Source organism: Akebia trifoliata, chromosome 7 (assembly GCF_017979445.1).
Source record: "Akebia trifoliata isolate Shusen 1 chromosome 7, ASM1797944v1, whole genome shotgun sequence".
NCBI lineage: Eukaryota > Viridiplantae > Streptophyta > Magnoliopsida > Ranunculales > Lardizabalaceae > Akebia > Akebia trifoliata.
The window spans coordinates 24,226,207-24,298,295 of record NC_141381.1 but is presented as its reverse complement, the minus strand read 5'-3'; the positions used below and the strand labels follow the sequence as shown (position 1 = coordinate 24,298,295).

Genomic DNA, 72,089 nt, shown 5'->3' with positions numbered 1-72,089 from the left:
AGTCTTTAAACAAATCAATCAAAGCTCTTTAAGTTGGGATTTAATTGAAAAGTTAAATTATTTTTAAGTTGATAAATACCAAAGCCTCCCTTAATTGGAGAGAATTTGGATTATTGTTTCTCAGAAAATATAAGCTCTCCTTTTAAATAAGAATAAGCTTTCAATCCTTCTTTTAGAGACAAAACAAAGTTTTTCAAGAGATTTAGACTCCAATTAAAGAGAAGATCAAGCCTAAAGTCCTTCTCCGAAAGTCAAGAAATATTTTTCAATCGATAAAGTGCGATGTCCCGAGAGAAGAAAATTTATAAAAATTTCTACAAAAGATCAAATATATATAAAATCACCGTCAAAACAACCTTCTCAATCGATCACGCACGAAGTCCGGAGAGAATAAAACTACACACGTGTCACCAATTTTTAGTACTTGACTGTTAATCAGAAGAAAATACTAAGATTGTATCTCCATTTTTATCAATAAAATCATTTGTGATCTTATTTCACAAAATTTGAGGTAGATCTATAAAACTTGTTGTTAACACTTAGTATAATTACTAAGGTAGATTGAGAGCCCTACTCGAGGAGAACAACCTTAATAGGTTTATATTGTTCATGGTCTTAGTAATTCATATTAGGTGTATCATAAAACCAACGAATGGTCTAAATTGAGCATACCTTCTAAAAATGGAAAATCATAATGAGTTGATTATGACAATCATGATAATCATCAATGTACGTATTAATTGACATATTTGGTTGATGTAATATCTATAAATACCCTATTAAGGATCATGTAATATTCATCCAAGAATTTTCAATAAAATTCAGTTTTCTACAAACCTATTATTTTATAAATAAAATTCAACTAACTTGATCACTGGAGGGTTTTGGATTGGGAACCCCTATCAATTTTGAGACTTTTTACAAGAATCAGGAGGAAGATCTTCTTCAAGATACAAGTTAGGGGTGAGGTAAATATTTTTTACTTACCCACTTATAAACAATGATTGCAACGAAATATTCATTATTGTTGGCACTAATACTTGAAAGAAAATTAAAACATAAATTGAATTTTAAAATCCATCATAAACTTTTTAAATATGAGAATATTTCAATTGTTAAAATGCATTTTTAATGTCATATAAGGGATTGTGAGAGAAAGCAAAATCGGATCTTACACAAGAGCTTGGGAGGTCGAAGAAAGATATATGACATTAAGAAAGGATGAAGACAAAGGAAGTGCCATATGACATTAAGTCAAATGTAATTTTCTGAAGAAAAAAAAAATGGAGCTGGTACAACAAAAGAAAGTTATCAAAGGATAGATTAACCAACAGCAGTGATTTCAACTTCACATGCTCAATGGAGCCTTAGAGAAGTTCCATACAAAAAATAAAAAAAAAATAGATATCTACTCAAGGGACTTGCGAGCGAGTAAATTAGAACCAACTACCCCCACCCCCCCTTCCAAAACAAAAAAACAAAAATCTCATTCAGTACTCAAATAAAAATCAAACCAATTAAACACATGATTTTGAAAAATGTTCAATAATATTTGTTCATCAACGACCCCAAACCCCATTTGTTTTCCCCAAAAGAACAACTTTCTATACTTAGGTTATTGTTAGACACTTATATCAATATTTAATTTTGTATTCGATATTCAATTTCCCAAAGACATTGTTCAAACTTTTTTTCATTTTTGAAGTTCAAAATTCAAATTTTATTTTGAAATGTGATTTTTCCAAATGAATAAATATTAAATTAACTTGAAAAGAAAATACTCAAATACACTCAATTGATGTGGAATGTGCATTAAACAATAGATATGTCATTGTGTCTCTCGGGTTCAAATCTATCGTTTTGTGCACATTCCATGTTAGTTGAGTGTAATTTGAGTATCTTGATTTTTTAATCAAGTTGGTACAACTCTTTCAAAGTGGAATAATTATTTTCTAACCCAAAAGATGTACAGTTGCATATCCCAAGGAAATGATCTATGATTTCATGTCATGCCACGTCAGCCAAGTATTGCCCAAGTAAAGAGTTTCTAAGTTAGAAAATCAGCACTCTTCCCAATAGTTCTAATAGTACCTGATGTAGACCCATTGTCACTCTATCATTGCTGATATGAAAAAAACATTCATGGGCCTTCTTGCCACACAACCATTAACATCATTGTCATTGTCAACCTCTTCATCTTTATCTAAAATAATTATGTGTTTATTAAATTAATGTTAGAGAGATTTATGACAGATCGCAGATCTATCTTTTGCAATTTTATTAAAAAACTCTCTTCTTTTATCAAGCCTGTTACTTGAACGAATCTTATTCTATGAATCATACTACCATGACTAGATTAGTAGGATTTCAAATCTTACTAAGGGCCATTGGGCCCACATGAATAATAAAATTAGTAATCCAACAACACACTCTTCTAGGTTTTATGGAAAAATTTAGATTCAAAAGAAAAAATTCAAATAAAAAATCCTTTTTGAGCTTGGTCGTAGGTGTTGAAAATGGACAGTTACTGAATTCTCAAATTTAAAATTAAACTTTAATGAAAGAAATTTAATTTTTTTTTTTCAAAGTTCTTAGAATTTTGTCCTTCAGAATCCTATGACATCAGATCACGTTTTTTAATGACACAAATTGATGTAGTTAGAATCCATTCCAAGGTATGTTAAGTAACAAATTAACAACATAAATTTGAATTTTTTGACTATGATCCCGCTCCAGAGTTTGCAAGGGAACAAGCTTGATAAAATCAGGTTTGGTGGGTAACAAACTTCATAAAATAAGATTTCCTTAGAAATGTTGGAACTCCAAGGGAATTTTTATAATAAAGGTAAATCTCTCAAAATCTTATTCCTCAAATAAATTATGTTTAAATTCATGTCCTTTGTCAATTTGATTATAGGTTTAGTTAACATGTGTGCTAAGGGCACATGTTAAGGTCATGGTTTCAAAACTCGTATGAGAGTGAGATGTATCGCTTGAGTTGTCTCGGTATCACCCAACAACGAGATGAACAAACAAGTCAATGTATCGAACAAGACATCTCTAATGTATCGAAAAGCTCGTCCAAGACGATTCAATCTCATTCATGGACGAGACAAGAAATTAAAACGAGTTTTAAAACCATGATTGAGGTGTATTAAATACACCTTGAAAATATGCATTGGAGGGCATTTCTGATAAAAAAATAAATCATTTGGGAGCACTTTTGATAATAAAAAAAATTCAATTTTCAAAAGGTATTTTATTCAAGCCCTTAAGCAGGGGCAGAGCCAGGATTTTCTTGTAGTGGAGGCAAATTATGATTAGTTGTATGATTGAAGATCCTGAAGATGAATGATTTTAGAGAAGAAATTTAGAGATTTTTTGTTAGAAATTGAAGAAAATGATATTTAAATCATTTCCCATTAGTATATAAGATAGCCCGGTCAAGAGACAATGTCATCAACAAAAAATTGAAGGGGAGGTCTCAAGGTTGTGTGGGGGCAATTTCTTTATTAGCTTCGTCGCTGCCTTTAATCACATGTTAACAAAACCTTTTGAATATATGCAATCTCTCTCTCTCCTTATTTTTTTACCCTTGGATGGAATCATTTATAATATTTAATTTATATATTATTCTATTTGTTCTACAATCCAGTTGTAATTTTTTTTTAAAAAAAAGTGGATGAACTTATTACTTTTAGGTAACGAGCTCTCTAAATATGAGTTACCAAATTACCCTTCTAACCTAATAGTCTCTTACTTGGTAAGTGGATCCACATATTCTTGTCACCAATATTCATGTTTTATAATAATGAGATTAGTCTTAATTATCATTAAACAAATCAAAGACTTTTTGTATATAGTTCTTAAACTATATTTAATATCTTAATCTTCACTCAAATAATTTGCATGTGACCTTACTTTCGATAAGATTGTTCCCCAATACCAGCAACCCTTCAATTTTATTGAAACTCTAAAAATTGATTAATCAATTTATTTAGTTTGTCTAATAAAAAATATTATCCAGAAATCAATTTCAATCTACAGTTTCTGATAAGTAGAATTTGCCTCAGAAAATATGATTCATATTGTCAAATCTCATTATTTAGGATAAGATGATGATGATCGTTCTCCTTTCTTAGATACCAACAAATTACATTTGTCTATTTCATTTGTCAATTTCATTCATGTCTGCCATTTTAGTCTTATAACTAATAATTATCCTCAAATATTTTCTTTAAATTAATAATGATATGAGGATATCAACTTAATTAATCATTTTTTTTAAAGCAAAAATTATCATTGAGGGTATTTTCGCCTTTTCACTTGAATCGATGGCATTTTCGTCTCTCGGATAAAACTATGGGGAAACTTGGTAGGTTGCGTGGTCAAACCTCCTTCATCTCACGTTAAGCTGAATTTTCTTAACGTGTGAATGCAGAATCTGAGGGTATTTCGATAAAAAAAAAAAAAATAGTTTTTTAAAGGATATTTTCGGTATAAAATTCAATTTTTGAAGTGTTTTTATTGTTATTGCATTTTAACGTGGGCACACTTTAACCACTTAAAACAGATTGACAAGACTTTTGTAATTTCATACTGATTTGGACATTGACGGCTGAGATGGAAAGTGGGATAACTTGTAGAAATGCGTTTCCATTTGAGCCGCATACAGAATTTTCCCTTAACCTACCACTCTGCGGGGTTTTTGCCAACTCTACTGATTTTGTCTATTTTCTGTTTTTTCTTGAGATAGCTTATAAAATCTGATGATTCTGCAGTTGTGGGCCACACAACACCGCCCTTTTACATGAGGTGAGAGCGTGTCCAAGCTGTTAACCAATTGGTGGAGTACGTATTTGCTGTTAACAAATTTCTGTGTGTTCAGCTGATTAACCAATAACATTATGCCATGTGTTGCAAAGAGTAAGTATGATTGATTGATGAGAGAAAAATACTAAATCATTTTAAGTAATTTTAACACACGTGGTTATAATACACCCAACAAATGGGTTAGTCTATAGTAGAGTACAAAATTTATTAAAATGAATCTTTTTAAATATCATTTAAACCAATACTAAAACCTAAATCAATTTTGAGAGGAGTTTTGATCATTTATTTTAAGAAGATTTGGACTCTAACCTCTAGAGAAGATCAACTTCCCAAGTCTTTTTCTAAAATCAAAGTAATATTTAAAGAAGAACAACCTCACAAACCCTTTTCTAAAAATGAAAATAAAATTTAGAGACAAAACAACTTTAAGAGAAAGATCAGGATTAAAAATTCTTTTACATAAATCAATAAATTTGTCTCAGTAGATCAAGTGTAAAGTATGGGGAGAAGAAAATCTATGACAAATCTCTAAAGAAGATCATATCTTAAAATCTTTCTATACAAGTTAAAAAATATTTATTCTCAGTCGATAAAACACGAAGTTTGGAGAGAATAAATATACATATCACCATATTTATGTACTTAACAAGAGAGAAAACTTTGTTGAACGAGTGTACTAAGACTTATATCATTGTCTTTATAAAAAAAATCAATAAAAATCATTTCTATGACTTGTAGATCGCAAAATTTATTGTTGAAAATTAGGTTTAGGTATTATTATTAGCTTTAATTAATGAGTTTGGCTCGGTTCATGTTTAAGGTTGGGCTTATAATCCAGGTGTAACGACCTACTAACTTATATTACAACCTTATCGACTTATAATTGGTCTATATAGGTTGGATTGGGGCATAATGATACGGATTTTAGTCTACTTAATAATGAAGATGGCCTTATCGGTGTCGTATTCAGAGAATGGGCATGCCACTCTTGAAAAAATTAAAGAAAATAGTATTTTGTTGCTTAACTTTAATGAGTTCCCCCACATGACAAAGGCATGGTCGTGCTCAACCACAAAAACTACTTCCTAGATAAGCTCAATTAAAAAGAAGGATAAAGTATTCTTAGCAATCACTTTCTAAATAAGCTCAACTAAATTAGCAACAAAAGAACAACTGTTTCCTAAATAAGTTCAACTAAAATAAGGATAGGATATTCTTCAAGATCTCCTAAATAAAACAACTATGAATTCCACTCTTCTCTAGTGTTATTGTTGCCACATCATGGTCATGATCTTGAGAACATCTCACATAAATGATATTTATTTGATTTGGCCCGACCATTAGATGGCCAAGTTTGGGTTAGGAAATTTAGGCCTAACTAACACCAAGTCATTTATGGCCATTGATATATTTTTTCTTAGATTTTGTAGTAATATTATCCTCATAAAATAGGGAGAATTAAACAAACCTCCCATCTTTTGGTAAGTTTTCAGTATGAAATTTTTTATTATCACATCACAAAGCATTTGTCAAGATGTCTTGTTGAGTGAATGCAATTTTATTTCACATTTCATTTATATTTAAAGACATTTTTTAGTTAATTCAAGTGTGTTTATATTAGTTATTTATTCTTTACTATTTATCTTAAGTGAACTTCTTTTTTATTTGATATTATTATTATTTTTTAATTTTTTTAATTTTTTATGATGAGGGTGTAGATACATGATTTTTAATTTCTCAAATACCGCGTTTCTATGAAGAGTTTTCGGAGTCACCACCATTCATTTTTTTAAATGGGTGTAAATGATCACCTGAGATGACTTTTGGAAAATTATTTTTGTAGGCATTGTAATGACATTTAGAATTTGGATAAGAAAATAGTCCACCTAAATTTTAGGTAAGGAGATCTAGATAGAGAACGGGGAAGGTGTTAGGCACCTCATTTTCTCCGTCCTTAGATGGTTACATATTTTTGTTTGGCCATTTTGGATTTTTAGATTGAAGAGAATAAAATAAAAATAAAATGTTGGGAAGGTAAGTGTGCATCGACAAGTTGAATTGTACTATTTTCAGAAGAGGAAATTGATGTTGGTCGAGATTTTTAGTGAAATCTCATGATAGAAATTCCCTTAAAACTGAAACCTTGATGCATGCATTCTATGACTAGAAATTTGGTGGTTCAACCTCTTAAAAAAAGGTCATTGTTATCCATCATTGCCATATATGTGTTGGTGTATGCAATTGTGTACATTATGATGTATGATTTATGATATAATAGAACTTCAACTCCCACCCATTTCAATCAAGCTAAGCCCAATTTATCGTCGGTGGTCGAAGGTGTTCAACATATCCTAACGGTTGTTTAAAAATAAAAATAATGGTATTAAGTAGAGAAATAGAGAGTTTTGGATTTGAATTGAGGTTTGAGAGCATGAGATTTATTATGTAAATGGTATTATTATAGAGTTTTGAAATATTTTTTAGGGTCAAAAAGGTCCAACTTTGAGAAGATATGCAAAATGTCATAGATTTGTAAGAAAATGTAATTGAAGAATTTGAGGTTAGTAGAAGGTAAAAATGAAAATGAGAGGCATGAGACATTTGACTCATGTCTTTAGGTAAAACCTATGTGGGATTGTCCATTCTCATAAGTTTTAATCAAAATCAAGCCAAATGGGGTGTGGGGTGGTGGTTTGAGAGAATGATTAAAATGATGGGATTGGGTGAGTTGATTAAAGGAAAATTGTGAGGTATAATATAAGGGTGGCTTGTGAGACGATTTTAGAAAAAATAATGGGATTTGATTGATTGAATTTAGGAGAGTAATGGAGGTGATGACATATGACAAGATTTGTGAGAATGGACTTTTATATTTTGTTGGTCCTTGACATGTATCAATGGACTTAGATTGGGTTTGGGATGGTGTTGGATTTAGTTTAGTGTTGTATTGTACACGGTGAAGAAGGGATCTTTGCCGATCATGGAATACCTTCTCAAGGTCAAGACATTGGTTGATAGTCTTGCTGTTGTGGCTTGTTTAGTAAGTGAAGAAGATTTAATTTTTCATATTCTTGGCGGTTTGGGTCTCGAATATGGACCCTTTGCTATTGCGATGACTACTCGCAATGATTCAATCACCTTTATAGATCTACGAGGTTTTCTTTTAAGTTAAGATTTTTGTTTCGCTGATAATAGTTCTTTACTTGATGTTGGATCTCTAATTGCTCAAGTTGGAGTCAAACAAAATAATTCTTCATCTCGTGGTCGTTCTAACCAACAACACAATACTTGTGGCAACAATAAGGGCCATGGCCACGGAAAGGGGTGAAGTCACTTTAACTCTCCAATCAATTCTCAACCATCTTTAGGTGGTAATAATCGTTCTCAACCTTGTTGTCAAGTTTGTAATAGGGTTGGCCATACACAATGTTCCCGATGATTGTTGGTATCTTGACTTGGGTGCATCAAATCATGTTATTACGAACTTGGGGAATTTTTCACTTCCTTTAGATTATACAGGTATCGACCAAATTAAAGTCGGTGATGATGCATGTTTGAAAATTCTCCATATTGGTTCTTCTACATTTTCTACACCTTTTCGCACATTTAAGATGAACGATATCTTATATATTCTTATTAATTCTCAAAATTCATTATCTGTGGATGATATTTTTTGCTGGGTACCAAGGGGCAACACTTGGCACATAAGAATTCGAGTTTAGTGTGGAGATCTAAGGGTAAGCTCGGTGGCTCGGTCACAAACCAACCATTGGTTAGGGTCTTAGTTGGATACAATTAGGGATTAGATCAAAAGTGGTTAAAATTCTGATGAGAAAATTTGTTAAAAGATGAGGAATGTATGTAGACTGGATATTGAATAGATACATTCCTAAATCACCAATGAAAATCTACCTTCTAAATTAGATAAGGAACAAATTAGTAATAAAATCTAAAGAAATCTTAGGATTTCATCTCTATAAATAGACGGACAGAGATATAAAAAGGTCTAAATTTGATACTATTTTTGTACTAAATTTCTGACTTCAACGTCGAAGAGATGTTGTTGCAGGCACACCCAAGAAAACAAGTAGAGGAGAGCACGAGGCATCGTCACAGATTTAAAGGTAGTGCAAAGTTTTTGTATTTTACAATTTGTCGTCGCTCGTGGAAACGAAGAGAAATCCACAAGAAATCATGTGACATGATTGAGGAATTTAATAGGAATGCAGGGGCTGCTCCAAAGATGAACCTTTATCGACTTTAGGGTTTGCAATCCAATGTTGCTAAGATTGCGGTTTGTAGTTAGAACAAGAAACAAGTTTCTCTTATGTAGAAGGATTAAGGAACAATTTTATTCGATTGGAAGAGAGCTCATAAAGCATGATTTTCCACGTGTTGGTGGTGATGAGGTACGGGGGATATACGAAGTGACAATGGGTGATCAACCCTCGTCTAGGTACAATGCATTGAAGATCAAGAAGTAAAAGGGTTGCGATAATGCCAATCCGTCGGTTAATGAAGAGATACCTCTAGGTCAATATCGTTACAACCATATTAGAAAAGTGTTACTAGCGACGGTTGGATCGCACATAAGGTTTAGGGTTGGATCCTCATTCTTTTGTAAAAGGTAATTTATAATATAATAATAGTTAAAAAGGGGAGTTTAGGTGTGGTGCATACACATGGACAGCTTTGTGTAAGGGAACCCTTCTTAAACTTCCCAGCAATGAAAGAAGATAAGCTTATCGTTAAGTGTGCTTCAACCACATCAATTCTTGATGTGCATAAAACGATCATTGTTGTTGTGTTGGTAAAGCCTAAAAGTGTAACTTTAAAAGGTAAAAGTTGTTGTAGTGTATCTTCATATACATAAACTTTTGATGTGCATTCAATCTTTTGATGGAAAACCTAAGCAAGAACATTAACATTTTAAAACAATTGATAAGTGGAAATTGGGTTAAAATTAAGTGCTTGGCCTATACATCATCGTTGGTGAATAGGATCCTTTATCATTTATTAAAAAAATATATGTATTGGGTAAAGAACAATGAATTGTCAAAATAAATTAGGGGTTGTTGGATGCCTTAGGTGCACACCAATTTTATTTTCCATTGAAACCCATCTGGATAATGGAATCATGGTATAAAAGGTAGAGGGTTGTCATCGAATTTGACGTTCGGTGGGACCCAATTGAGCTAGCAAGTCTAATTAGTTGGTTGGTGACTCAAGTTAGTTTTAAGGGTTCAATTCGACTTGATTTATAATTTGGTGACTTGATCGAGTCGACCAAAAATAGGGGGCTTAACCCAAATCCAACTTGGTGAGCCAAGTTACTTAATTATTGACTTAACAACGTCAACCAATACACTGTGTTGAGCAACTATATTGTTCAAGGGCTCGGGTTAAGGGTCCCACGTGACCCTATTTATTACATGAATTAACTCGGCATAAAAGATATACACCTGGGCTCAGTGCAAGTCCAATCAATAAAGTAAAATGGTTAATTTGTACTTGGATGCTCGGTCTAAGTATAATCAATGACTTGGACTTGAGATTATATAAAAAAAATACTTTCAGAAGGAAGGTATTAAAAATTATTTTCTTTAAGATTTTCAGTAAGGTCTGTTCTATGTGAATCAAGCTTCACTTTGAGAGGAGTGAAGCAAATTTCAATAAAGACAATAAGGTCGGTTCTATATGGACCAAGGTTCCCTTTAAGGGGAGTGAAGCAAATTTTAAGAAGGCAATAAGGACTCTTTTGTATGAATTGAGCTTCACTCCGAGGGGAGTAAAACAAATTTTTATAAGACAAGAAAGTCGGTTCTACGTGAATCGAACTTCACTCTAAGGGGAATGAAGCAAGTTTTTACAAGATAAATACACTGGTTATTCTATTATTTATCTAAGTCTTGAATCGTTCTAGGATCCAAGCCCGATCTGGGATTTCGGTCGGTTCATCTATTATTTATCAAAGTCTTGATTGTTCTAGATTTTGGGAAGAAAGATCAAGGGCTTTTGCTAGGGGTACAACTTGGTTTGGTTTGGTTCGATTTGAAGCCAAAATGGAATTGAACCGTCTTAGGTCGATTCCATTAAATGAGAACCGGAACCGAACCAAATTTCCATAGAACCAAACCAACCCGAACCAAGCTAACCAAGCTAAGGTCAGTTTGGATCGGTTTAGTTCTATGGGTTGCCAATATCTTAAACACCTAATTGAATCAACATATTTTTAATGAAAATAAATAAATATGAATATGAAATCTCATATAATGAGACATTAATCTATCCATCAATAAAATAAAATCATTAATGTATCCATTAAAAAAAAATTCAATAATTTTTCCATTAATTAAAGAAAGTTATTAATTCATCTATCCAAAAAATGCCATTAATTTATCCATAAAAAATGTGTATAGTTTATTAAATAGATTAATAGTATTTATTTATAATTTTATTGTTTTAAGGATTCGATTCTTAGTTTGGTTCGGTTCTATACAAGGCATGAACCAAGTACCGAATCAAATTGGTCAGTTCTCTACTTTGTTAACCTGGAATCGAACCGAAGTTCATTATAAATCGAACCAAACCAATCCAAAAATCTCAATTTGGTTCGGTTCTTGGTTTGAACCGAACCAAGTTGCACCCTAAGTTTTTGCATATAGTCTCAAGGGGGCATTTTTAGTTATTTATCAACTTAGAACAGAGAACCCTTGATTTTTCTTCTTAAAATAAGTCATCTTCAACTTGGTTTCTTTGTAAAAAAAAAATTTAAGTCACTCTTCAACCATAAAATTATATATACTTCACCCTTAAAAAATAGAAAGAATTACCAAAATGGAGCACAAAAATTGATTAATTCCCAAAATGGTGCATTATTAAAATTATTTTTCGAAAACGTGAATTTACCATATGTGGAATTAAGTTTTTTATCAAATCAACAAAAAATTAAATGAATAGTGTTTTAGTAATTTTTGATACCAAAAATATCAGTTTTAGGTCAGAATATTATTTTATAAAGTGTCATAAAGGACTTGTCGACATTTAGTCGGAATATTATTTTATATAGTGACAACATATTGACGTTACATTAGAATATGATTTGTATACAGTGTCAACAAGGTCTTGTCGACATTATATAAAAATATTATTTTAAACTGTGGCGCCTCGCCAAACGCTAACACAAATCCCCGTGTTAGATCTCAAGGTACTAGGTGGCGCCTCGAAATTTCGGCATGGTCTCCTTTGTTTATGTTAGCATTCTAAGGCATTCAACCTGCACCTGATAAACGATATACACTATATCTTACATATACACATACAAAATAGAATAATAGCGGAAGCCTATATATATCTAATAACGTACGATAGATCAGAGTGTGGAAGAAAAAATTTATATATAGGATTATACAAAAATTTCTCACTCTAACAAAAGTCCTATCACTCAGAACAAAATCTATAATATTCTTGGATAAATCGACACCACTAGGGGGTATAACCCCAATACTCACCAAGTGACAAACGTTGACTGCCTATTTACCACTAAATGATTCTCACTCATTTTCTACACCTGTCTCGCCAAGCTTCGGATCTGAAACTAAAAAAAATGAAGAAGGAAAGGGTGAGTAACAATAGTTACATAGTAGGGAAGCAAACAATTTCTGCCAATAACCTCTCCTAACATGAACGAATAAACATACTGAATCATTTTAAAATATGCAAAATTTTACAGAAGAAACTATGATTAACTAGTACATATAACCGGGGATGAACAACTAAACATTTTAAAATTCACATTATATCGATCAACAGTACTAACTATAATATTCTCTTTTTATACAAATCTAATTAATCAAATGGAAACATTAAACATGCATTTCATTTTATATATCAAAATAAGACAACAGATACATAATACACTATGGTGGAGTAGTAGAATTAGAGAGTTGGGATTCACGACTGGATCGCTCCCAGTTGGGACATGATGTTTCCTAATGAAGTATTAGTTCCTGATTTTGTGACTAGTCGCTATTTACCACACTGGTGGGACCATTTATCCGATTCAAGCTAGCCGTTTGACATGACAGTAAGCAATAGGTATCTTTTCGATGTGTTAGAACATTCGACTACTATAAATTATTAGTAATCACTGACTAATTATCTTCGTTTATGCCTATCAAGCGTGCATGTGATTCTCAAATATACAAACCATTCGTATACAACCACCTTTACATTACAAGTTCACTAGTAAAGATAGAGAAGAATAAACCTAGATTCCAGTTGTGACTCCACTCTCATACGAGTCTCATACCACGTATGAGCTTAGTTGTCACTACCGTACATCCCAGGATAGTACACTATTCTGGATGATATGACGCACTATCCCTTCAGGTATTCACAGACTCTTTAACAGCTCACAAAATAGCTACATATATATATAATATATATATATATATCTATATATATATATATATATATATTATATATATATATTATTTTCATTTGAAAATAAAAGAGAAATTAACAATACAAGGTTGAGAATGGATATCCAGTTTCTTACCATTAAACTGTGGCCACCCAGCCAAAAATAAATAACGGAACGGAAAGTAAACAGCGCCTCGCGCTAATAGAAAGTAAATAAACATGCAACCAATAACATTATCCCTGGATATCCATTCACCAACCTACACACAATACAACAATGTAAAATGCAGACATCACCGCTCGGGTGTGACTCTAACATTTTACAATTTCATACCCTTTTTTCTCTTTTTTCGATTTTTACAGTTTTCAATCTCTTAAACAAAATATTCATTTTCTGATATTCATACTCTCAATATAAGTTCATTTAATATTAAATCATTTTTTTTATCAATTATGAAATTCATTTTTTTATCAATAACATTGAAAAATTACAAAACTTATATTAAAATAGGATTCAAACAGTGCACAGAACCCAATTAGCAAAAATAACCCGGTGAAATATCATACCCACGTATAATTTGTTATAAAATACAATTACACATCAAATATGCAAATTCTGACGTGAATTTGAAATAACCAATTGAATTCTATATTTTTGGAAACACATCACAAATTTTAATAAAATGTTAAATACAATTTTCACAATCTACAATTGTTAATAGAGATTGAGAGTTCCTTAGAATCTCTAGGAGATGGAATTGAAGTAAGTGCGCGGAAATCGAGACGATCAACACGGAAATCGAGGTAGTTTGAACCTCGAGACGGTTGACTTTCAAATCTAACCCGATGATTTTGAAGATCTCGACGCCGTCGTCCTTTCTCCCTTCTACAACGGAGGACGGTTTGATCCCGAAACGGATGAAATCCGAGGTCAAAATTGCAAAACTCCCGTATATATATACAGCGATTTTTTGATGATACGGGGCGAAAAAGAAAAGAAAATGGAAGGAAATTAGGAGGGTTTTAGAGATGTCGAGGCTGCGGACATTTTTGCCTTCTGTGTCAGTTATCAATGACAGACCGTTCGCGATAAATTTGAGTTGAAAAATCGAGGGAAAAACAAATTTAAAAAAAATATATATATGTTGACTGGTTTTGGACGCGTGAGAATGATGATAAATGTAAAAAAATTAAAAAATTTATTTATATAAAGTCTTGGGACGAAATCAGCATTTTGCCTATTGGAACAAGTGAATACTATCTCTAAAAGTAACGAGTGAATACTCTATTTTGTCTAGTTTTCGTTCTGGATCTAATGGTATGGTCAATTTCTATAAATTTTATCTCTAACAAAAATTTACATTTTTGACCCGATGTGACCTTAAAATTGACGTCGTTTTCATTTTTAACAATAATTTGACTTTTTGATTTCCAAAAATGATAAATAAATAGCTCATATTCAATCATTTTCGTTAAGAATCAAATGGTATGATTGAATTTTAAAAATTCTTTCTCTAACAAAAAGTCATTATTTTAGCTTGATCCGACTTGATAATCGAGGATTTTGCAACTTTTCTGTTCAGATTCACATTTGAGTGTGCTTACAAGCTAAAGTATGTTTTCCGATCATTTTAAATCCAATGGTGAAGTCAGATTCCATTAAAAATGATCAGAAACATCATAAAGTTTTACCCCTAATCCCACTTTCAAGATTTTCTCAAAATTCTATTATTTATTATTCTCGAGATACGAATCGAAAACTCGGGATTTTACATAAACAGTGTCGACATTGTATCAGAAGATGATTTTATACTGTGTCGAAAAAGTCTTGTTGACATTAGATCAAAATATTATTTTATACAATGTAGACAAAACCCTATCGATGTTATACATTTACATTAAATTAACTTATTTTTGAAAATGATACATTACTGTTTTCAAAATTAATTTCAATACGTACCATTTTCAGAATTAATTTCAATACCATAACGTTTTGGGAACTAATCCATTTTCAGTGCTTGTTTTGGTAAATTGGCTAAAAAAATTAAACATCATCTTCAACATTAAGATTCTATTTACTTCAATCTTCTAACTTCAAGAACAAAATAAGATTTTTGAAAGAGAAGATGAGGGAGTTTCAAATAAAAAATCAAGCATTTCTATAAGAGATTTGGCGAGGTTAAATACGATGGATTAAGATAGGGTTAATGGATTAAATAATTTATTAGGTTGGAGAGCTTGAAGATGACTGGTTTTGAGACAAAAAATTGAGGGTTGGGGGTTATAAGTTAAAAATGATGAGAGTTTTGAGGTCATTTTTCATCAATCTTGAAGTAACCTACTATGTAAATCACCTATTATTACAAACATTAAAATATTCAAGAAGAGTAAATCAATCTCTAAATTACAACATTTACTAGCATTACTAAACATAATATTAACACATCAATTGGGCATATAGTGATGTATGCTTTGTTTGGAAAAATTGTACGTAAAGTTGCTGGTGCTGAATTAAATTGCTGTAGCTGAGAGAAAGTTGTTGTTTTTGTTGCTGTTGCTGAATTGAGTATATTGTTTGGTAACATGGTGTCTAATTGTGCTATTAAGATGTTTAACTGTTTAATAACCTGTTGTTTAGAAATTGCTGGATGAAAATAAAAATAATATTAAAAAAAGAGATTATTTATGTGATATAAGTACTAATATGTTAACAATAAGTATAAACATAGGATTTAATATCAAAAAATTAAAATTAAAATTCAATTTCATTTTTTTGTACTAACATATTTAATGTCTATCAAATAACGCTCATATTTTGATAGCCATAGCATGATGAGTTGTCACATGTAGTAACATGGGTAGCATTAATAATGCTCATTCGAAAACAAAGATAATATTTGTCTTCCACTATATTAATTATGTTTCAAAAAAGAAAAAAAAAAGATATATGACGTAAAGAAAGAAATATATTTACGAGTATAAGGAGGGGTGTAGAAAGTGGCGGTTCTAAGAACAATGGCCACAATGGAGAATAGGCCTATTGCCAACCCCAACACTACCATAACACTTATCTTGATAGCCATTTTTTCTTGGAGAATAGGCCTAAATGTTTATGGTGCACCAAAGCAATGTAGTCCCCTCCCTATTTATAGAATAAAACCAACCTTTTTTATCTCTCTAATCCATGAGGTAAGTTCTTTAAGTTTTTGATAAAAGATGAATTGGAGAGTTCTCAAGTCAAGGTCAACAAATAAAGTTTCCATTTTTGTATGTGGTTGAGATGGACTTGAACCCTCGACCTAGTACACTCTAATAATTCAACTAACTAAGCTATATATGGGTCCAAGCCCAAAGCATTGTAAGTTATTATGGATCAGCATTTATGATTGGACGACATTAATTTCATAGTGGACCTGCACACCTAAAAGCAAAAGCAACTCTTTTTGCCATTGTTTTCCTGCATAAAGGCAGGCAAATTGCAACATACATTTGGGGCTATTTTCAAGAAAAATATTTTCTCTCTAATTAAACACACCCCATGAGTAAAATTTACCTTCGTTTGTTGAACAACACATAGTTGACTAAGAAAAAAAAAAGAAAGGAGAGTTGAAGACAGGATTCTAAGTTTTTAAAAAAAAAAAAAAATGCATACCTTCAAATCTTTATTAACAGTGAGAAGTTCTCTCCATTGATTTCGCTTCCTCTCTTGTCACAGAAGGTTCTCTACTCAACCAAATTACACCCAAAATGAAGATCTCCAAGCCCAGGGACCCCCCCCCCCTGAAAAATCCGATTTCTCTATGTCAATCGATCTCTCTAATATATCCATTTCTCTAATCAAATTAACAATCAACGAACCAATCAATCTCTTCCTTGATACGACAATTCATAACAAAAAAAATAAATGAAAATTAAAGAGAATGATGGTTGCTTACTTAACAGAAAGTTGCAAAGATAAAGATGGAAAGAGAGATAGCGCCAACTTTGCTATTCTGGTTTTGCGGAGGCTTATTGAAGTATTGTTAGTTGAGAGATTTGGCTGATTTTTTTGAATTAATCGGCAACTAAAAAGAGTTGTTAACGATACCAAACATTGAAGTTCCAAGAAAAGAATGTGTTCGGCATGAATTTAGCCTTCACACAGCTTTTCCAAATGTAGTAGTACCTACTACTCAATGAGTCACAATTAAAAGATCTCCCAAGAAAAAAATAATAATAATAATGAAAATTCATCCTTAGTGGATGTTGCAACCAGTTATTGCATTCAATTTTGGCAATTGAAAAAAATTTCTTTTAGATTGTAGAAAAGAAATTTATTAATCTAATGGTTGCTCTGGAAGATCCACAAAATGGCGGATCCTGACACACTCCATGAATACCACCTCTCTTGACATTCCGTCTCTAAACTAGAGTATGGAATTATCAAAATATTGATTTACCCATTCATACTAATCAGAATATTTTAGTAATCTATTTTTTACAAAAAATAATAGGTGTGAGAAACGATGAGGGAAATCAAAATAAAAGACAAAAGAGAGAAAAGAGGATACGATACGGAATTTACCTAATTCAACAAACAATTTTTTACACCACGAACGATATCCTTTCACTATTTAGTTAAAAATTTGTTCTTATACATTTTTTCAACTTCAAAATAAATGCTTTTGCCAAGGGTATAAAATAAATATAAAGATAGTAGATACCCTGATTGGTAAATTTTTTTATTACCAATCAGGAGATATCCTTCACATGTTAAATACTTCAAAAGGGCTTCTCCCTGGTTTGGTAAAGCAATCAAAAGTGATATATGTGGCAAGGACATAATCCTATACCATTGCATGAACAAAAGCCGAACTTTGAACTTCCAAACAAAAATATGAGCAAAAAATAGAGAAGTGTGATGGAGAATTGGTTGCGATGTCATCATGTCAACAAACAAAATGAAGTGATGGTGTCACACCAAATTTGAAGAAAGATGTTCTCATATTTCTGCCAAATCTTACCCGCGAGTATACTTTGTGGGTCTTCAGCCTCGACAAGTTCGGGAGCCAGAGGGGGAGGTGGTTTGTTTGTATAAGACCCACAATCCAATCTATTCTGATCTGGTAACTTTGGATATGAATCGGGAATTAGAATTTGATCCCATAAGAATCCTATTTGTAACCTATCGAATTGGTTATTGATAAAGTATTCAAGTATTAAATATTTTCTTTAAATATATGGAGTTTACTAATATTTTGTGTATTAAATCAAAATTTGATCTAATATAAACCCAATTCGATTATTTGGGATTGAATTTGGATCGTTATACCGAGTTCTGATAAAAACATTCCGATCATTCTATCAAATTTTTATTGGATCGGTTATGGGTCCAATCCAATCAAATTCTTATCGGATAGGTCTTTAATAGACCCTGATCTGATCTGAAACCTTACTTACAAAGTGAATCATAATTATCTTGATAGTGGTTAACATCGATAAGAATATTCAAAGTGAATCATCTTGGACTCTTAGATCCAATAGCTCAGTTGGTTTGACACATTGCAACACAATTTTGAGGGCGTGGTGGGTTCAAGTCCGGCTTACCCATAATAAAAGAAACCAGAGGTGAATCATCTCCCATGTTGTTGTCTTGCTTGACAACCGAGATGACTCGGACAATATTTTGAAAATCTCGTCTCAGTCAAATTTTATTAATTTTTTTTATATAATTTAAATAATTTTATCTAAATAAAAATATGAAATTATATAAATATATGCTAATAAATAATTATAAATTGAGTTAAATGGTTTATCCCGTGTGAGATGAGATGACTTGTGCGACACAACACAACTTGGTCTCAACCATGAATGGATGAGATGAGAAACAGAGTTGTGAAACCTTATGTTTCAAAACAAGAAGACATGAATTAAGACTAATTATAAACTGACTCGAAAAAAGCCACTTGAAATGCACTTGATGACATGGATGTTTATGGAACCATAGATCTTTTTCATTGTGTATCCCGGAGAAAAAGATCTTGCCACGTCAACGAGTGAATTTTGAGTCAGTTAATTGTCACTTTAAATTAAAATGACAGGAAAGAGAAAGAGATTATATTTGCACACCAACTTTTACTCATAGAATACCAATCCTTTTGAAATTACTGTCTACATATAGATGGTGTCGTGTGTTAATAGAAGCTCTCAGAAATAAAGTATTTAATAAGCATCTTCAAAACTCATGCGGAGGCATTGACACAATTTTGTATTGGTTATAAGCCCAACTCAATTGGCTTCTTTGTTTGGGCTTTGGGGGACCAGAAGTGCATTTTGGTCAGTTTATCTGGCCTTGTGACAAGCAATATTCAAGCGAAAACTCACATAATACAGGCATGACATGCATCTTCAAGTGCTTTATATTCCAAAAACTGTGTTGTAGAAATTGATAGTTACATCATCTTCAATCTTGAATCCGGAAGTAACCAAATTTACTCATTAATCAAAAGATAGGTAGTAATAGATCATCAATTGGACAGTCAATATTAATGATCACATTATGGTTCGATTACAAATGATCGTTAGGAGGACATTTCCCTCCTCACTTTGCTATGCCCTCTGGGCTCTTAAGTATGAACATTTCCCGTTAACTGCAAGATTCTATCTTCTTCAACTTCCAAATCTTGAGAACAAGATAGGGTTTTTAGGGAGGTTGAAGTTGATGGGTTTCTGGAAAGAAACACAATAATCATAATAAAAAGTTCCGAAATTTCTTCGAATTTACCAATAATTGCTGAATCGAAACTTGGTTACTATAGTATGAGATAGAATCTAATCACTCGAAGTTCAACTAATAAGATGCAATCATGCAAAGGGTTTAAGCTCAGAGAGGATTCAATTCATGAAAATGTAAAATGAATACATTTAGTCCATGGAATCAAAACTTGGTTCATACCACTCCAACTGCTCGATGATCTTCTTTAGTCTTTCCTGCTGTCCCTTGGAGTCTCCTAAAGCTGTGGTGAATGGGTACACATAGTTCACTTTTGTGGCCATGGATCTGTAGAAAGCCACATCTCCTTTCACCAAGAACTCTAGCACATCTCGTCCGAACCCACCGTCAACTTCGGCTTGTACATATTGGCCTGTTTATGTTCATAATCAATAAATTAGAAAAAATAAATCAAAATTCAAAACAAGTAACATGTGCACCATCAATGCCTGTATATTGGTGAAGCTCATTGACACATAATAAACTAGAAATTCATCTTAAGGCATGTTTTTATATGCATTTCAATGGATGGTTTCGATTATTTCTACACACATACGCACTCACACAAACGAGTATCTTTCAGGCAGACTAGTTGAAACAAGAACAGCCTTTTGAGCAATTAGTTTTCTAGAGCTTCTATTGCCACACCAATTTTTTTACCAAGAGCACCCCAAATGTATACAAATTCTTTTTTTGGATGGGTAAGCTGGACTTGAACCCGCGACCTCAAAGTTGCCTTGCTATGTGTCAATCCAACTGAGCTATGGGTCTAAGCTCCAATGTGTACAAATTCTTCATTGATATCATATGTATTGAGGTGCTCTGAAAAAAGTTGGTGTGGCAATACAATGTCTCTTGTTTTTACACATAAAATTTGTACATTGTGCTTAAATAAAATAATCATCCACAACCCATAAAACTAAATAATCTAAGCATCTATTGAACTTATTTAGCAGAATTCAATCTAATTACCATATGGGGTATCTTCTACCACTTGAATCTGAGCATTTTTCTGAGTTTTCATTATGGCTTCCTGCAATTTCTGCAAAAATGTAGAATCCAACCAACTTCAATTCCAAGTTCCAACCCAAACACCAAAATTCAAAATCACACTAAATAATACACTCTTCCCAATCACCTGAACTGCATTCTCTGAAGCATTCTCAGGAATTACCCATGGGAATGAGAACGATGAAGACTTTGGATTCGTCGATATACATCCTGGATTTGTCGAAGGACATGGCCTGATTTTCCTGCAAGAACAAAGGTTTCCTTATATTATCTATCTATAAAGCAAAATCCATGAAAATTGGAGCATTTTGGACCACAAATTAGCCATACACAAAAAAAATTATAACTAATTAAGAAATTGAGGATTCAGAGAGTACCCATCTTCTAATCCAATCTGCAAATTCTTGGATTGTGAGTATGGAGTGGTGGGTGGGAGAAGAGGAGTCTGAGAGTTAAGTGAAGGGATTGCTAGAGAGGGTAAAGGAGAATTTAGTGTCACAGCAATGGCTAGTGAAACTAGATTGGATAAAAGAATAGTTTTTTTGTTGGAATTTTGAAAACTAGTTGTTGGGATTTGAGAGAGAGTACATATTGAGGTTTTTGAATCTTTTGAGGTAAAGATTTGGGGAAATGGAGGCAGGAACAACAGAGTACTCAGACTCATAATGGAAGGAAAAGTTATCCTCTCTGATCCTCAAAAATTGTAGAACTGAAAATGATTTTGTAGCATTTTGGAATGACCAAATTACCCATATAACACAATGAGAACGGTAAATTACCATTTCATGAGTTGAATACATCGAACTTCTGATTCCAATTCACTGTTCCTTTTAATTCCCAAAACATTAAGCGTGAAATAACAGGATTTTCAAAGTGATGATCTCGCTGATATAAAGTAGCGAGATCATTGTTGTAGTTATTTTTTTTCTTTTTCAAAATTATAATCTCACTGGTTTATACAGTGACAATTATCACTATAACATAATTACAAAGATAACTTACTATTTCGTGAGCTAAATATGATGAAATTTTGATTCTGGATCATTGTTGATTTTAATCTTCAAAACATGAAGAGCGAGATCACCTGTTTTTCAAAGTGATTATCTCGTTAATATAAAGTAGCAATATCCTTGATATAAAGTACGAAAATGACAATTTCACTGATTTATATAGTGACAATCTCCCTAAAAAGTAGCAAACCTAAGATCGTCCTTTTTATGACTAACGAGATTGTCAATTTTCAAATAAACATCAACAATGTTGTTACTGTATATCAGCGAGATCATCACTCTGAAAAACATGTGACTTTGCTTTTCATGTTATGAGAATTAAAATGAACAATAAGCCAAAATCGAAATTTCATCAAAGGTTATTCACATTTTGAAAATTTTCTCTAATAAAAATACTATCAAGATTAAGATCCATGTTTTGCATTTGGACTGGAGATGATTTGGGCAAGGGAGGAATATAAAGGATTTAGGAAAAATTACTTAAAGGACCTTGACGGATGGATTTTTTTTTCTAAATAATCACTAAAGTGCTGTTTGTTAAACTGAAAAAAATAAGTGTTGAATAGCATTAAGTGTTGAAACTTATAAGATCTGAATTTAAGTGCTGAAAAAGTTGTTTGTTTAGATGCTGAATCATGTTTGTTACATATTGCTGAAACTGGTAAATTGTCTTTGTTACCCTTATAATCATATTATATATTGTTTGCATGTTTCAAATGCTTATTTATTATCAAACACAATAAAATATATTATTTCTTATAAAATTAAAATACAATTTATTTTTAAATAATAAATAATACTCAAATCTTCAATTTATAAATAATAATTTCTATTTATAAAAACCCACAAATTTCAAATTAAAAATAATAATTTCATACAAGTCATCAAAATTTGAAATCAACTTTAAAAGAACTTAATTTTGGATGAATAATTTTTGATGGAAATAAAGGATGTGTAATTATAAAAGCACCCTATGAATTAATAAGAGCAACTCACACTATAGCCATTTTTTTGTTTTGTTTTATATGGGTTAAAGTTTTTGGAATGAGCAAATTTTTAGTGAAGATGGTCTATATGGCCTAAAGATTATCCTCACAAAAAATCAGTCTATTTTGAAAGTTCTAACTTGTCAAAAATAGTTTTCAAAAAAAAAAAAAAGGGGACAATTTACGGTTCTTGGACTTGTTTTGATAGGGTTAGAAGTTTCAAGATGTGCTGATTTTTTGTGAGGATGATCTCCTCATTGTAGAGATCATCCTCACCAAAAATCAACTCATTCCAAAACTTTTAACTCATATAAGACAAAATAATTTAGTTATGGTGTGGGTTTATTAATTTGTGGGGTGTTTATATACTTATCCATGGGATATAAGAGGTAATATCCTTTTAAGAATAAGGATATACTTGTCCATGCTCAAAAAAACAAAGGGCATACTTGTCAGTGTTGAAAAAAACGAAAGTGCTTTCCGCTTCAGCACTTTTTTTCAGCATCAAAATAGTGCTGAATTTTTTTCACTTATTTTCAGCAATAAACACTAAAAATATAGAGTAAACAAACGCGCTATTTTGATAAAAGTACTGAATTTAATTTTTTTTCAACAATAAACGCTAAAAAATAGAGCAAACAAACACCTCCTAAGTTCGGGGTGGTCTCTTAATAGTCCATTTAGTAAGTTATTCTTTTCTTAACAATCTCTAGACCTCATCTCACGTGTATAATGTCTTTGAAATACTCAAACTATCCTGTTTTTATTTTTTTATTTTTTATGATTAAGCTGTAATTTTTTATTTATAACTATGATTTATACATTTTGATTTTTTCGAGGAGATTTACCTAGTATTGAGCTAAAAAAATGAAAAAAAAAATTGAAAAAATCTTATTCACATTTACAGTGTCGAGTTCACACTTTTTATTGTCTAATTCACCATTTTATTACCATTGAGTTCGACAATTTTTTTCTTATGAAAATATGTTGAACTTGACAATAATTAAATTTTGAACCACAAAATAAAAAGTGGTGAACTCGACACTAAGTAGTGAGTTTGACACTAAATAATTAAATGTTCAACTAGACAATAAAATACGGTGAACTTGACACTATGTGGTGAGTTCAATAATAAAAAAGAGATGAACTCAACATTGTAATTAGAGTTTAGGATATATGATATAGTGTCTAGGGTAACTTCGCATGTGTAGTATTTCCTTTACAATACATTGCCAATCCCAAGCTTGGATAAGGAGGAGGGATGCATTAGGGTAAATATAGAATTTAAACAATATCATTGGATTTTCTAATGATAGCATGCATGTTAGGCATATAGTCCATGTATCAATGAGTAGGATTGCAAAAGTTGATGAGGGTTAGTGAGTGTAGAAGGGGCAAATGACTGATAAGGTCTTAGATGATGTTAATGTTGATGATCATCATCGGAGGGAAGATGGTGGCTCCTCAGATCAAAGGGGAAAACCCCCAAGCAAGAGGAAAAATTTTCTAAAAGAGAAAAGAGAGATTAAATTAGGGTTCCAACCTCTTTCTTTGTTACACTAGATTATTATTTATAGAAAAACCTCATTAACCTTTGTCTTTTGTTTTAAATTAATTAAGATGACTTAAATGTCTGTATGATTCATTTTGCACCATCTACAGTGAGTTTCTATGAGACGATGGCTAAAAAATTGGGTTGAGGCAATAGAGTTTTCCAAATCCGAGGAAGTATGTGTTCATTGTAAAGACCTAAGCACGAGTATAGCTCACTTGGTTTGTCACATTGCAAAGCAAATTTGAGGTCATGGGTTCAAGTCTAGCTTACCCAACAAAAAATGTGCAACCGTATGGATTAATTCATATCCAAAAAGGGATGTGGGATACTCTACATTATCGAAGAAATAAAGAAAAAAAATCTAATCATGAGTTTTTAATGATTTTCTAATATTTTTTTACCGTGAACCTACAAAGAAAAATAACTACTTAATTTGAAAGGATCTAAAGAAAACAAGTGATATTATTTAGTAGAGAAATATGAGTTGTTGATCATATATGCATGTTACCAGTTTTGATTACATGAAAGAGAGAAACCAAAAGAGCAAAGATTGCCTCGGAGTCTCTCAATGCAGACCAATGCTTGCAGTTCTTTGGAAGGTTAAAAGGCTAATTAATGCTGAATACTTGTAGGCTGGGTAAGGCGGATTTTGAGGCGCAATTAAACACCAAATTATTTATGGCCTGAATCATTGACACGACTTATTCAATGGGGTTATTTTAAGAAATTATTAGATGGGATCATGACACAAGCCAATTGGCACAACTAGAGATACATAAAAGATTTGGGAGTAGGGCTGCAACATGGGCCGACAAAACCCGACCCAATGTGGTCAATCTGACATTGGGTCAGGTTTGAGAAAAAAAAATTTGACAGAATCAAATTGGGTTGGGTTCAGGCGTAAATATTGGATTGAACCCAAACTTAATATAATTATAATTTAAAAATATTTGTTTCTTTCTCATTCACAATTCACAATTTAAATTTTAGTTAATCATTATCATCCTTTTTAGGATAAATAATTGTAAATTTTCTATTTTTTTACATACCACTTATTTTTATATAAGTCATTATTATTACTAAATTATCTAGTATTAATGATGAATGAGCCAACTCGACTTGGGTTGGACATTCTATCCCAAGGTTGGGTTGGGCACAGGGACGGATTGGTGTTTGTCAAGTGTGGGCTGGGCACGGGTTGATCCCCAACCCGCCTAAGTTATAGTCCTAATGAGAGTACACATACTTCAATAGATAGGGGTTTTAGAAGTAAAAATAAAAATAGTTAGTCTTTTTATGATCATATGGTATTCTAGGAGAAGAATGGAAATGTATGGGATTTTTTTTAAAAATTTTTCTATTGTCCTAATTAACTAATATTTTCAATAATATTTTAAAGACCAAAAGGAAATTCGATTAATGGAGAAAAACATCATAATATTAATTATATAATTAAAAATGAAAGCATACAGAGTAGTACCAAATGTCGATGTATTTAACTTATAAGGATGCCATAAAACTATAGGAAAGAGTGATCAAGCAATGTTTAAAATATAATGAATATATCAAATAATCAATTTGTTTCTCTACCACTTGGAGATTCTTTCTACTTTGACAAATTGATCAACTTTGAGTTCATACATGCTTCCTCTAGTTATAGATGAAGTGAATACACTTGTAACACATCAAAGTGTCAGTTATTTGCAAGAAAATCAACACAAAAATAGAATAGTGGAGAGAGGGGTTCAAGTCAGATTTAACAATAGATTCGTGATTTTCTGACTCGAAAAACTTCACTTGGTCTGTACATGGCTGACGTGGCAAGGGCACAAAACCATAGATCTTTTTCTTTGGGAAACACAAGGAAAAGATCAGTGGTTTTGTGCGCCTTACAATGCAGCCAAGTCTAGACCAAGTGAAATTTTATATCATTAGCATTTACAATAAGGAGAATCAATATTGAGTTTGTGGATTCCCAAGATTCCAAATTTCGTAGTTATCGATGGAGAGGAATATATAGTAGACTGTAAATTAAGAGAAAATCAATTGAGATGAGTGGGGTAAGTTTGCCGATATAATATCGGTGAGAGGATATGCAAGTTGAATACTAAGATAATGATGAGGATCGAGAAAGTGGGTATCATCAAAGCCTTCCGTCGAGTGGATTGTGCCTATTAGATGGCTGCCTACATAATACATAGGTCAAATTAGGGGGACATAAGTCTCCACATTTGCGTGACTATTTGAGATACATTCTCTATATTTTCAAATTGATAACATGCATAGATGGACTTTGATCTTTTGACTAATGAAAGTGCCATAAATACCCTCATCTTCAACCTTTAGTTAAAAGATCCTTGATTTTTTTTTTCTCCCCCAAAATTTTGAAAATCTTTAGGTAAAAAAAATCAAGGGTTTTCATTAAGGTGGGATTGAAAACGATGAATTGAAAATGAGAAACTTGAAGACTGATCAGAGAAGAAAAATCAAGGATATTTAAGATTTTTGTTACTTAAACTGTTCAGTCTCAATAACAAAATAATAATTTTAGGGGTCGAAAGTGATAGATTGAAAATGAAGAGTTCGAAGATGATTAATTTGAGATTTTTAATTCAAAATCAAAGATGAGGGGCATATAACAAAAAAAAAAAATGGTTAGAAAAATCAAGGATTAATGTAAGGAAAGAATGGACTGAAGATGAAGTTGAATAGACTGTAAAAAAAAAATTATCACGGAAGTTGAAGAGAGCTTGAAGGTTTGGGAAGAAAAATCAAGATTTTTTTGATACATGTCAAAGATGAGAGTGTTTAAATCATTTTTCATTAATCATTAAGAAAAGACCAAAATCAAGGGATGCAAATCGTTAATTTGAAAAGGTATCTCAAACAGTCACAAAAGTGTTGGGTGATTGATGTCTAAATCACCCGCCAAACGATGATGAGACTCCTCAGCCCTCACCACCCAAACTAGACCGAATAAGGCATAACGACAGCCATGACATTAACAAGTCTTAAAGTCAACAAAGTTTTCATTTTTGTTAGTTGACTTTTCATTTCTAGTTGAATGCTCTTGCAAGATATCAAGTTTATTCATTCGGCACAATCTCTTTTAAAGGTAGATTCTCAAATAATTACTGAAGCTTTTAAAAATGCCAAAAGTGTACAAGTGCTGACACAACTATCCTATAATATTGATAAAATATTATTAAATAGTCAATATTACATGATAACTTTGTCAACACTACCAACACTTAGGAGATATCAAAAAAATTTGTAATTATTTGAGAATCTATCTCCTTTTAAATAATTTAAGTCTTTTACTCTTTTATAAATATATGTACATTTATTTAAGTAATTATTATTTTTCTATTATGAGTTGAATTAATAAATGTTCAATCATGAAATATATTTTGTAGTTAAGACATTTACAATTTTCATTACTTTATGTAAAAATATTAAATTTGTCAATCACGTGACTCCATTAATATTTTCAAAATATCAGGTGAATCATTTTGGTTCCGGAATGGGCCAATATGATTTTGTTCGTATTGATTTTCAGTTCAATTGATTCTAAAATAGATTGACAATGGTTTTAAAACCCATATGGGACCAAGATGACTCAGGTATTTCATCCACTAATCTTGAAAACAATTGGGTGAGATGAGAAATCGATCAAATTGGTTGATTTGAGATTCAAGCTCAATTCTTCAATATTTTGAAAATATTGATCAAATTTATGAAATATCGATGCAATCAACATAACTACGTAATACCTGTAACTTTTCATTTCTTGGATTATAGTATTTAGAAAAATGCTGAGCTGACTAAAAAGCACTTAACTCATGATGTGGCGCTATACAGAGAACCATAGATTTTTCTCTTGTAGATACAAGTACCAAATCAGTTGAGTGTCTTTTTTAGTGTTTCAGAGCCAATTTAAAATGACTAAAGCATTTAATTAGGTTATGGGAGTTTGTTGAATTATGTCGAAGGACACTAAACTTGACTCCTTGTAATCATTTCAGTTTGGATGGAACAATCTTGAAGTTGCTTTGCAATGTGTCAAACGAACTAAGTTACGGGTCTAAACCCGACACTTATAGAAGATCACTAGTTAGTAGTTACTGCTACGGTTTTTAAGATCATTTGTGCTTGAAATGATTCGATTCGAGTCCTTTTGACAGTGTTTGTAAGCATGTGAGATTTTCAAGCTTAATTATCCGAGATCCAATATGACTCATTCAATATAATTCAACTGAATCAATTGATTTATTTTTATAAAGTATAATTAATTTTTAATGATTTAAATATTTATTATCCAAATAAAAATATAAGTAGGAGTGTGAATCTCATAATCCAACATATTTTATAAAAATAATTAAAATCGTTTGAATAATAGTGTTTATTATTAGTAAATGAATTGTGATGATGTGGCTATTGCATGTGATACACTCGATCGACTTCTCTCACGGGTCAGAGTCGCAAATCTATAAGTCTCGAGATACACAACTGCAGATCCCCTTAAAAAAACATGTACCCCGAGACTTGCGGATCTGCGGCTCAAACTTGTCACGCCAAGAGATTCGATTGAGTGTGCCACGTGTGATAGTCAGATTATCACGACTCTTAATACATAGATATAAATCAAGTTAAACCCAAGAAGAGATGACTCGGGAGAGTCAACTCGGTTTGCGAGACGAGTTTTAAAACCGGGCTTCCTTACGAGAGTTGTTTTGTTCTCCTGTTGTTGTGATCAAGCAACGGGGAGAGAGACAGAGAGAGAGAGAGAGTTGAAGAGGCAAACCAAACGACAGAGGTGATGGATCCAGACTCGGTAGCGAAGGCGTTTGTGGAGCACTATTACACGACTTTCGATGCAAATCGTGCGAGCCTCGCTAACTTATATCAAGAGACATCGATGCTCACCTTCGAGGGTCAGAAGATCCAAGGCTCACAGAACATCGTAGCCAAGCTAACCAGTCTTCCATTCCAGCAGTGCCAGCACAGCATCACAACCGTTGATTGTCAGCCTTCGGGCCCTGGAGGTGGCATGCTTGTCTTCGTCAGCGGAAATCTCCAACTTGCAGGTGAACAGCATGCGCTCAAGTTCAGTCAGGTATTTCTTCAATCACCTGAGATCCCATTTAAATTTTTCTTTCTTTCTTTCTTTCTAAGTTTCGTTTGATCTTCTCTGATTTATCCTTTTTTTTTTTTAAATGGTTTTAGGGTTTTGAGTCATCTGGTGTTTTAGTGTTTTACTGTGTTGTTGATCTGCTTTAGATCGAATTTTTTTTTTTAATCCTGAAACATGATTGATATTTCGGAGATGAAATTTGATTCGTTTGAGTTGAGTCTTCAGATGTGTTTTTCCTCTATATTAATGATTGATGTGGATCTTTCTAATGGTGGATTTTATGTTTGCTTTGTTATGGAATGTTTATTTGTGAGGTGATTTTACCTTTGATTCAAACTGGTTAGCTTCTTTTGATTTTTGATTTATATCTTATTTGTTTAAGTGAGATTTTTTTAAAGATCAATCTGCTGATCTTGGTGGTTCTAGTCTTTTATGAATTCGAAAATTTTATTTTATGTTCTAAAAGATGTTTTTTATTTTATTTTTTTGTTGTCCTTAAATGATGTCCTCTGATCTTATTTTCTGTATAGTTGGATTGGAAACCATTTTCGAAAAGAATTATTTTCCATGTTATGTGAACAAGACTAAGGGTATGTTTGGTAACACTTTTGAAGTCTAAAGTCTAGTTTCTGTTTTCTGAAATCTGAAATCTGGTTCTGGAAAAATTGTTTGTTTGTCATTTTTAAAAGTTTCTAGTTACAAACAGAATTTTAAAACATAATGGTCATTTTGACAATATGACCTTTTTGTAATTCTAATAAATTGTTAATCGAAAACCATAACATGTTATGCATAATGAAACCATCCACACATTTAATTTCGATTTCTAATCAATCAAATACCCCAAAAGTATTGTTTTCAAATTATATTCATAATTGAGAAATTATATTCCAACAAGGTGATACTCAAACAATAAACAATCATGCATTTTCTAGTTGAGAGTTTTTGTTACTCTTTTCTTTACCCTTATTCTTGGAAGCCATACCTATGAATAGCAACAAACCATGATCAACTTTTGATGAATTTGAGAAATCTTTTTAATTCCAAAGTATGTATGGTCAATCTTCATTTTTTTCTTGGTTTTAACATAATATCAAACACCTAACACATACTTATATGTCACATATAATGTTATTGTCCTTATCAATTAAACCACAATTTGAGAGCTTATTGGTAATGGTTCCTAGGTTACAATAAGAAAACAACAATGCAAAACAAAATCAAACAACATAAGAATCCAGATTCAGTCAATAAATCTAAGCATGTATAAAAAAAAAGTATCATGCAGTTTACATATAATGCCCTCCCTATGAGCAATGTGTTGGCAAACTTGGTTGCCAACCGAACCATTGAAGTTGTAGAACAAAAATTGAATTGTCAAAAATATGTTGGCAAACTTGGTCGCCAACTAAACTCCTTGATAAAATTTCATCAAAAAAGAGAAAATCCATAAGATTCTAATTATCCTACCGAACCATTTACTTGCCTATGGTCAAAAATATAGACGACATTCAAAAATAGTTTTTGATGTGCAAGCACTACTCAATTGGATTGAGATGTGAACTACCTAATCACCTCTTCATCATCCACGGAATAGATAATTTTGAGCTATTTATAGAATAGACACTAGTATCCTATGGTTTTAAAAATCGTCCAAGAGCAAGATGACTATCCTAATAATCTCAATCGTTTTTTCTTGAAGCACCCAAATCAGCAAAACCTAAACCCCATACACTTAAAAAACCCTAGAGATTTTTAAATTACAAGCATATGATCAAAATTACATAGAAATCAATATAAAGAAGGGGAGAGACCTTGACAGCACTGTTGTAAAGGTAGAAAAGTTAAAAATAAAGGTTTTAGGGTTTGTATAAAGAAGGGATTAGTGATAGAAATCAGTATTTTGAGGAGGGTATTTTAGGAATAAAAAACAAATTCAGAATTCAGAAGTTTCATCCAATGTCCCCCCATCGCTGAACCAAAACTTCTGAATTTTGGTTCTTAATTCTGAAATTTGAATCGAAACAAACGGCAATAGAGCTTTTGAAGTCTGAATTTTAAAGGTGGACCACTGCCATTCAGACTTTACAAGTGTTACCAAACACACACTAAGCTTATTGATATCAGATATGGATCTGATTGATTGGCAACGTTTTTTGTTTATTGGGAGAGACTACATGGACTTGTAAGGGTTTTATGCATCCATTAAAGGATGGATGTTTTGTGAATTTTTTTGATGATCAAACTAGGGGAAAACTTTACTAAGTTTACAGATCTATACTTCAGTTGAAGCAACAAACCTGCCCAATTAAATTCTGTTTCTGCTAAACCAAATAAGATGGGAATATTGTGGAAAACTAACAATAATTTAAATGAGGAAAAAAATAATAATACTAAGTCTAAGGTTAGTATCTCGGCATTCTAACTTAATACCTTAAGTTTACTAGTAATATGCATTGCATTCTATATTCCCTACCTATCAACTACTATTCTCTACTAACTAAGCATACAAAAGGAATGAAAAGCAACAGCAGCAACAGAGCCTTATCCCAAAGATTTGAGTCGGCTAAACGAATCTTGTTCCTTTTCCACTTTGTGTGGAGCCAAGTGTTTTGCTATTGAATGTGAGTTCAGATCTGCAAATTGTGGGTCCTACAAATTGTATGTTGCACTAAAAAGGTTGTGTGACACCCATAGACTTCACTTCCCCATGGACATCACAAATTTCACCTCAATTTTTTTTTTCTCGATAATCCAAAATTCTTCTATCACAAGAATGTTGAGCTAACTTATCATGGATTTTACATGATCAAACTTAACCAATCATCATGGTCTTATAGAGCGTTAAAAATAGCTGATGTGCAACGTGTTTGAAGTATTCCAAATAGTCAACACAATGAACTTAAACACTTTAAATACACAAGTCATTGCGAAAGGTCTTAAACATCAACTTGTAAGCAATTTTAGTGTTGCATGATTTGCTAGTGGAGAAATATGGAGAAGTTTCCCAATGTATGAGTGGTGCTTACATAATTATTAATCCTATAGTGGTGATTTTCAACTCCTCAATCACATACACCTCAAGATCAATCGTTCTTCACAGATAATAGTGTTTTCTTTTCTCTTCTTATTTTCTGTTTTCATTGATTAAAACCCATCAAATCTCCCCCAAAACAGTAGCTGGACTACTTCTAGTTGCAATCCTTCGATTCCATCAATTTTGCCCCAAAACCCTAGATCCAATCATTGTATTTTTTACATGCAACTATAATATTTGGAGTTGCTGGCCCCTATACCCCTAGCCGAACCTATTTTGTCCCAAAAAGTCAACAAGACTTTGTGAAATCAAAATTCCAACCCTAGATCAGCCCTAATCCTAGTTTGTTTTGATTTTTACCTTGTTGAAATTGATTTCAACAATAGGAATCATCACGAAAACCCTTGTCCAACCCTCTTAAATCTTTCAAAACTTTCCCCAACATCATCTCATAAACCTAATCCCTAGTACATTAGTCCTACACCTCATTTCCCTTACTTTAATTGCAAATACCACTGGAATTTCTCTTTAGAGACAACAAAACGTTCGTTTTTGTCAAAGATAACCAGAATTGATATATTTTGATTACATGTTTGGACCTTGACCATCTTTGAAATCCTTGATTAGGTTTAAGAAGCTTCCCCTTGATACTGTGCATTAAACCAAACCTAGAACTATTCATCGACTATTTGTTTGGTGTTTCTAAATTTGTGATAGTTTCAGATCATAATATCCTTACTTATTACTTCAACAATTAATTTTTTGATCTCACATCATTATATTAGGATTATTTATTTCATCGTGCATCATTATGATTGTAGGGAATTCTTTTTTGAGGGAATTCGAGTTCCTTAGGAAAATAGTTAATGATACTTCATTCCAAAAGCAAGTCAAAGTATTTCAACATAAAATGGGAAAAGAAGTTTGCTTTGATCTTCCTAGTCATTGAGAAAAATATTTTGTTGCCTTACCCCATGTAAAGGCAAGACCAATTTGTAGTAGATTATTAGAAATTTGTAAAAACAAAATTCAAGAATTATTAAATAAAAAAATGTAAAGAGCCATGCTACACTTACATCCTACAACACTTTCTACTTTCTGTTTGTGCAGAGAACCATTGATTTTCCTGGATTGTACAACACTCGTATCTCGATCAAGTTCTTTGCACACCACCGCGTCAACACAGGGCTGGGGCAGTGTTTTAGGAAGTCTGTGTTGCATTTTTTAAACCAGAATACCTAATAAGAAAAAGTTCATCCTCATGGAGTGTGTCACATTTTATATAAAAAACGCAGCCATATTAGAATGGGGTGTCCAATGACTCGTAATCAATTATAAAACTTAAATAAAGTATCTCAGTGGATAGGATATCCTATTCCAGATAAACAATATTTATTAAATAGAATTTATGAAGCCAAAATATTTTTCAAATTTGATATAAAATTTGGATTCTAGCAAATTCAAATTAAGGAAGAAGATCGACATAAAACAACATTTACTACGCGTTATGGACATTATGAATGGAATGTAATGCTATTTGGTCTTAAAAATATCCCATCAAAATTTCAATGATATATGAATGTGATTTTATTTTTAATCCTTGTACCTCATTTTGAACATTTCATATAGATGGTGTTCCAATATTCTCTAAAATAATAGATCAACACTGAAAACATCTACAAATATTCTTCAAAGTGATTAAACAAAATGGATTATTTATTTCTCAAAGAAAAAATAAAATTATTCTTGACAGAAATACAATTTCTTGGCAAGAAAATTAATCCTGGAACCATTATTCCAATTAATCGAGTTATACAATTTGCTTATGAATTTTCAGATGAAATTCTTGATAAGAAACAGTTACAAAGATTTTTAGGTTGTCGTAGTTATGTTGTTGATGAATACAAAGACTTGGCTAGAGAGAGAAAATTTAGTGGTCTTTTTCTGAGCAGACTCCTAACACCTCAAACAACTGCTTCAATGGTGAAATCCTCCTCTTCTACTGAGCTGGGTCACCGTTGTGGTACAAAGATCCTCCGACGCCCAAGTTAATATTGGAATGGGGTCTTACAGTGTACTATGGATTTTCTCCTACCCTCGAAAGGTCCTTTCCCCAATGCCCCTTCCCAATTTATAGATGGAGACTCTTTCTATCCACGTTTTCTTTCACACAATCTCCTCCTTAATAATATCCTCTGTCCCATAATCTCGGGAATTTGTTATAGGAAGGTTGCTCGATTGAGAAGAAACTTAACTGGTTGTCATTCACTGCCATATTTGTTGGATTTTCCTTCCTTTTCCCTGCTCGGAGAAGGATGAGTCCCATCTTCAAGCAAGTCTGTACTCAGTCTCCAAGGCCAGGTAGAGCTGATTTTTCAGCTCTTCTCGATTCTATAACCGAACGAAGCTGCTTCAACTACGAGGTACCAAGAGGTTAGCTGATCGGAAAGCTTCCCTGCTCAATTTTTGAGCTCCCACCAGATTGAGCCTTGTGTAAGGTCAAGATCCAGTCCAATTTCTGCCATATACAGAAAATATTACAAGATAGATTAAAAAAGAATCCCTCAGAATGGATTAATGAGCTTACACTAGCAGTCCAAACTCTGAAGGATAAAACTACAAGTTAAAAATTCTCTTCTTAAATATTGCAAATCCCAATGCCTTGGAAACTGTTGAAACTTATGCATTGGATCATGGATAGGTGGTAGTATTAAAACGAAAAATCAATAATAATGCGTTCTTGTGGTTTGCGAGTAATGAACAATAAAGGTTTCAATGACTACAATGTTAATCCCTTTTTTTAATTTGTTTCCAATGCCATAAAATGAGGTAAAACAAGGTTGTTTTATTTCTTGATCAAATGATGGAGTTCACGCCATCTATTTGGTTTCAAAAACCTCTAAATTTGATGTCTATTGGAGATCTGCAGGACAAAAGTAGGAGTTATTTCTACCCTTTTTTCAGAAGTACATTCTTTATATATAAACAGAATCAATCTGGTACCAATTCTGTAAGAGATGGGATCATGATATTTGGCAGGGTCCATCAGAGTGCTACTATAGTACCGACTTTATAATTATTGGATTGAAGTTCTCAGTAAGATCTAATCTACTATGCCATTGTTGGAGCACCTCAAATCCAGGTAAACTAGATTTCTAACTCGATGATTTGGAAATTGAAACAGATCTCTTTCTGAAAAATCTTCACCGGATTTGATGGAATCCCCTTTGGAGCTGTTGCTTGACAATGAATAAAATAAAGTGCTTTCTAGTTGTTGGTCAGGTATCAGTGTGGTTGGTTGACATAAGACGTCAAATCATAGTGGCAGCTTATTTGACTGTCTCAATTGAGTAGTTGGTTTCTTTGGAGAGAAGTGAAACATAAAAACGATGGTGTGGAAATTAGGGAGCCAAGATCAATTTCTATTGTGGAGAGGTGTATCATACATGCTTCGTGAAGCAAAATTCAACTTCTATTGGAACTTCAGAAGGAATATAGTTTTCTGACTTTGTTCTTCCACACACCACAAGTTGGACTGTCAATGGATTGGCTGACCACTCTTCAATCCGATGTAATCTGTACTTATTGTAGAAATGTCTTCTTTTAGTCACTTATTTTCACACTTGTGTTGCTCTAATCACTCCTGGTCACAGCTAACTGTGTTAATAGGCTCTGATGACCGTATTTTAACAAGATTTTACACTTAATTTTAGGGTTGATTGTTTGTGAAGAAAGTAGAACCCCTATTTTACAATATTTATGTTCTTGGTGTTTGGCCCCCTGTTCTTACTATCTAGTTCACCCTGCTTTTGCTCTCAGATGTTCCATTTGATGCCAACCCCTCAGGGAAGCTTCTACGTGTTGAATGACATATTCCGGTTGAACTATGCATGAAAAAGGTTAGATTGACCACCCTGGAAACTCAACAGATGGGTGCGTTGGGAATGCATTAGGGTTGGTGTATCAGAGAGCAGAACGAGTTTGCTTAATTCTGTTATATTTTTTAGACTTATCAAATGAATATTGGGGGTATTTGGGTTGTTTGCTTGTGGTTTAATATGCTGTCTTGAAACTCTATGATTAAATTAATTGTTCAAAGAATTTCTTGGATACATGTCTTTAATGTCCAAGAGTATGCTCATGGGTTGCATGTCTTTTTCCTCTGTTTTTATTACTTTTAGCTTAACTAGTAAAATGCACATGGGTTGCACGTGGACTAATGTTGGATTACCGCAGCAAGTGGAAGTGTGTTTGCTCTCCTCTCTCTTCCCTTTGATGAGATGTTTTAACAAGCTACGTTGACTTGCAATTGTAGCTTTGCTCTAAAGTAGAAGAAATAAGTGACCAACTATTTATTTCTTACACTTGGAACATGTAGTATGTGATACTCGATCTCCATGATGATACATTCAGCACTCATTATATGAGACTTACTTGAAATGTATACACTAGGCCTCAGGGTTGGGGCCAGGATTTTGCCCATGTGGGGGCAACCAAGAGTAGAGAATGTTTTGTGGGGCAACTAAGAGTGAAAACAAATATTTGGTGGCAATGAAGAGTGAAAAAAAAAAAAAAAAAATTGTGAGGGGAATAATGGCAGATTTTTTTATTTGCCGCTAAAATCTGTCGCAATAGCTCACTAATCCATAGACTTTGAAAATTCTTGTGGGGAATAATACCTCAATCGATATTATTGGTGAACTTATAGCAACATGGGCTGTTGATGTTGCGGATTGCAACATTTTACGAATTGACTAACATGTGAGGATGAGCCAAGATTGTTGGACTAGAATATTTGTGAATTAACCTTGGTTTCAAATTTTGTAACCTTTAGTTGCTATGTAGTCAAATTTGTGGTTCAATAGAAGTCTGAACTCGATTCTCTTTTCTGATCAACATTTTCTTGGTACTTCTTTTGCATGAGTTTTCAATGTATGGAACTCTGGCTGCTGCCAACACCTTCATAATTATTAGTAATCAATAGTATTTTTTTTTTAAACATCCCTCCAAAAGGGGGAGGTTTTGAGTTCAAGTCCCTCGTTGACCACTCACAAGGATTTTTCCCTGCTTTGCTAGTTGAGCCTATGGATCCGAAATCCCCATCATAAAAAAATTATTTTTTATTATTCAGTGTGAAATACTTTTGATTTATTAAGTACTAGGCAACGGCATCATCTTTGGGGTTCAAAGGCAGAAGAGAAATACAATTAAGTTGGAGGACTATTATTGAAAAAAAAAAGGTAGGGGCGGAGGGAGGAAGACAATAAAGTTGGAAGGGCATGAGAGGAAATGTAAAAAATGAAATAAGATTGAAATTGTTCCTCGAGATTCATGGGAAGATTAAACCCTAAACCTTACCTATAGGGGAGATAAGCATTGGGAAGAGCACATCGAACAAATTTGTTGTATACTTGCATGAAAGAATTAAAGAACAAATATTACCGTTAGAGTGTTTATAAGTAAGTTACTCAAAAGTCACGTCTTAAAATTGTTGTCTTTATGAAAACGAAAAAGAGAATTGCTATTGGTACCTCAACTTTTACTTATTACATCCCAATTTTAAAATTATTTATCATACCCCTATTAAAGATTAAAACACTCTTCAACACATTACAAATGTTTGATTCAAATTATAATCTCAGTAGTTATGTACAATTATGATTAGGCTCATATAAAATCTTAAACACCAAAATTAGAAATCTAGGAAAAACAAAGAAGAGAGCTTCTATTGGGACCCCAACTTTTATTTATTAATTGGGAGTGTAATAAGTGGGTACCACTAGCAGCTCTAAAAAAATCCATTTAGCAAGTGTAATGGTTTTTTGACGCTCTCCTCGGACACATGCCCCCATCATAGTACCATAGATCATATGTCAATCCAACAAAGTTTAGGCAAGAATTGCAGCGTAAAAATTGGGGGGTATTTAGGTACATTAAGTAACTTTCCCAACATTTATTTGACCATGAAAATTGACATAAGCCAAATTTCTGGGTCACATAAGCCAAATTTCAACGGATACTCTTAGAGCTAGGGGCGTTTGTTTGACGCTTATTTCAGCACTTAAAAGCTGAAAATCATTCAGTTTTAGCGATGCTATGAAATTAGCGCATTTGTTTATAACAAATATTCAGCAAAAATTGTTGAAAAATGGGTCGAAATTTTAAGTGAGAATTTCTAACTTAACACTAATAGCTATTAGCGCTCAACACCAATAAATTTATGGGCGGACAAGTATGCCCTTTTATATTTTAAAGATTTACATCTATTGTCCTACTTGACCTAAATCCTCAATCTCAACAAAACGAAGAGTAGCTCATTGCTGAACGAGGAGAAGAATAACAGCTTATTGTCAAACAACTGTCATAAATCCAGGTCTCTGCAACTCAAATGCTTTAACCCTTTTACTGTAATCTCTTTAACCATTACTATCTCTACAACTAAAAAACTTTAACTATTTTACTGTAATCTCTTTGACCATTTTGGTTGAACATTTTATTGTATACTTTGATCATGAATTTTTCGAGGTGTTTTGAATGATTCAGATACAGTTGGATTGTTGTTTGATTGTTCCATTATGTATTGAAATGTTTTTTTTTTTCTAAATTCATGGACATTGTAAAGCATCGTCAACTTTCTTAACCATCCTGTGTGATGTCTCAATCCAAAACGCCTTTAGAAACCCACACCCTCTTGAGCAAGGATGAAAGCAACATAGTTGAATGTTCTGTTCATATCCTAACTTAACTTTAGAAATGCCTTTAGAAACTCACACCCACATCCACGCGTGTATTCCAACAGACAAACAAATATCTTATAGAGGAAAAAAGGGAAATCTGATTGCTATCAAAATGTTATGGCCATTTGTAATTTTGATATGATTTTCACGTACGTCCAAGTTGGATGGGAATGAGTAGCACATTATTCACAGATCCTAATAGAGACAATTTATAACCCTACAAATAGATTTTCAATACTTTTACTTGGTAAAAATAATCTTTATTTATTTTATATTAGGGATTAGTCGTTACATTTTATAAGTTTAATGTAATGATATTTTTATTTTGATGTAGATAAATATTATTTTGTTGATACTGCCTATACGCACACACGTGGGTTCATAACACCACATCGTAACGTTCGGTATTGGTTGCCTGATTTTCATCATGGTAAAACTAGGTGTAAAGAAGAGATGTTCAACTATTCACATGTAAACTTGAGGAATGTAATAGAGAGTTTTTTCGAAATTCTAAATGCGCGCTTCCCAATTTTAAAAAGGATAGCGCCATTTACTTTTTCAACATAGAGAAATATAGTGATTGCATCCATGGCAATCCACAATTTCTTTCGTAGAAGTTTGATGACGGATAAGCTATTTGGACAATTTGAAAATAATGAAGTTTCTCTAAATATAACTATGGAGATGACAGATAAGCTATATTGATGTATGTTTATTTTCATATTTGTTTCTATGCTTGTTAGTTATTTTATTTGTAATATTGTATTGTCTATATAAATTGATGTAAAAATCCTATGTGCGTGTGGTGAAGGTCCTTGCCAAATTTGTATATCAAGAACTTCAAGAAATCCAAATCATTTATATATAAAATCTCCGAATGCGATAACTTTATACTTTTTTTTTACAATATTTCATTTAAAATCAAATGTTAATATCTAAAATACAATATTTATTTGTTTAACTATTTCAAATTGATAATAGCAAGGGATGTAGATTTTTTATTTAGTTAGATAAATTGAGATGGTGTAAATGTGGATGTGGACCATGTAAACTATTAACAACTACATCCAACAAAAATGGTAACAAATGACATAGATTTTATTGTTGTTTTAAATCAATAGTAAGATATTAATTAAATGTGGTATAATACAAAAATGATATAATTCAATATCATATTGTGGATTAATATATTTAATTATTATGTTATTTTTATTACAACTAGTAAAAGATGATTATGGCTTATTCACGTGGTATGAGGAACTGAAAATTGTTTCATCAATAAACGTGAAGGAAGATGAAGAAAAAATTGAGTGCAAAAATAGAGAGATTGAGGAAATTTGGATCAACATTGTACACCTATGCAAAAATTTGAAAGACAAATTAGATCTGAAAAAAGATGAATAAAATTTTATGTAATTCAAAATTTGGGTACAATGAATTGTATTTGTAATTTAAAATACTAAACCAGATTATCTTTTACATGTATGCTCTTTTTATTATGTGATGTGAAGTAGCAATTAAAATAGTTGAACATACAATATTATGTGATTACAACACTTGAAAAGGGTACCACCTTTCAACTTTAAGTAACAAACAATATTATGTGATTACAATGCTTAATTTGAATTAGTTCAGCATAATTCAAATCGATAAACAGATAGCAACCTTAGCACTTAAATTTAACACTTATACAGTTTTAACAATTATAATATTTCAACACTTAATTCGTTCAGTTTAATAAACGGCTCCCTAGATGTTAGATGTTTTTTATTATAAAAAGTGATAAAAGTCCAACAGACTTTCTATTTCTTAAAGTTAAAGTAGTTAATACGAAAATCGAGATCGAGATTCTTTTCATGTAACAAGAGTACTTGGCTTGTTACTATTAGAAATGTATTATAAAAAACATATATCTTTATTTGACTCATCGAAGTCAACTTGACTTGTATTGATAGATATTCAAAGTCGAGTCTAATTTTCATGTTTAAAAATTATGATTTTTAGTTTTGAGAGTAAACATACTCTTGAGAGAATGACATTAAGAGGTAAGCAAATCAATTTTTGGAAATGTGGGCTGAAAGGGCTAAAAATTAATCTTCCTATCCATATTGAGATGAGGTGAATTCTAGGGTCTGGCCTATGTGTCTTTAGCATGTTTTCAATCTTTGCTCTCTCTATTTTTTAAGGGTAAGCAGGATTTGAACATGGGACGTCAAAGTTGTATTGTTCTGGGTCAGACCAATTTAATTAGGGGTCTAAACCTATTTTCAATCATTACTTGAATGTATGCATTCCATAGGTTCAAATCTTTTTGACCAAGATAATTCATCTAAATCATCTCGTTATCCTTCACCACTAATGAGACGGGTTTACACCGTGTTTTAGGCTTCACACCATCTCAAGAGACAAATGAGATGATTCAGGTGATATCTTACAAATTTTAGATGAATTTAGTAGGATTTTGTATTTTTTTATTATCAAAATAACTATGTATTTTGATTTAAATATTTATTATTTAAATAAAAATAATCTTATGTCTAATGATCTTACAATCTACTTTATTTATACATAAATTTTATATTTAAATAAATAATTACAAATTGAATTAAATGATTTATCACGTCTGAGATGAGATGTCTTATAAGAGATAATTGGGTCTTTTCCACGAAGAATACGAGACGTAAAACCGAGATTCGAAACCATGATGTACTCACACTCACATCCCCCCCCCCACTCACATCCCCCCCCCCCCCCCCCCCCCCCCCCCCCCCCCCCCCCCCCCCCCCCCCCCCCCCCCAACTTCAATCCCATTAGTTAAAAAAAATAAAATGAAATGTCTTATTGTGTTGTCTTTTGCTTGATGGTAACATAAACCATTTATAATAATAAAAGAACATGCTAAGTGTTTCAGCAACCGCAACACAATTTTTTATACTGCAAGTGGAACCAATAAAAAACAACACTAAATTACATATGAGACAGACTTACTCGGTAGATCTAACTATACAATTTTATTACAAAAACTCCCTTGGAGTACAACTCCTAGGGAACCTTTATTAAGTTTGTTACCCAACAAGCCTTGAGTGGGGATCCACCTCATAAAATTCAAATTGATACTTATTTTATGAAGTTTGTTACCCGGCAAACCTTGGAGTGGGGATCCACAACATAAAATTTAAATTGACGTTGTTAGTTTGTTACTTAACATATCTTGGAGTGAATTTTTAACACATCAATTTGTGGCATCCAAAAACATGATCTAATGACACCAAGGTTATAAAGGACAAAATTCTAAAAACTTTGAATTTTTTTTTATTTTTTTGAGAAAAAGTTAATTTTTACACCGTTAGATTTTAAATTTAAATTTGGGAGTTCGGTAGCCGTCCATTTTCAACCTGTTAGATCAAGATAAAAATGATTATTTATTTATTTTATTTTATTGACTTTTTTCGGTTGAATTTGAGTTTTTCCATGAAACTTATAAGGCCGTGGTTTTGGGTTGCCAATTTGATAATCCATGTGGACCCAACAACTCTTAGTAATATTTGAAAACTTATAGAGTTAGTTACGCTAGCTTGATTCATAATGTAAGGTTTGTCGAGTAACCAATTTGATAAAGTAAAGGAGTTTTTGTAATAAAATTGCTACAGATATGTCTCTCTCTCTCTCTCTCTCTATATATATATATATATATATATATAACACACACACACAGACACACACATAGGGTAGCGTTCTTTTGACAAAATCTTAGGTAACATTCTAGACAAAGTTTTGTCTTATATAGCTAAAAAGTTTCAGAATGGACTAATTTTTTGTGAGGATGATCTATATAGTCAATAGATCATCCTCACAAAAAATCAGTCAATTTTGAAACTTCTAACCCTATGAAAAGTGGTTACAAACTAATGGTAAAAATTGACGGTTCACGATTCTTCATCTTATAAACTAGGGTTAGAAATTTTGGAATTAACTGATATTTTGTGAGGATGATTTTCTCACCATAGAGATCATCCTCACAAAAAAATCAGCCCATTCTAAAATTTTTAGCCCATGTAAGACAAAATGCATTGTCTATAATGTTGTCTAGGATTTTGTCTAAAGAACGCCATCCATATATATATATATATATATGGGTAGCGTTCAATGGCTAACTTTTTGGCAAAACATTTTTCAAAACATGAGTTCGAAGTTTTGGAATGGGTTGATTTTTGGTGATGATGATCTCTACGATGAGGAAATCATCCTCACCAAAAATCAGCCCATTCCAAAACTTCTAACCCATGTTTACAAGTTGAAAAATCATGGACCGTCCATTTTTTGTAAACTGTTTTTGATGGGGTTAAAAGTTTTGGAATGGGCTGATTTTTGGTGATGATGATCTCCTCACCGTAGAGATCATCCTCACCAAAAATCAGCCAATTCCAAAACTTCTAACTCATGTTTTGCCAAAAAGTTTGCCATTGAACGTGACCATATATATATATATATATATATATATAGGTGGGGTTCGGAAGCCCTAGAAAGCCAAACATTTTTTCAATGTATGGATTATAAATTTTGAAATGGGCTGATTTTTTGTGAGCATGATCTCATCGCCATCGAAATCATCCTCACAAAAAATCAGTGCATTTCAAAACCTCTAACCCCTATTTTGAAAAATGTGTTGGCACAATGTTTGGCTCTCTTTAGGGTTTCTGAACGCTTCCTATATATATATATATATGGTGGCGTTTGAAGACCCTAAAGATGGTCAAACATTGTGCCAAACATTTTTTCAATGTATGAGTTATAAATTTTGGACTGTGCTGATTTTTTGTGAAGATGGTCACTATGATGAAGAGATCATCCTATTTTGAAACTCTTAACCCTGTAAAAAGTGATTTATAAAAACTAGATGGTCCACGATTCTTCAACTTGTAAACTAGGGTTAGAAGTTTCGAAATGAGTTGATTTTTGGTGAGGATGATTTCTTCACCATAGAGATCAACCTCACAAAAAATCAGCCCATTTCAAAACTTCTAAAACCTACTTTGAAAAATATTTGGCTCTCTTTAGGGCCTCCGAACGCTTCCTTGTATATAGGTGCTAGAAGTTTTGTACCAAATCAACTCATTAGAAACTTCTAACCCTAGTTTACAAGTTGAAAAATATTGAATTATTCGATTTTTGTAAATCACTTTTGATGGGATTAGGAGTTTTGGAATGGGTTGGTTTTTAATGAGGATGATCTCCTTATTATAGAGATCTCATCCTCACAAAAAATCAGTTAGTTCCGAAACTTCGAACCCATACATTGAAAAAATGATTTGCTCTTTTTAGGGCCTCCGAATGCCACCCATATATATATATATATATATATATATATATATATATATATATATATATAGACACACCATTTTTGCATTCGCCTGATTAATCAACTCATCAACTCGATTGCGACGGTTCCCAATGATGGATGTTTATTCCAATGCTTTATTTGGTATTAGATATGTTTCAGAAATTCACATGAGGTATTTCAAACTAACGAAACTGTAGAAACCGTGCTACGCTAGGAAAATATAACCCCAAAAGCCTAGAAATCATCATTTTTCAGACAAAAAAAAGTTTCACGATAAAAATCACTAAAAAATGACCAAATTATCAAAATACCCCTAACCTCAAAACATCCTTAGAGCCTACATTACGTTTAGAAAAATCATTTCAAATACATAAAACAACAAATCGAAACCAAATAAACTATTTAGCCAATTTCCACAAAATTTGACAAAATTATGAAAATACCCCTCATAAAGTTCACGACCATTTCGCACAAAAAATTTCATAAATGACACAAACCAATATTCCCATTGAATTCCTTACGAAAAATTGATTCCAAAACATCTTGGAACATTGAAAAAATGATTTAAAATGCAAAAAGTCATTTCCGAGGGCAAAACAATAATTTTACAATTTTAATAATTAAAATTTTTGAAATTAATAATTAAAACAGTAATTCATGTAAAGTTAAATCCTAACTAAAATCAAGTCAATCAAGTAAGACTAAAGTCAAAATCCTAAAATCAAGTCAATCAAGTAAGACTTAAGTCAAAACCCTAAATTCTAGTAAATCAGGTGAAACTTAAGTCAAAATCCTAATCAATCTAATAAGACTAAAGTCAATCCCTAACTCTAATAGAATTCTAATTAAACTCTAAAATTATCTAATAGAATTCTAATTAAACTCTAAAATTATCTAAAAAAAATATAATTAAACTCTAAAACTATCTAATAGAAATCTAATTAAACTCTAAAATTATCTAAAAGAAACATAATCTAATTCTAACTATATCTAAAAAGCTCTTAAAAAAATCTATAAATAGGGGTCTCTACAACCTATTTTCGAGGTCAAAATAAACTCTAAGAAAAGTAGGTCAAAAAGCTTCCATAGCCTCCTTCAAACCCTAATTTTGAAGTCTTAACTCCTTATCTAACATCTATACCCTAACTTTAGCTCAAAAAACACACAGAAACCCTTCAAAAACACCTAGAAATCCATAAACAAATCAGAAAGATTCAGATCTAAAAATGAGGTACTTCGTCTTGGAGATCTGAAGCGAATCAGGTGATAGAACGAAATAATGAATATTAATCAAGGGGATCTCTACGCCAGCTCTGAGGGAACCACCGTTGCAATCATCAAGGTAAATATTTTTTTATTTTTTATTTAGGTCTTTTTAGCAATGTAGTCTTCTTGGGAAATAGTAGAGTCCGGCGTTTGTCGGGCAGATTGGTGCCTAACACCTTCCAATCCCGTAACTTGATCCCCGGACTTAATTTTTTAGTAGATTAGTTATTTTATTTTTTTAGAGTTGATGTTCGGTTCTTAGATCGTAATAACTAGGTGGCGACTCCCAAACCTCAAAAATCAAAAGCGGATCCACGCACCCCGCAAATTGAAGGCACTTTCAATATATATATATATATAAAATGCTAACATCCAAGACCTCATGAAGATGTTAGCATTCTCCAACACTTTTACTTTTCCAATAAGGCATCTACCTCTTTTGTTTAATGAAATAGATAAGGATATTTAGTCTTTTTTACATAATAAATGCTTATTAATAACCCAATGAAGTCTTGGATGCTGTATATATAGGGAATACTAACGTCCAATACTTCATGGGGACATTAGTATTGTCCAACACTTTTTTTAATTATACATTTTCTCGTTTGTCTTTTAGTAAAAAAGATAAGGGTCTTTTGGTCTTTTACATAATAAATGTTTGTTTACATAATAAATGCTATGAGCATTAAGTATTTTAAATTAAATATATTTTTTTTCTAGTAAATACTTTGACAATCGATACCAAAATAAGAAATGCATTTATTAATGGCATAATAAATGTATTTATTGTGTAAAAAACTAACATGCACTTGTCTTTTTCACTAAAAGATAAAATGAGGAGGGGTATTATTAAAAAAAAAAGTGTTGGACAATGCTAATGTCTCTATGAAGTCTTGGATGTTAGCATTCCCCATATGTATAATTTTTTTTTTTAATATCTTGGGTATCCTTATCCTTTGGGTGGGACTAATCCCACGGTCACACCACACGTACCGCCCCCTCGAAAAGTCCTACGTGTAACAAATTGAGTCAAGGTTCAACCGAACCCTAGAGGGTGGCCCAAGGAATTCATTACTTTGTAGGATTTTGAACACTTGACTTACTCTTCTCGAAGAGCTTATTAAGGCTTAGCTTGCTATTAAGCCAACCAAGGAGTGGGGGCAATTGCCCCCACAAAACTTTGAGACCCCCCTATATTTTCAAATAATTACATGCCCCATTTTCCCCCACATTCTTACCTCCCTCCAATTTTTACACCCCCCCCCTTCTCTTCAATTTTTTGTTAATAACATTGCCTCTTGATCGAACTTTCTCATATACTAATTGGAAATGACCTAAATATCATTTTCTTCAACTTCTAACCAAAAACCTTTGAATTTCTCCCTAAAATCATTTATTTTCAAGTTCTTCAACTATACAACTAACCATAGTTTGCCCCTACTACAAGAAAATCCTGGCTACGCCCCTGAGGCCAACTGCTTGGGGTTAGGTCTCTACATATGATAACAGAGTGTAAATAGACATATATATGTAGACATAACTATTGCATTTTTATTACAAAAATTCTCTTAGAGTTTTGACAACTGCAAGGGAACCTTACTTTTATGAAGTTTATTACCTAGCAAATCTTGGAGTGGGGATCCAAGTCATAAAATTCAAATTGACAGAGATAATGTGTTACTTAACATATGTGGATCCTAACCACATCAATTTTTAGCATCCAAAACATGATCTTATGCGACAGGGTTATAAAGGCCAAAATATAAGAGTTTTGAAGAAAATTAAAAGAAAAAAGTTAATTTTCCCATTGAATTTCATTTTTAAATTTTAGAGTTTAGTAGCCATCTATTTTCTGTTGATTTTTTTTTTTGTAAAATAAATTAATAAAAATGAATTAGAAAATCAAAGTTTTACTTTATTGGATGAAAGTAACTTAATAAATTATATTCTAACCATAGGGTCATTCCCGAAGAAGTTATAACTTCTTTTAACTCTTCCAACGTCTTCTTGTTTGGGACGTCATTTTCAAACGAATGCGTTGGTTCAAATTTTTCCTATTGACCCCCTAATTTTTGACACCTCTTCTTCATACCTCTTTGAAACAATGAGAACTCCTCATTGTTTATTTATTGAAGTTAATCTAAGGAGATCAATTAATTTTCTTTTTTTAGATTTATTCTGAAGAGAATATTGTGAGATTCTTAAGTCTAAAATCATCCAATCCATTACGTTTAAATTGTTTATTTATTTATTTATTATTATTATTATTTGTGAGATATATTAAAAATAGAGTACCAAAAATTTTCGGGTTCGTCATAAACAAAAATTGGAGTGCTACCTTCTCTGTTATAAATCATTGTATATTGGGAGACAGACGTCTACGAATTGTTGGCATCGGAACAAGGGTGAAATCCGTCTTAAGGACATTGCGTTCAACGTGAATCCTTGATCTTAATTTGTTTCTACAAATTGATAAGTTCTTTTAAAATTTATATATTTTTAATTTTCTCTCATAATATTTAATTTGGATTTAACTTAACTTCTCATTTAATTCTGTATTTGATTTATTTTCTTAATAAAATTGACACCCAACATTTTCAACACCTTTGATCAAGTTCAAAAAAGAATTTTTTTCTTCTTCTTCTTTTAAATCTAAATTTTTTCATGAAATCCAGAATGCGGTGATTTTGGATTTACCAATTTGATAATCCATAAGGGCCAACGACACTCAATAATATTTGAAATCTTACTAAATAAGTCATGCTAGCGTGATTCAACAAAATATAAAGTAAGAGTGTTTTTGTAATAAAATTGCAAGTGATAGGTCTGCCGGTAAATCTCTCAACATATGATAATATTAAAAATTGGGTTGAGAACATTGTTGTACGTGTTTCAAACAGTAGCAACACCATACATTTTCCACCCACTACCACTGAGAATAATAGAATTTAAAAAAAGAAAAAGATCAAGTAAATAAATGGGCTTTGGTCTATTTAGTGGTGTACGCGGGGGTTTGGTGTATTCGATTGCCTGATGACCTAATGCTAGGAGACAGGAGACTCGTCTTCTCTACTATTTCACACAAACAGAGAGAGAGAGAGAGAGATGAAGAACATTGATGATGGAGGATGATGATGATCTTCAATCTCCACATATTTCTTCCCATCTGTTGAGGTAATCCATTAATTTGAGTCTCGTAAATATATTAGATTCTTGTCTTAGGTCTCTAAGAGTTGATCTATTCTTTCTTCCTCTGTGCTCTGTATATGGTTGATCTTGATTTGAGCAAGCAATACATAATGATCTACTAAACACTGTGTTAAGATGATGAATGATCATGGAAAATATCACTCGGACAATATCTAGGTTTTTTTTTTTTTTAAAAATCAATATAAAGAGGTGTGGTAAGGCTTTGATTATGGTGATCTAGTTGACGAATGATGCCGATCGTTTGATCTATATGGTTTGTATCTTGTTTTTAAAAAAAATCTACTTTAATATGTTACTTGGTGCCATTATTGTCTTGTTTGCTTGTGAAAGAAAATCATATGTGAGGGCATTTTCATAATTTCATTTCTCATCATCATCATTATTGTTGGTCATCGTGAAAAACTTATAATAAAATTTGGGAAACCACGGATTGGATACAATGGCAGATTAGTACTTTTTTCAAGAATTTCACTAATCGGCTTGAGGTCAATCGTGTGAGTCATAATTACATTATAGGGAGTGAGGACCACTAATTCATGTTCTTTTTTCTCATACATCTCTAATAAGAAGAATCTTGGCCTCGCTTGCTACTCTAATTGGGTGTAAAGCATTTGTACTATTAAAATGCTTGGACATTCATTAGATGGGCCATAGATTAAAACATCTTCAGTAGAACATTGCTAATTGTCTTATTAACATGGTTTACTAGTAGTAATTGGAGAGCTAGACAAACGGTGTGTTTGATTGCATCGATAATTCTATCTAAATAGAGTTACAGGACCGGTAGGACTGATATTTGACGAGAAGGAGAATCCCCTGTACGAGGTGCTTATTTCTATTATGGGGCTTATCTTCTCCTTGAGCAAGATCTCGAAGGAGTTTAGAAGGGTCTTTTTTGAAGATTCTTTGTTTAAGTGGGATTCAATTTGTGTTTGATTGAGCTTTCCATTTGTTTGTATCCTTTGTTTTTTCTATTCTCTCTATTGTAATGTTGGACGGCCATCTTGGTTTCCTCTCCTTTTATCATAAAGATCCTTTACCTATCAAAAAGATTCCCATGCTACCACAACACCCTCTTCTAGGTAGGCAGTAATGAAGGTGTGACATAAAAAGAGAGGTCTTTTGTATTTTATTTGGCTTGGAGATGGTTTATTGGGTTGGGAATTATTCCCAAAAGCCATTTTTACAAAGTTGGAGTGGGCATTTGAATAGGCTTCTGTTGGGACCAAGCACCCCTAAGAAAATGTGAACTGTTAGGAAAGAGAAGTCCATGAATCAGATATTTAATAACTTGTATAATTGATGAATCATTGGTTCGGGCCTATATGATTATTCCTAGTTTTTCAACCTTCAAATCAACAAGCATCTATTGTGCCATGATGGGTGTGATACACACCATACGGGGTAGGCTCATTCCGAGATTATGGACCTTAGGTAAGTCATATACGTTCTCTTTATATGCATTGAGTGGAAACTATGTGTGCCATTGAGTTTGGGCTGGTTATGTCTTCAGGCCCATGCAAAGTCACGACTGGGCCCAAAAGAAGTACAAATCATCATCAACATCATCATGAACTACACCTTGTTCATAATTTTTTGGTTGGCCAGATGAATCCTACTTGGACATTCAACTCTATTTAGAGCTATATCTTCAGTCAGGGCATGAGGTAATGATATTTTCTTACTAGTTCAACCCACGTCATTTTTGGCTATACCCAACTTTCACTAAAACAGAGGGTAAATGTTGTGAAAGGGACTTGGTAAATGGGGGGAGCCCACTTATTGGATCCATCCATTTCTGGCTGATTGATCTCCTATCCCATCATTTCATGATTGCTCTGTAGGGTTTCAAAGTTTGATGTTGAAAAAATTGTGCTTATTTTTAGCATCTACAACCTAGTAGTGGCTATGAATCAATGAACTGTAATTGTTGTCATGGCAGAGCAGAGATACTATATCCCAAATAAGAAAATTTAGTTTTGATCTTAGGAAATGAGATCATTATGGATTTGAAGGAGTCTTAAGGATTCATCAATAAATTATCATCTCTTTAAATGGAGAACAACTTGAAGGATTTCCATTGAATGAAAATGATTTAGTAAATGAGTACCTGCTTTTTCATCTGGTGCAGCATGTAGTTAGTCAAACAGTAACATATTGATGATACAATTTTGGTCGGGAAGACAAAAGAATTAGGCAAATAGGCAGTGTAAAAAGAGATACAATAATATTTGTGGGTGGTTGGGCTTCAATTCACTTCAGAGAGTCTTTGTTGAACTCAAGTGCTTTTTAATTTCATACTAGGATAAAGTTGGAGATATGAGCAAGGACAGTAAGGATGGAAAACACTTGTGTTAGAACAATGAACTACAGGGTATTGAAAACATCTATAGAGGCATAATTGTAATCTCTTATGTATTTTCCTTAATTGGTTGTTCTAAAGTAAGAAACCCTAAAAAGAAAGTAGTGTACATGACATTTTTTAAAATTGGAGGAAACAAGATATTGCATCAATAGAGACTGTGGATATCCTCATGGTGAGATGGAGACAAAGGGAACCTTGTAAAACAAGGGTGGACAAGAATGTGGAACAACAATGGAGTCTCCACTCTCCACTGAAAACACAAGGAACAAATGGCTAAAGCCAAATTGATAATTTTTGTCAGAAAACTGGAGATTAACCACCAAAAAAAACCCCTAGAGATTGAATGCTATTTTTGTGAGACAAAATGAGTTGGAAGAAAAGCTGCAAAAAAGGGACAGAAAGAGGAGGTTTCAACTGAGGAAAAACTTCAAGTACATAATACATTCGAACTCAAGTTAAGTTTGTTTTCATTTGTCAGCAATGGGACTTCTGGTTATTTCTTAGATATTATGGGGTTATCATAGATACCATTGTCAATTGATCTGAAGTTAGCAAAAACTAAAAGAGCAGCACATGGAAACTTACCTTAGTCATTCAAAATAGCGTACAAAAGGGGTTAAAACTTGGCTACATGGCTTTGTTTACTTACAATTTCCGAAGAAAAGATGGATGGCTTTGTTTGTAATTGATTAATAATTTGTAGACAGTATTGTGGATGTAAATAAGGCATGAAAGACCAATTGGATTCCTGCACATTATTTTGTCTCAGCTCTGTCTACAGCCTGAGTATAGTTGTCCCAACTAAACAAATCACCATGAGAACATTGGTCCCCCTATGGAACTTAAGAAAGGAACCCAACACCATCCGCAGAACATTGTTCAGGTTGAGTTTGCTAAACATGTGGAATTAGAGAACTAATGGTCAATGTGGCTCCATGCCACCACTTCATTGGTTCTTCAAAAAAAATGTAGAACATGTATACCATCTTGATCTTTTCAGAGATTATCCATTTTTACTGTGACCATATGATTGATTCATATGGAATTGGTGATGGTTATAGTTTCACAAATGGAAGGTCAGTCATGCTCCTATGATTGGTTCACTTTTGCTGCAAATTGCTATAATTTCCTTCACTAAATTATACATTGGTTGGTAAGTCAGTGTCAATTAGATTCTTCTGCTGATTGGTTAAGACTTTGATGATGGTAAATTCACCTGACTTAACTGATCTTATTTAGTCTTCTTTTATTATTATTTCTTTCCCGCTTTCGTTTTCCCTCCTTTATTTATTGCCACCATTTTGTTAATCCCATACCTACCTCAGAATCTCAACTACTGCGTCTCTCTCTTATTTTAGTCTTTCTCTCTTTCTTTGTTCCTTCTTTTTTTTTTTTCCTTGGCTCTCTCTTTTTGTGATTGCTACAATTTTGTTGAATAGATTATGCCCCCGTTTCTCACACGCATAACTGAATATCGAGGCGGCTCTTCTCAAGTCTAGTCTAATCTCTCTTTTTTCCCCCCTCCGTTTCTCACTTACTTTTCTTCACTCTTTCTTCCTTTGCCTTTTTTCCTTGTCTTTCTCCTTTTCTGATAAAAAACTATTTTTTCTTCAATATCATTTCTCTAATTGGGCTTAGTGCTTCATCTTTATTCCAGAATCGGGAATCCCGTAACAAGAGAGCAGCTTCCTTTTCTTGAGAGTTGGAGAAATAGGTATTTTTAGTCTTTCTTTATTTGGGGATATTAATTATTATAATTTTAAAATATATGTGGCTAGGGAATCTTGAAGAAAGATTCAATAATTAATATTGGCGAATATTTAGGGGCCTCATTGTAACGCTCCTATCCGGAAGCTACGTGTCTTTTGGTAGTTGAATTTGATTCTGTCCCAGTTGTAAAAGTTCTTGAGATTTAGTTAAAAGTCTAGAATTCCAATTCATTTTTAACATCATCTTATAATAATTTTCTTTTAATTTGATTGTGTTGCACCAAACACATAGCACTCTTTTTGTCATATTGACCAATTATTACCAATATAACCAAAACAATTGTTTTGGCCCAACCCTAGATTTTTATTGTCCTTCCTGTTTCTGTGGCCTTACTAAAGTTACACTCCATATACAATGTATCGGTAAAATAATTAATGTTATTACATCGAATTTGTTCTTATAAATAATCAGTGTGGTACTTCTGCATTCATTTAACATTCAGTTAGTTTCTAAAATCTTGTTAATAATCTTTTAGTAATACAGTCAAATTTGAGTTAGGTTAAATCTGCATTTTCTTATTACTCCTGTTGGTGGTGCCTCATTGGATTATGTTGCATAATTCAATCGACAAAGGGAGTTGTTCCCCCAATATTTTATCAGTGTCACCAAAATTTAGTCTATTTCAAAATCAGTAATCATATACAAATTTAGTCGGATGGTTCAGATATTTCCATTTCAAATCACCTTTACATGAGATTAAGATTATCAGAATGATCTTTTTTTTCTTTTTAAGTTGGTCTCTATGGACAAAGGTAAACAAAATGTGGTTGCGACTTTGCAACAATCTCGAAGATGTCACCGATCACATTTAGTTCACATTTTAACCATGGTACAAAACAATGGTCACAAATTTTTCAGTGGATAAGATTTGGAAACAAACTACTTAAAAACGTTCAATTATTCTTACAAAATTGATAACAAATTCTTTTTTTTTTAGAACAATTTGATTATATTTTTGGACTTCTAAATAATGGTAGAGTTTGTTATGTTTTTTTAAGTTCATGAGTCACGGCCATTATTTAAAATTTATAAATTCTTGGTTTGATGTTTTTATTCTCTTAATCATGAAAGTTCTGAGTCGGATCAGAGGAATGGCTTGTGGAATACCGTCTCTAGCTGCTGATCCATGCAATGATTTGGCTTGGATCTGAGCATTTTTCTTCCTTGACTTGAAATGAAATTGCTTAAAGGCTGATTTTCATCAGGTGAGTGCCTATATTTTTAGATGGGTTCTTTTAGGTGGCATTTGTCACTATAATAACGTAATTTCTTTTAGCCGTCATATGGTGATTTAGTCGAACTTTATTATTATTATTATTTTCAAATAATGTTTATTCTCCGTTCTTGTGCTGTGTCACTGTCATGAATGAACTGCTTTTAATCTCCATCAAATTTATGATATTTGTTAAAGAGGTTGTCCACCACCGTGTAGGACCCACCAAGTTTGCTAACTAAAAAAGAAAAAGTAAAAAACAACATTATCGACTCTTTATCTTTTGAAAAAGACTTTCTTGCTTTTTTTCTAATTGAATGAATGGAGATCCAATTAAAAAAATTGAATTGTGATCCAGTGTAGTAAATTGGTACCTATGAATTGAGTGAGTTAATAAAAGTTTTTCATGGGTACCACTCGTTTGAATGGGAAGGAAGATTCTGAGATACCCCCAATGTTGTCAAATGCGGTTGCTTACTCCAAATTATGTTATCTGCCAATATGTGATGGCATTTTTGTCTGTAATATTATAATATAACGCTGTGATATTACCACACCATTTACTATGATTATTCCCCAAAATTATTATAATGGGTACACATCATAATACTATAAGATTACACCATAAGTGAATTTATTATGTTAAAGGGTTATATAAGCCAGACGATATTCAAGTACCTAAAAGAGCCAGCTGTACCATGGATGTAAGGTTAGGTAATTTTTAAGAATCCTTCCAGGTATTGGTGAAAATTGAGATACCCCATATGTTTTTTTGACAAAACCCTTGCTAATAATATGTTTTGGGGGAAAAAAAGATTATGGGGTTTTGCCAAGAGGTTTAAGACAAGCTAGAAGAGGTTTAATCAGTTATCTTGAAGGTTATGACCATGGATTTTTTTGGAAAAAAATAATGGGATTATGTCAGTTTGAAAACAAATGGATTGATCTATAATTTTAATAAATTCCAGGAGTATCTCAAAATTATCCCAAGGTTCTGGTTCCAGATGGTCTGGCTCTACTGGTGTGTTTTAGTTTTCTCCTCCATAAAAAAACCTAAAAAGATGAGCTCTTTTAGAGTGGATTATACTTATACTATATTGAAATGGAAATTAGAAGCCCTAAGATATATATATATAAGGTACCCTTATTGACTGGCAAAGTTTTTCACTGAGCTTTAATAAAAGTGTATTGGTTGTTAGCACTTTTCTTTATTGTTATTTATTTATTTGTTACGCGTGTTGGTAGTTGGTACCTATGAATTGAATTGGTACTCATCTTTGATTAAATATAATAATTCAGGACCTCAAAAGTTGCACCAACTGAGCAGTAGGTCCAAACCCCAATTAATATTTTAAAAAAGTTAAGTGATGCACAGAGCCCAAACTTTGGTATATATACCATGGTTTTTAAACTCGGTATCTCGTCTCGTTCAGCAGTGATACCGAGTTGACTCGGATGATATGTCTTGTCTCATTCAACATTGAGACAATGGTTTTTAACCATTTAAAAAATCTGAAAAAAATTCAGAAATGATTCCTATTAAACAATGAACCTAAAAAAATATAAAATTAAAAAAAAATCGATTTAGGAGGGTGGAAGAATAGAGGCTTGAGACTTTAACTTGTTTGTCTCAGCTAACTCGGACGAGATTTTGAAAATCTCGTCCGATACGTTCTGTTTAACTCATGAGTTAATCATTGTCTGTGCTGTATCGTTTGTATTGCCTGAGATATTGGAAAATATCGTTCGAGATGACTTACTTATCTTAAGATACGCGGTTGTCTCAAAATACTTTGTGAGTTAGTTTCGTTCAATTCTGATATCGAGTTAATTCGGACGATACGTCTTGGTCTTGACGAGTTTAAAAACCATGATATATACTAGGGGTGCAACTTGGTTTGGTTCTAACCGAGAACCGAACCAAACCAATAGTTTTGGGTTGGTTTGGAACAAGTTGCGGTTTGGTTTCGGGTTATGAAAATGGAGAACCGATCAATTTGGTTTGGTTCTCGGATCAAGTTTGTATAGAACCAATCAAACCGAGAATTGAATCCCTATGCAATAAATAAATATATATGTATATAATAATTATTATGAATTATTTTAAGAGTTAGTACATAGATTAGTGATCTTTTATGGATAAACTAATGACTTTTTATGGATAGATTTGTGATTTATTATATGAAATTTTATGTTTATTTTTTCGTTAAAAAATATTACTTACAATTTATAAAATATTTGCAATCCGTAGAACCAAACCGACTTTAATTCGGTTTGGGTTGGTTTGGTTCCAAACTTCCAATGGAATTTGATTCGGTTCTAGTTCTTATTTAGTGGAACAAACCTATGTTGGTTTGGTTCCAATTTGACCTCAACCGAACCAAGTTGCACCCCTAAAATATTTGCATTTGTTAACATGGATGTAGCACCATTTACTCTTTCAAACTTTGGTTACATTGTGTTTTCAAATATTATTATTATCTAATAATAATAATAACAAATAAATGCCAGATATGTTCACTCTAATGAGACGTAGATAAGGCAACCGCACCACATGAGAGGACAGTCGATTTATATTGTTTTGTTGGGTTAGAGCTTGGAGGTTTCTGAGCAAGAACAACAAATCTTAAATATAAAGTCTACTTGTTTCTGTTGTTAATTATTTGTGATTTTGTGCTGGCAATGATATAGATATCAACATCAACATCCTTTTCGCTGCGGTACAGAATCCTCATTGGATTTTAAGATTTGTTCTTCTCTATTATAATATTACAGACAAGACGACCATTCTTGGAGTAAGATCGGCGTCTTGTTTGGAATCTTGAACTTTTTGTTTTGTTTTTTCAAAGTACATTTGTCTTAGAAAACTATTATTTGAAGTAGTTTTGTTATTTCATTTGAAAATGATAATTTGTTAAATATAAACAAAGAAAACTATACATTTTATATAGACAAGAACGTGGAAAAAGTAAGGGTGGGATAGAAATGGTACTTAAAATTATGCATTACCTCAAGATCGATATTAAGCCAGGGTGATGTATTTCTCCCAAAAACGTCAAAAAATTAAGTGGGATAGAAATGGTACTTAAAAACAGGACATGATCTGCAATAGGATGGATTCAGAACCACCTGTTGGGATGTTCCATTTTCTTAGCAAATTATGAAATTATTAATGGTGAAGGAAACTACCAGATTAGGGTTTAGTGAACATAGATTTATAAATAAGAAGGAAACTTACGTGGTGTCGGGACATGTGACCAAAGGGGATATGTGATACCTCGCATTATCTGAAAAAAAAAAAGAGAAAAAAACACAACAAGAGAAACATTAGTTTAAAAAGATGATTTTATTTATTCTTGATCAGAAATCTGTCTTAAGCATCTGATGCTTTTTGGCATATACTACTTCAGTGCTCGACTAGAAGATGCGTATACTTATAGTGCGTGTGATTATATAATTCTAAGATGTACTTTCCATTATTTTTTGTTTAAATGTAAAGTAATGAGGTTAAAAGTAATAATGGAGCTGGTTATCTGCATACTCACCTTTTAAATTTGTTTATCTATTCTTTCACTAAAAACACTACCAGAAGAAGGGAAAAAAAAAAAAAAATTCCATTCCATTACACATTTATCACATGCCCATACCATTCAGTCCTGTATATACTATGAAATCTGATTGGTGCTTATCCTATTGAATTAGAATTGTCAATTGGTCATTTGGTCAAGTTTTGACTTAGTGTATTGTCGAGTGAGAATAGACCGTGTCACTGGGTCCATGTAATAATCGGTTGAGGTAAGCTTGATTCATGTTTAGGGTCCGGCTCGAGCTTGAGCCTGGAAATTTGCACCGGGTTGTTCGGCCTGACACCCCCAGATAATTTGTATTAGCTTGTAAGATATTTGCGGCTTTGACATAAGTGATCTGTTATTCGGCCTTAGCTGACCATCAGATGGGTCGGGCTTGGAACTACGATATTGTGGTTCGATTAGCTTACGGTCTAGCTGAATCTGACCCAGCCCATTGACAACCCTAGTTCAAAATTGGGGTATGGTATTAATAACGATGATGAGATTAGGATATATTCGGTCAAGCTTTGATAGTCATAAATTTTTTTTGGCAAAGATAGGACCCGCATAAGCTGACCATCGCATACAATCAGCACATGGCAGTACTTATATAGTTTATATATATATATATATATATATATATATATATATATATGTGTGTGTGTGTGTGTGTGTGTGTGTGTCCCGTTCAATGGCTAACTTTTTTGCAAAACATTTTTCAAAACATGAGTTAGAAGTTTTGGAATGGGCTGATTTTTGGTGAGGATGATCTCTACGGTGAGGAGATCATCCTCACCAAAAATCAGTCCATTCCAAAACTTCTAACCCTATCAAAAATAGTTTACAAAAAATGGACGGTCCACGATTTTTCAACTTGTAAACATGGGTTAGAAGTTCTGGAATGGGCTGATTTTTGGTGAGGATGATCTCTACACCATAGAGATCATCCTCACCAAAAATCAGCCCATTCCAAAACTTCTAACTCATGTTTTGAAAAATGTTTTGCCAAAAAGTTAGCCATTGAACGCTACCCTATATATATATATATATATGTTATAAAAGATGACCGTTAATAGAGGTTTTTCCCAGTAATTTCCTGGTCCATGGGTTGTCTTTCTAAGTCAGATTTACGAAAGAGAGTGCTAGCTTTCCTAACTAGTTGTTTTAATAATGGATTGAAAGATCCTAACTTTGATCTCCCCTTTATTATTATTATTATCAATAATAATATTATTATTATTAAAATAAGAGTAAGTATAAGAAATGACCACTTTTTAAAAATTATTACTAGCGTATGACTTTTTATTTTTAATTTATTTATTTACCTTCTAGACAGAAAAAAAGAAAAAAGAAAAAGTGAGACCATTCAGATTCGATTCTTTAAGCTATCTAACAATCTCCTCAGCCAATGCACCAACCTTAAATTAGTTTCAATAGAAATGATTTGGCACTCATTTGGAATCAGTGGTAGGCCTTCCATTAGTGATCTAAATTATATCCCATTATTGTCTTCCCCCAAAAAATGTTTAAATGCCAATAAAAAGTTATAATCCGAATTACGAATAATTCAGCCAGCACCACTATGACCCGGATTGCAGCACCATCAACATTCAATTATAGGAGCTCATTAAGTGTTTTTTGTAACAAGTATCATGGATGTGGATTGTCTTACCCTTCTTGGGAGAATAAATAATTATTGATCCAACTCCTTTCCTTCATCGACGATGAAGATTTGAGATTAATCAATGTTATGCTTATGCCTTGTATTCTGTTGGAGGTAGCTTCATATTTTTTCATAAGGGCTTGTATACCACAAGGAATGATTTTGCAAGGGATAATTTTTCACAATTTTGTACCTTTTTTTTTTTCCTTTGGGCAATTTCATCTTTGTACGGATAATAAATTCAGGCCAATTGCTTTTTGAGTTTCCATTAGAATATATATATATATATTTTGGCAGTCTTGATGAACCAAATCAATTTTATATTATTCTCCATTTCATTTTATTTTTTTCCCTGATTCATGATTTATTTTTGGATTGTTATTGATGATGCTCATATCTATTATTTTTCGAACGATTAATGAATCCAATTTCCTTGACCAAATCAAAATATCACACTTTCCTGATGTGGAAGGGTGTAGGAACCATATATGTTTTTTGACCTGTATCTCGATGAAAAGCATCTATGGTTCCTACCCACTTCCACTTGGGAGAGTGCGATATGAGGTACAATTTTGAGGTCACTTCAGCATTATTCAACAAAATATTATCGACTAATGGATTCTTATATATGAATTCTTTTGGCTATAGTATATCCCATAGTCTCAAAACCACAATTACTTAAAATTAACTTTGTTTGTAAAAGGAAATTGCATAAAGTTATATTAATAAAAGCTACATGATCTTAGATTTCGAAGTTGACAAAAAGTTAGAAGTGTAATCGCTTTAATCCAAATGAGAATGACCTAAGTTAAGATGACATCACTGGTTTCAAGTTTTCCAAGAGGAAACTTCAAGGAAGGTCAGTTCCTATCCATTTACTTCAAGAACTTATAAATCATCAACTTGGGGGGGTTCAATTTTAGGTATACAGCTTATAATTAAAATCTCTTCCTCTTTGTTCTTAATAATGGAGAAGATCAAGAATTTGTTCTTAAAATCAAAGCAATTGACAATCCCCTCTTTTAAGCGACCATGCCTCCGACAAATGGAGGCACCTTTGGATGCCAAAACCTCGATTCATCATCTTGATGCCCTCACACCACTTTCTTCTTCACCTACTCATGTTTCTCCAATTATGGTGAAGTGGGTCATGGTGCATTCTCGTTTTTCATGGTTTGAGATACTCCTAGCTATGTCATTCGGCATTCCAATTGCACTTTTGAGTGTCTCTTATGAATTTGTTGGCGGGATTCTTGTCCCTGCTAAGCTTTTCACATCAAATCCAAGGCTCTTTCTTGTCTTCATTATCTTTGATGCTTTAGCTTTCGTAGCTTCCATTATTGGATTTTGGCTCAATAATGTCCATAAGAGGATCAGTAAATATCTGTTTCTATTCGCTTTCGTTCTTTTGATGGTTGATTTCTGTGTATACTTATTGGTCCTCCTCCCCAGTTACTTTACGTGGTTTCCACTTCTGTTATTTTTCATAGTCTTACTTGTATTAGTCTATGTCCATGTGTGTAAGGGAAATGATGATTATCTCGAGGATCATCACTTCAATTCAGTAATTCCATTACCTTAACAACTAATCGATGCTCAGGTAAATCTGATATTTCACTTCAGAAAAAGAGTATTTGATTGCTAACTAGTGCCATTGCCACAACTACTAGGGTAAGATTTGAATTTTCATTTTAGAGTAACTATTTGGTTAGTGTACAGTGGGGGGTTGGTTCTAGTACCTTTACGGCAACTTGCATTAATTCTAAGTTAAATTTGAACTTTTTTTACCATATTAAACTATTTGATTGTACTTTTACTTGACTTTAAATTTTCATTATAGAACAACTATTTTAAACCACAGCACTACTGCCAACCTTGGTTTAAAAATCTTGTCTCGAGCCAATAGTTTGTTTAGGTAAAAAAAAACTAGGACAATATCAAGAATAACATGCAGAGACAATCTGTTGGATTGGATCTCTTGAATTAAGGTCCGGTGTGGGTACTGTTCACTGTTCAAATAGAATGAAACGCTAACCGGACTATTTGAAATTAAGGGAAATTATGGAATTTTGGGCTTAGAGAGTTGGTTTTGGATTGGGAAGTCTAAAGTTATTGTTTGTTACTATAGTTATGTAAGTTAGGGCTATAATCATTCTCAATATAGTGTAATCTTGTGTTTCTTGATTATATTTCATCACATATTGAGATCTAGGGATCCATGCCACGCAATCCAAAATATTTTCGAAAACAATCAATTTTTTAGGGGTTAATGTTTCCTTTGGCCTTAAATCAAAATCAGAATATGTCTGGGACCTTTCCTAGCTGTACAGTAGCAAACTACTGTTACTCAGGTAAATTTGAAAATTTCAGTTTAGAACAACTATGTGAATGATATTATAAATTTAACACTACCACATTATTATTTAAATTTGAATTTTACTATAGTTGGAAAAAAAAATGCATTTTTTTTAGAACTATTTGATTGATATTTTATCTCATGTTTAGGTGATTGGAAAGATATCAGATGGCTGTGATGAAGCACAAGAACTGTGGGTTGTGGTTGCGATGCTAAAGGTTGAAGATGGTGGATGTCGATTTGGTTATAAATAGTTACTTTGTAGTGGCCTGCTTTTCAAAAGCAGTTAGCCTTTTGATGTCTACTTTAGTTTTCTTTTCTGTTCTTTTTTCCTTTCTTGTATAGTTCTCTAGTCAAGTTTGCTCATTGTACTTATTGTGTGTTGGCCTGCGCATTTGAGTAAATAAAGCATGCTATGTTATGTGGCTGATTGTAACTATATTAAGATCATCATAATCTTGTCTTTGTGAATCCACTTTTGTTGTCCAATGGACCCATTCCCTCTCTAGAATCACTTCTTTTTCCATCTCTATCTCCACACACAGTTAAAGAATGTGTTTTATGAACGTTCCTCGAAATAAAATAAAAAAAAGTTCACCGACATGTAGTTTTACATATTGTATTATACAAATCATTCTATTGTGAATAAACACTGTAAGTGATTTTACCATCTAGTGCATGGTTTTAGATCTTGTTCTAGACTGAGATGACTTGTCCAAGTTGTCTAGGTATCATCCACCAATGAGACGAGTTGACAAAGACGTGGATTGTTCTAATTCTAGGGAATTTTTGTAAATCTTGTTCAAGATGACTCAAATAAATTGGATATCTCGTTTGAGACAACTCAGTTTCGTTCATGGACAATGAAATAATTTATGATTTTTTATTTATCAGTAAGCCGGTTTTTAATGGTTTTAATAACTGGGAGCTGGTGGGATTTGAATCCAAATCTTTAGGTATCATCACCCAAAGAATTTACCAATTAAGCTAGTTGGCACAAGCCAGTTATGAAGTTTATATATATAAGGGGCGGTTCATGGGACATATGTAAAAATAATGGTTTTTCAAAATATGGGTTAGAGGTTTTGGATTGAGCTGATTTTTTGCAAGGATGGTCACTATGATGCGAAGATCATCCTCACAAAAAATCAGCTAAATATGAAACTTATAAATCCATCAAAAGTGATTTACAAATTATGGACAACAATTGGCAAAAAATCAACTGTCCACATTCTAAATCACTTTTAATGGGGTTAGAAGTTTCAGATTGGACTGATTTTTTTTTTTTTTTTCGGATGATCTTCCCATCATAGAGATCACCCTCACAAAAAATCAACTCAAGCCAAAACTTCTAACCCATGTTTTGAAAACATATGTAAAAACAATGTAACATTAATAAAATTTCAAAACATGGGTTAGAGGTTTTGGATTGAGCTGATTTTTTGCGAGAATGGTTACTATGATGAGAAGATCACCCTCACAAAAAATCAGCTCAATCTGAAACTTCTAACCCCATTAAAAGTGATTTAGAATGTGGACCGTCGATTTTCTGCCAAATTTTGTCAATAATTTGTAAGTCACTTTTGATGGATTTAGAAGTTTCTGATTGAGCTGATTTTATGTGAGAGTGATCTTCTCATCATAGTGACCATCCTCGCAAAAAATCAGCCCAATCCAAAACCTCTAACCCATATTTTGAAAAATCATTGTTTTTTCATATGTTTTTACATATGACCCTTGAACGGGTATAAATATATATATATATAGGGTAGCATTCAATGGCTAACTTTTTGGCAAAACATTTATCAAAACATGAGTTAGAAGTTTTGGAATGAGCTGATTTTTGGTGAGGATGATCTCTACAATGAGGAGATCATCCTCACCAAAAATCAGCCCATTCCAAAACTTCTAACCCATGTTTACAAGTTGAAAGATCGTGGACCGTCCATTTTTTGTAAACTATTTTTTATGGGGTTAGAAGTTTTGGAATGGGCTGATTTTTGGTGATGATGATCTCCTCACCGTAGAGATCATCCTCACCAAAAATCAGCCCATTCCAAAACTTGTAACTCATATTTTGAAAAATGTTTTGCCAAAAAGTTAGCCATTGAACGGGACCCATATATATATATATATATATATATATATATATATATATATGGAAGGGGGGGGGGGACATATGTAAAAACCATAATGGTTTTTCAAAATATGAGTTAGAAGTTTTGGATTGAGCTGATTTTTTGCGAGGATGGTCACTCTGATGAGAAGATCATCATCACAAAAAATCAGCTCAATTTGAAACTTCTAAATCCATCAAAAGTGATTTACAAATTATTGACAAAAATTGGTAAAAAATCAACGGTCTACATTCTAAATCATTTTTAATGGGGTTAGAAGTTTCAGATTGGACTAATTTTTTTTTTATGATCTTCCCATCATAGAGATCATCCTCACAAAAAATCAGCTCAATCCAAAACTTTTAACCCATGTTTTGAAAATTTATTAATGTTACATTATTTTTACATATGTTTTTTCACATGTCCCTTGATCCGCTCCCATATCTATATCTATATATATATATATATATATATATGAGAGCGGTTTAGCGGCCCTAAAGTTTGCCAAACATTTTTCAAAACATGGGTTAGAAGATTTGGAATGGGCTGATTTTTTGTGAGGATGATCTCTATGATGAGGAGATCCTCACAAAAAATCAGCCTATTCCAAAACTTCTAACCCCATCAAAAGTGATTTACAAAAATTGGACGTTCCATGATTCTTCAATTTGTAAATTAGGGTTAGAAGTTTCAAAATGAGCTGATTTTTAGAGAGGATGATCTCTTCACCGTAGAGATCATCCTCACAAAAAATTAGCTCATTCCAAAGCTTCTAACCCATGTTTTGAAAAATGTTTGGCACAATATTTGGCAAACTTTAGGGCCGCTGAACCGCTCCCTATGTGTGTGTATATATATTTATATAATCATTTTGAAATTTCTAACCCTAGTTGACAAATTGAAGAATCGTGGACCGGCCAATTTTTGTAAATCACTTTTGATGGGGTTAGAAGTTTTGGAATAGGCTGATTTTTTGTGAGGATGATCTCCTCATCATAGAGAGAGGAGAAGTTAGAACAAATCTTAATTTTGAAACCGAATGTAATAGAAAAATATTACCTAAAAAGAAATAGTTGAGGCATGCACAAAGCACTGTCCCAAAACGAAATTCACCCCTGCTACGGTACCATAGGCTGTAGGCGTTCATTCTACAGGATTCAACAACCTACGTATCCAAAAGGGTACTCTAACTTCGAACTCGATGATGTTGTGTGCTCTCACAACGAATAATAAATTATTGATATTCGAAAATATAAGATAGCAGTCACAAACCTATTCCGAACAGACACATTGTGCTGGTTCTTGAAAATTAAAGCAAAAACGAGCATTTGCGCCACGTGAGGTGTAAATCTCGAATTTTGCACCTCTCCCTGCGCGTACGTCGTACGTGCGCACACGCATTAAGGTGTTCGAACCGGTGGATCCAAATTCCAATTGAAACCTTAGGTTATTCTCTTGGGCCCCCGTGTGAGCCCACCCACTACTTCTATCCGCTTTAAAGCTATTAGAAGCACAACTATTTAAGAATTACAAATCAATTCTTCTCCTACTCGATGTAAGACTAAAATTACTCAAGGCAAAAACAAAACTATCAACTAAAATTAAAGCAATAAAGTAAAAAGCATAAAACATAAATCAAACATGGGATTGAAATACCCTATGATTAATAACTGATTTACCATATGGTTAAAACTAGTTAAATATTAAAGGGTTTTCCAATTCAACCCTCTAAATTCCAACAATCCCCCACATGAATGCAGAAAACTCAGAATAAAAAAATATATATAAATATATAAAGAGAGAGAGCACTTTGAACAACCATGTTTCAGTATAGGTGTCTTTTGGACTTGAACCTTACCTAGTATAAGTCTATCGGATTTACAAGTCGATCAGTGGACTTTAAGCCTTGACCTGTCAATCTTTAGTGTAAACCTAAACAATAGACTATACACACATGTTACTCAATCAACTATCAAGTTCTATCGATGGTGTTCATTTTGACCCTGAACATATCCTGGTATCATGAGTGCTTTAAAGAGCTTAGCCTTAACTTTCATAGAACCGGCCTAATTCTACACTCATTTAGGTGTGCCTATGAGAAGTACCCTGATATACTCCACTTTTACAAGTATAGGCAGCATTAAGAATTATAATTCAACCTTTATGTTTTACAAGCAACACTAAATACTTCATAGGAATGGACTTGGAACACTCTATTCTATTAATATTTTCTTTTTAAATTACATTCAACTGGTTTTCCCATTGAACCTATTTTTTGGGATCTCCAATCAATTAGGTTGGGTTTCCATTGAAATAATTTTTAATCAATACACTTTAGGCACATTCCCCTCGAAGTCGATGCAACAAACTCTCTAGATAATCATTTTGTTAGAGGATCCGTCAAATTTTCCTTAGATTTTACAAAGTCAATGGAAATAATTCCATTAAAAAGTAGTTGTTTTACAGAATTGTGTCTCCGTTTAATATGCTTTGACTTGCCATTATATACATTATTTTTTGCTCTTGCAATGGCAGCTTGATTGTCACAGTGAATAAATATTGCAGATACTGGTTTAGGCCAAATAGAAGTGTTAACAAGAAAATTCCTTAGCCACTCAGCTTCTTTACCAGTCTTGTCCATGGTAATAAACTCAGATTCCATGGTGGAACGAGCTATGCACGTTTTCTTGGTGGATTTCCATGAGATTGTTGCACCTCCAAGTGTAAAGATATAGCCACTAGTGAATTTCGACTCTTCCGAGTCTGATATCCAATTGGCATCACTGTATCCTTCTAATACAGCATGATACCTATTATAATGCAACCTGTAACTCATGGTATACTTTAAGTATCTCATGCTCCTCACCAAAGCTTCCCAGTGATCATGTCCTGGGTTGCTAGTGTATCTGCTTAATCTATTTATTGAATACGTAATATCAGGCCTAATACAATTCATAATATACATTAAACGACCAATAACTTGAGAATATTCTAATTGAAAAACACCTTTACCAACATTTTTCATCAATTTATAATTTGGGTCAAAAGGTGTTTTTGCAGGAATACAATCAAACTGATTAAAACGTTTCAGAACATTTTCAATATAGTGAGATTGTGATAAACCAAATCCATTATTATTTCTAAAAAATTTTATTCCAAGAATTACATCAGCAGGACCTAAGTCTTTCATGTCAAAATTTTTAAACAATAATTTCTTAGTTTGATTTACAACATTTATATTAGATCCAAAAATTAGCATGTCATCTACGTATAGGCAAATAATCACATAAGAATTAAAGATAGTTTTATAATAAACACACTTATCAGCTTCATTGATTCTAAATCTATTTGATATCATTATATTATCAAATTTTTCATGCCACTGTTTTGGAGCTTGTTTTAAATCATATAAGGATTTAATTAATCTACAAACTTTATTTTCATGTCCTTTAATTACAAATCCTTCTGGTTGATTCATATATATTTCTTCATCAAATTTTTCATTTAAAAAAGTAGTTTTTACATCCATTTGATGAATTTCTAATTTATAAATGGAAGCTATAGCAATAAGAATTCTAATAGAAGTGATCCTAGTAACAGGAGAATAAGTGTCAAAAAAGTCAATGCCTTCTTTTTGCTTGTACCATTTAGCCACTAATCTGGTTTTATACTTATCTATAGTTCCATCAGATTTTAATTTTCTTTTAAAAATCCATTTACAACTAATTGTTTTATTACCAAGAGGTAGTGAGATCTTTTTAATGATTTTTCAATTTTATCCTTACAAGGATACACATCCTCAAAAAATTTAGCATCCTTAGATTCAATTATAATGTTAGGATTAATATCATTTATATCAGATTTATAAACAAGAAATCTGTATGCACTACTATTAATGGCATATCCAATAAAAATACAATCTATAGTTTTAGGACCTAATTTTGTTCTTTTAGGTAAAGGGACAGCCACTTTGACTAAACACCCCCACACTTTCATGTATTTAAAAGTAGGTGTTCTACATTTTCAAAGTTTATAAGGTGATTTTTCAGATTTCTTTAATGAAATTTTATTTGAAATATAACAAGATGTTAAAAGAGCTTCTGCCCATAAATTTAAAGGTACACCTGAACTAACAAGTAAAGAGTTTACTATGTCTTTTAAAGTTCTTTTTTTCCTCTCTGCTACACCATTTTGTTGGGGAGAATAAGGAGCAGTAGTTTGGTGTATTATTCCATTTTCTTGACAAAATATAGTTAGAGGATTAGATTCATATTCTCCTCCTCGGTTAGATCTTAAAATTTTAATTTTCTTTTCAAGTTGATTTTCAACTTCTGATTTATAAATTTTAAACATTTCCAATGCTTCATCTTTACTACTTAAAAGATATATCATACAAAATCTAGTGCAATCGTCAATAAAAGTTATGAAATATTTTTTACCGCCTCTAGATTGAACGTATTTGAGATCACACAAATCAGAATGTATTAATTCTAAATGTTTTGTACATCTTTCAATATTTTTAAAAGATTTTTTAGCAAATTTTGATTCAACACAAATCTCACATTTTTTAGATATATCAATATGCATTTTAGGAATCATACCACTATTCATTAATTTGATAACTGATTTATTATTAATATGACCTAATCTAGCATGCCAATTATTAGAATACTCAGAAACATAAGCAAAAGAATTAATATTATTAATAAAATCATAAATTACATTGAGTTTAAATAATCCATCACATAGATAGCCATTGCCCACAAACATTCCATTCTTTGTAATTATACATTTATCAGACTCAAACACCATTTTGAAGCCTCTCTTACTTAAAAGAGAACCTGAAGTCAAATTTCTTCGAATGTCTGGAACATGAAGCACGTCATTCAGAGTCAGAACTTTGTCAGATGTGAAATTCACATTCACTTTTCCTTTTTTGATCACAACGGATGTGGAAGAATTTTCCATGAATAACTTTTCATCTCCAATGTTGTTGTAAGAGGAAAACATGCCTCTCTTAGAGCATATGTGTTTAGTGACTCCCATATCCAACCACCAATCATTGGTATTTCCTACCAGATTCACTTCTGAAACAACCGCTGATAGGTTCTGAGTTTCAGTCACATTGGCTTGTTCATGTTTCTGATGGTGTTGCTGATTTTTCCTTTTGGGACAGTCCTTAACCCGATGTTCAGGTTTATTGCAAAAATAGCAATTTTCCTTGATCTTCTGGATATTGACTTTTAAATCATGCAAACTTTTCTTTACATATTTTTTCTGGAATCCGGGTTTGAACTTTCTAGTGAATTTGGAAGGTTCTTCTTCCACTACATTCGCTTTAGAAATCATTGAATTTATTTCATTATTATTCTTATTCTTTCGGTCATCCTCTTCAATTCTAAGTCTTATCACTAGATCCTTGAGTCCCATTTCCTTTCTTTTATGTTTCAAATTATTTTTGAAGTCTTTCCAAGATGGTGGTAATTTTTCAATTATCGATCCAACTTGGAATCCTTCACTTATACTCATGCCTTCAACATGAATCTCATGAATAAGGATTTGGAGCTCTTTGAATTGTGATACAATTGACTTAGAGTTTACCATCTTAAAATCTAGAAAACGTCCAAAAACAAATTTCTTTGTGCCGACATCTTCTAAAGTATATTTCTTTTCAAGAATTTCCCACAATGTCTTGGCAGACTCAATAGAGGAATACACCTTATAAAGAACAATACTTAATCCATTTATGTTATAATTCCGGCACATGAAATTGGAATGTTCCCATTTCCGATATTCGGTTCTTTTGATTTGGTCCTCCTCATCATCATCTAAAGAAACTGGTTCTTAAGTGATGATATGAGCCAAATGTAATGTTGTTAACTAAAACAACATTTTCTATTGCTAGAATTTAAAATTATTTCCATCGAATTTATCGGGTTTTTCACTGTGCACGGAAATAGAGACTGTCTCCATAGAAATCAGTAATAAAAGAATTTCGTTTTAGATTGTTGTTTCTGAATACTGATTTCTTATGGTAGAGATAGAAGAAGTTAGAACAAATCTTAATTTTGAAACCGAATGTAATAGAAAAATATTACCTAAAAAGAAATGGTTGAGATGTGCACAAAACACTGTCCTAAAATGAAATTCGCCCCTGCTACGGTACCACAGTCTGTAGGCGTTCGTTCTGCAGGATTCAACAACCCGTCGTACGTGCACACGCATTAAGGTTTTCGGACCGGTGGATCCAAATTTCAATTGAAACCTTGGGTTTTCCTCTTGGACCCCCGTGTGGGTGCGTGAGCCCACCCACTACTTCTATCCGCTTTAAAGCTATTAGAAGTACAACTATTTAAGAATTGCAAATCAATTCTTCTCCTAGTCGATGTGGGACTAAAATTACTCAAGGCAAAAATAAAACTATCAACTAAACTTAAAGCAATAAAGTAAAAAAGTATAGAGCATAAAGCAAACATGGGATTGAAATACCCTATGATTAATAACTGATTTACCATATGGTTAAAATTAATTGAATATTAAAGGGTTTTCCAATTCAACCCTCTAAATTCCAACAAATGGCACTCCGTGGAGGTTGACCAGAGTAGTTAGGCAAATCTAAGACCTCATGGATAAGTTTAAGGACATCAACCTTGACTTTTACTAAAGAGAAGGCAACTTCGCAGCTGACTTCTTTGCTTCTTATCTTAATCCTTATGGTATGATAGATTTAGTGTTTGACGAGTTTCTTAATGAACTCAAAGAGATTGTGAGAAAGGGTGCCTTTGGGCATTCCTATGATAGTTTGTACGCCTTAGGGCCTTATTCCTAGTTGGGGGTCTGCTTAACCCGAGTAATTAAAAAAAAAAAATCTGGAGGGGATGCTGAAAGCGCCCTCGATCCGCGGGGTGCGCGGATCCGCTTTTGACCCTTGAGGTTTGGGAGTCGCCACCTAGTTATTACGGTCTAGGAACCGATCAATGACTCTAAACGGATAAAAACTAATCTAAAACCAAGAAAACTGAATTCGGGGATCATGTTACGGGATTGGAAGGTGTTAGGCACCAATCCCGCCCGGCCAAAGCCGATCTCTACTAAATTCCCAAGTAAATTACATTGCTAAAACCTAGATAAAAATAAATAAAAAAAAATACCTTTCCGATGCAAGGACTTTATTCCCTCAGATCTGACAAAAAGAGCTCCTTGTACCGTGCTCCCTTGCTTCGTTCTGTTTCCGGATTTGACTTCGGATCTCCGAGGCAAGGTATCTCCTTGTTTTTGAATCTAAACTCTTCAAGTTCGTTGAGGATTTGGGGGTGTTTTTAGAAGGCTTTTGGGTGTTTTCTAGACTAAAATTGAAGGAGGGATGTTAGCTAAGGAGTTGGGGCTCCAAAACTAGGGTTTATGGGGGGCTAGGGGAGCTTCTAGACCTACTTCTCTTAGGGTTTATGATTTGATACGAAAATAGGGTGTGAGCACCTCTATTTATAGATGTTTTTTAGGGTTGATTTGGATAGAGTTAGTGTTTAATTAGAGATCTTTTAATTAGAGTTGTGTTTTAGTTAAAATTGTTTTAGGTAGAATTGTGTTTTAATTAGAATTGTTTTAGGTAGAATTGTTTTTAAGTTAGAACTCTATTAGATAGAGTTATTATTTAATTAGAATTCTATTATGACTTTTGGTCTTATTTAATTGACTTTTAATGTTTTGACTTTAGTCTTAATTGATTGACTTTTAATATCTT

The 72,089-nt window shown here is 32.7% G+C and overlaps 2 protein-coding genes and 1 long non-coding RNA gene across 5 annotated transcripts; 2 read left to right on the top strand and 1 right to left on the bottom strand.

Annotated features, from left to right (window-relative positions):
* Positions 1-20,081: 20,081 nt before the first annotated feature.
* On the bottom strand, positions 20,082-21,734 carry LOC147398482 (thylakoid lumenal 17.9 kDa protein, chloroplast). The gene is made up of 4 exons (XM_086448983.1): positions 21,397-21,734; positions 21,147-21,261; positions 20,981-21,050; positions 20,082-20,381 (listed from the first exon to the last, which is right to left on the bottom strand). Exons 1-4 carry the CDS (start codon positions 21,681-21,683, stop codon positions 20,161-20,163), a joined length of 693 nt encoding a protein of 230 aa, XP_086305109.1. The 5' UTR covers positions 21,684-21,734; the 3' UTR covers positions 20,082-20,160.
* A 7,574-nt stretch (positions 21,735-29,308) lies between these two features.
* On the top strand, positions 29,309-36,882 carry LOC147398481 (nuclear transport factor 2B). Of its 3 annotated transcripts, none has more exons than XM_086447691.1 (2): positions 29,309-29,686; positions 35,781-35,919. In XM_086447691.1, the coding sequence occupies exons 1-2, from the start codon at positions 29,390-29,392 to the stop codon at positions 35,898-35,900; spliced, it is 417 nt and encodes a 138-aa protein (XP_086303817.1). In that variant the 5' UTR covers positions 29,309-29,389; the 3' UTR covers positions 35,901-35,919. The 3 variants fall into 3 exon arrangements, with proteins under 3 accessions (XP_086303817.1, XP_086303819.1, XP_086303818.1); XM_086447693.1 differs by lacking the exon at positions 35,781-35,919 and adding an exon at positions 35,926-36,542 and having other exon boundaries at positions 29,312-29,686; XM_086447692.1 differs by lacking the exon at positions 35,781-35,919 and adding an exon at positions 36,561-36,882 and having other exon boundaries at positions 29,313-29,686.
* Positions 36,883-49,082: 12,200 nt separating this feature from the next.
* Positions 49,083-62,702, top strand: LOC147398480 (uncharacterized). The gene is made up of 3 exons (XR_015179909.1): positions 49,083-49,259; positions 54,502-54,635; positions 62,381-62,702. It is a non-coding gene; the product is annotated as an uncharacterized LOC147398480 (long non-coding RNA).
* The last annotated feature ends 9,387 nt before the right edge of the window (positions 62,703-72,089 follow it).

Bases quoted from the DNA above. Each gene is read 5' to 3' on its own strand.
- LOC147398482 (XM_086448983.1), bottom strand. From the start codon at position 21,683: ATGAGTCTGAGTACTCTGTTGTTCCTGCCTCCATTTCCCCAAATCTTT. The intron at 21,262-21,396 runs GTACTCTCTGAA...TTGTTCTTGCAG, and splicing joins CAGATTGGATTAGAAGATGG to GAAAATCAGGCCATGTCCTT. The intron at 21,051-21,146 runs GTGATTGGGAAG...ACATTTTTGCAG, and splicing joins CTTCAGAGAATGCAGTTCAG to AAATTGCAGGAAGCCATAAT.
- LOC147398481 (XM_086447691.1), top strand. From the start codon at position 29,390: ATGGATCCAGACTCGGTAGCGAAGGCGTTTGTGGAGCACTATTACACG. The intron at 29,687-35,780 runs GTATTTCTTCAA...GATATTTGGCAG, and splicing joins ATGCGCTCAAGTTCAGTCAG to GGTCCATCAGAGTGCTACTA.